At 36.3% G+C, this 72,089-nt stretch overlaps 1 protein-coding gene across 4 annotated transcripts; it reads left to right on the plus strand.

The window, feature by feature from the left end:
- Positions 1 to 27,308: 27,308 nt before the first annotated feature.
- LOC131153297 (thioredoxin X, chloroplastic) lies at positions 27,309 to 50,494 on the plus strand. 4 transcript variants are annotated; one of them, XR_009136212.1, is made up of 4 exons: positions 27,341 to 27,781; positions 34,886 to 35,124; positions 46,934 to 46,997; positions 50,041 to 50,494. XR_009136212.1 is itself a non-coding variant. In XM_058105509.1 (3 exons), the coding sequence occupies exons 1-2, from the start codon at positions 27,443 to 27,445 to the stop codon at positions 35,090 to 35,092; spliced, it is 546 nt and encodes a 181-aa protein (XP_057961492.1). In that variant the 5' UTR covers positions 27,341 to 27,442; the 3' UTR covers positions 35,093 to 35,124; positions 50,041 to 50,494. The 4 variants fall into 4 exon arrangements, 3 of the variants coding, with proteins under 3 accessions (XP_057961490.1, XP_057961492.1, XP_057961491.1); XM_058105509.1 differs by lacking the exon at positions 46,934 to 46,997; XM_058105508.1 differs by lacking the exon at positions 50,041 to 50,494 and having other exon boundaries at positions 46,934 to 47,163.
- The last annotated feature ends 21,595 nt before the right edge of the window (positions 50,495 to 72,089 follow it).

The following is a 72,089-nucleotide window of genomic DNA, read 5'->3' on the forward strand; positions in this document are numbered from 1 at the left end:
TGTAAGTACGATGGGCCTGCCACACCCTGGTCTAGACTACCAGGTGGACGTCTACAACTATCCATCTCCCACCCCCTTATGGGGTGGTTAGCACAAGTCTGAACATAGATATCTGATCTATATAGTAATGGTACCGTGCTCCTGTAACTGAACTAAACTAACATCTGGGTTTCTGATAACATATAATACATGATAATATACTTGTTTAACATAAATAAATTGATAGCATTTTCTGTAATATCATACATACATATGGCCTTGCGCCAAACTCTTTCATATCTGCGGCCTTGCTCCGAATATTCATAAATACGGTCTTGCACCGAAATCATACATACACACGTCCTTGCGTCGGCTATCAATCACGGCCTTGCGCCGAATAATTCATACATGAAATCCTAAATAAATAATTAATTTATCATGTATTTCAAAACTATAATGTACTACATTATTTCATAATCTCTAAAAACATACTTTACTTGTAAAACTATCATATCATAGTACTTCCCACATAAAATAATATTCATGCCACACATTGCTGTATAAAACCGTACATTACATTCTAAAATCATAATTTATGGCATTTCATCATACATACATACATATATATATATATATATATATATATATATATATATTCATTTTCACATAATAACAGTATTTTCCCAAATTTGCATTTTCTCCATAATATATGAATATAATACATGCTTTCCTAAAAATTAATTTTCTGATAAATAATAATAATTTTCTTAGAAAATAATTGCTTTAGTTTAATCCCTTACCTGACACTGAGAAGAAACCCCCTAAAAATCCACTCGTCCTGCACCCGCAGGGTTCCTCGTTCAACACCCTAAATTCAACAACTCCTAGAACTAAACTTCAGTATTTCTCTATGAATATCATTTTTTATAACTACAGTAAGACCAAATTTCGCATAAAAAGTCTTACCTTAACCTAGGGATGAATTCCAACTCAGTCCCACCAACGATACGCTCCGACAGACTTAAAGAGAACTTCCTCAGGAGCGTCGTGGTGGCCTTAGATCGTCGATCCGGCGAACAGTGGAGCCGAAATCAAAGAAAGAGGGGAGAGAAACAGTAGGGATGAGAGAGAGAGAGAGAAAGAGAGAGAGAGAGAGAGAGAGAAAGAGAGAGAGAGAGGATTGAGCGTCAAAATTCTGTTTAAAAAAATGAAGTTTGGCTTATTTATAAACTAGCCTTCGTCGATGAGTCACGTCACCTCATTGACAAGGTCAAGAAGGAAACTCGTTGATGAACTCTCCCCCTCGTCGACAAAATTCAGAATCGCCCAGATATCCTCTCGGTATCTTCTTGTCAACGAAGGACACCCTCGTCGACGAGCCCAAAGTGCAACGTCGCGTTCATTGACGAAGCCTGTTGTCTCCTTTATTGCTTCCCGTTTTCCATTTTCTTTATTATTTGAATACCATTATTCTTCGGATCATTAGAAGTTCGGTCGCCCATGTCATGCTTCTGTGGACCGAATCAAATTTTGTAGCCTTTGTTCGTAACTTCGAGTGCCTGGTCATATGGTCGGTCGACCAAACTCTTGTGTTTGGTCGCCCGAGGCTCATTTTGAACTGTATAGTTCAGTCGCCCGGGTTGGTGAAAAGCACTTTGACATGGGTTTGGGTGCTCAAGGAAGATACGTTCAAAAAGGTTTGGTCGCCCGAAACCAAGTCAACCCGCTGACTTCCCTACGGTTCGGGTGCCGAGGAGTTTTGAACTCCTCGGGTTGGGTCGCCCTAGAGCCCAAGTAAACTGTTGACTTTTCAATAGTTCGAGCACCCAAGGAGTTTTGAACTCCTGGGGTTCGGTCACCCGAGCTCTCTCAAGTCCCTTAAAAATATTCAATTGTTGCACAAATTAAACACTCCTATATATTATATGATATGTGTGTGAGTGTAACATCCCCAAAATTTCTCCATTTTTTTTAATATATCTATATAACCATACCTAAATAGCGGAAACATAAGTCATACAACCACATATATTGTACAATACCAGAATTCTATACATACAGACTATAGCCATATACAATAACTCCCCCCAGTATCGTCTACCTCAAAAATACAAAATCCTGTCACAAACTTACCCTACAACTAGGGTAGGCAAGTCAACTCTCTATCCGCGAGCCTGATCTACTCACCTAGCTGGCTTACCTGAAAAATGGTAAAGTAATAGGGTGAGACAAGATCAGTAAGTGGAAATATGCTATTACTAGTGTGTGGCAACTGAGCCGTAAAACTATAATGTTAATATATAAAACTACATGATCTGGAAAATCTATAAAACACATGCATTGTAGCTCAAAACATTTGTATCATCTGAACTTTCTATCATTCATACTGTTATATCATATTATATATGACAAAAGCTGTAAAACTATATACATATACATAACTGTGCTCTTTCACTAGGACTCTGTATGTCATGATTTGACCCTTTATAACAGGGTTGTGCGACCCGTAGGCGGGACTTAACCTGGTCAGCACTCCAGGTAAGTCATCATACTCTACACTACCTCAACCCAGCCAAACTGCATCCACTCCTAAGCTCGGGACTGGCTACTACCTAGTCTAACTGGCGCCCTCAACCTAGTGTTCTGTGAAGTTGCATCCTTTTCGAGCACAGTTAGACGGTACACACACTATCTGAGATATGTGGTTGCATTCTATCTATATATAGCAACGGTACCATGCTCTATAAACTGTCTTTGTCTGTAATATTTCCACTGGGATCTGATAATATATAAGTACATTTATATATATATATATATATATTTGTTGTTTTCATCATGTTTCCAAAATAACCATAACACTATAATTATATATTGTAAATACTGTAATATCTGAGTAACTGTAGCATTTTGATGCTATAACTGTATAATCTGTCTTTATAAACTGTCTGTATAATCTGTCTATATAAACTGTGTGTTATGACATTTAGGAAAACATGGCATTCTGTAAAAACTATAATATACTGAACTGAATAAAATATGTATAAATCTGTCTATTAATTATCTGTGAATATCTGTATATATATACTATATAACATGATATGCTGAAACACTGTATAAATTCTACATCAGGTAAATATCTACTCAGGCCACACAAACATTAAAACTCTTATATCTAGTAAAAACTGTATAATAAACTAGTATATATGTATCTATAAAATCTCTGTTAACATTCTTAAAACTCCTAATATAGCATATTTCCCTTACCTTAAATCTGAAAAGCCTCTCACTGAACTCTAGCCTTACACCCACAGGGTTCTCCACTCAACACACTGAAAACAACATCCCCCAGAACAAAACATCAATATTTTCTTATTTACAACATTTCTTATAACTACGAGGAAGACATAATATGAATAAAATACCTTATCTTGGATTTTGGATGAATTCCAAACCAACTTCTCCCACAATCAGCTCTTGCAGACGTGCAGAGAACTTCGCCAGGAGCGTCGTGGTAGCCTTGGATTTTCAATCCGTCAAGAAACAGGAGGATCAAAGAGAGAAAAAGGGAGAGGCATTTTAGAGAGAGAGAGAGAGAGAGAGAGAGAGAGAGAGAGAGAGCCTTTTTTGCGCCAAAATTCTGCTAAAAAATCTAGGTTTTGGCAATTTATAGCCTCAAATTCGTCGACAAGACACGTCATCTCGTCGATGAGTCTTTAAGGAATTTCATTGACAAACTTCCTTCTTCATCAACAAATTTCAGACTGCCCCCAAAACCTCTCTTGGTATTTTCTCGTCAACGAGGTGAGGCTTCGTCGATGAGGCCTACTTATGAGCTCATCGACAAACTCCTTGTGTTCATCGACGAGACCCTGTGTAAAACTTCCAAGTAATTTCGTCCAAAGTGTAACTTTGTCGACGAACGCTAAGCTTGCTGCCTCCTTCTGTTTCTGTTTCCATTTCCCTCCCTCTTATTATTTAAATACCATTATTCTTCAGGTCGTTACATTCTCCCCTCCTTAAAAAATTTCATCCTCGAAATTTATTATCTAGATTGAACACCATTATACACACTATCATCCCATAAAGGTAAGGGGTCTACTTAGTTTATTATTTACCCTCACTTATGGCAGAGGAATACCATGGTTACATTCTATGTTTTGGGAGATTGCACAAATAAAATTAAAACTACTTACTATATAAATAGTACATGTACCTGCAAAAGAAACATTACCTAACTATTTACATTATCTTATTACTCTTGGAACAAATGTGGGTATTTCCTTTTAATTTCATCCTTAAATTCCCATGAGGCTTCCATAGCATGGTTCCTCCACAAAATCTTCACTAGCTGAATTTCTTTAATATGTAGTTTTTGTGTCTTTCGGTCTAAAATCTGTACTAGCGTCTCTTCATAAGATAGTGAATCCTTAAGTTCTATCTCTGCATAGCTGATTATGTGGGATGGGTTTGGGACATATTTCCTTAACATAGCAACATGAAACACGTCATGAATTCTATCCAAAGTTGGTGGCAAAGCTAGCCTATAGGCAACTGACCCTATTCTCTCTAGTATCTCGAAAGGACCAATATCCCTACGGCTCAACTTGCCCTTCTTCCTAAACCTCATAACTCCTTTTAGAGGAGTTATCTTAAAAAATACTCGATCTCCCACATCAAACCCTAACTTTTAGCGGCGAGTGTCCGTGTAGCTTTTCTGCCGACTCTGTGGTGCACTGATTCTTTCTTTAATTAGTTGGACCTTGTCACAAACCTACTGTACTATCTCTAGACCCAAAACTCGCTTTCACCTACCTCATCCCAAAAAAGAGGAGAATGACATCTTTTGCCATACAATGCCTCGTAAGGAGCCATGTCGATACTAGACTGGTAACTGTTATTATAAGCAAATTCAACTAGTAGTAGAAATTGGGTCCAGCTACCCCCAAAAAGCACGCACGCACGAAGCATATCTTCTAATGTTTGGATTGTCCTCTCAGTCTATCCATCTATCTGGGGATGGAAAGGAGTGCTAAATGCTAATTGGGTAACCATAGCCTCCTGAAAACTTTTCCAAAATCGTGAAGTAAACCTAGGATCTCGGTCTGAAACTATGGATACCGGCACACCATGGACGTGAACTGTCTCCTGAACATGTATCTCTGCCATTCTGTCTATGGAGTAGCCGAATTTAATAGGGATAAAATGTGTGGTCTTCATCAAATGATCCATAACTACCCAAATTGCATTCAACCGTTGATGCACTGATGGTAATCTCGTAACGAAATCCATCGAAACGTGATCCCATTTCCATTCTGGAATGAATAATGGCTGCAACTGTCTTGCCGGGTTCTGGTGCTCAGCTTTAACCTGTTGGCATGTCAAGCACTGTTGTACAAACTCGGCTATCTCCCTTTTCATTCCACCCCACCAAAAGTACTCTCACAGATCCTGATACATTTTAGTGCTACCTGGATGTACGGTGTATAGGGATCTGTGAGCCTCCTCTAGTATAGTTCTTTTGATCTTGGTATCCGCAGGAACATAGAACCTATTATGGAATCGCAGAGCTCCGTCATCTGATATACTAAATTCCTCACCCTGACCATCTCATACTCTAGCCATTACCGTTGCCAACTCTGCATCATCACCTTGAGCTGCTTTAATCCTCTCGAAAAGCGTAGGCTGAACCACTAGATTGGCAATGACTACCTGAGGACACTCCTTTATTAACTCTAAACTGAGCTTCTCCAAATCCATTAAAATTGAATGTGGAATCTCCATGGCGGCCAGTGCTAATCCCCCTGATTTCCTACTCAGAGCATCTGCCACCACATTCGCCTTCCCAGGATGGTAACTAATCGTGCAATCATAATATTTAATGAGTTCTAGCCACTTTCTTTACCACATATTCAACTCTTTCTGGGTAAAGAAACATTTCAGGCTCTTGTGATCTATGAAAATCTCGCACTTTCCACCATAGCAAGCTCTAAATCATGGACAAGATAATTCCTCTCATACTCTTTAAACTGCCTAGACACATATGCAATAACCCTGCCATGTTGCATCAACACGCATCCAAGACCCTTCAAAGAGGCATCACTGTATATTACAAACCCATCCTCCCTTGATGGAATAGCTAATACCGGAGTTGAAACTAGCCATCGCTTTAACTCTTGAAAACTCCGTTCACAGTCATCGGTCCAATTAAACTTCGCATTTTTCCTCGTAAGCTGTGTTAATGGACTTGATAGTCTGGAGAAGTTTATGAAGCGCCGGTAATAGCCTGCTAATCCCAGAAAACTCCTGACCTCCTGAACGTTGCCTGGCTTTTCCCAACTCACCACTGCCTCTATTATACTCAGATCAACTGATACACCTACTTCAGAGACCACATAACCGAGAAAAGTAACTTGCTTTAGCAAAAACTCACATTTCTTTAATTTTGCATACAATTTCCTTTCCCTTAATACCTGCAACACCAGTCTCAAATGATGCTCGTGCTTCTGTAAACTTCTCGAATAGACCAGTATATCATCGATGAACACAACCACAAACTGATATAAGTATTGATGGAACACTCGATTCATCAAATCCATAAATACTGCTGGTGCGTTAGTAAATCCAAATGGCATCACCAAGAACTCGTAATGCCCATATCTGGTTCGAAATGCGGTCTTCGAAATGTCCTTTGCTCTAACTTTCACCTGATGGTAACCCGACCACAGGTCAATTTTAGATTAAACTTGGGTCCCTTGAAGCTGATCAAATAAATCATCGATCCTTGGGAGAGGATATTTATTCTTGATTGTCAGTTTGTTTATCTCCCTATAATTGATGCTCAATCTCATGATTCCATCTTTCTTTTTCACGAACAAAACTAGCGCACCCCAAGGTGACACATTGGGCCTGATGAAACCTTTATCCAGCAATTCCTGTAACTGTTCTTTCAATTCTTTTAACTCTACTGGGGCCATACGGTATGGTGCTTTTGATATTGGTGCAAATCCCAGTAACAGATCGACGGTAAACTCAATCTCACAGTCAGGTGGCAAACCAAGCAATTCTTCTAGAAATACATCTGGAAATTCCCTCGCTACTAGTATGTCAGCTTGTCTCAATTCTTCTTTTGGCAATTCTTTTATGTATGCGATATACCCCTGGCAACCACCCTGTAGCAGTCTCCTCACCTGAATAGCTGACACTAGCTATGGTAAGGCACGTACACGTGAACCCACGAATTTGTATTCCTACTTGCTCGGGGGTCTAAAAAGAACTTCTTTCTGATGGCAATTTATACTGGAATGATGAGTAGCTAGCCAGTCCATACCCAATATTACATCAAACCCCTACATATCTAGTACCACCAGATCAGCTGATAATACCCTCTCCTAAATACCTACTGGAAAATTCAGAAGTATCCTCCTACATTTCACCACAAACCCCATCGGCGTACCCACAGATAGTTCTATATTTAATGGTTGTGTCTCTATTCCAGTTATTTTCACATATCCCACTAATATAAAAGAATGGGTGGCACCTGTATAAAAAAAAACAATAATTGTATATGGCAAATCAGTAAGGATACCTATAACCGTGTCTCCAGTTGTCTCGGCGTCTCCCGACGTCAACGCATAAACCCTTGCCGGCACGATATTTCTCTGCTGACCTCCGCAGGGCGCATGGTATCCTCCTTGAAATGGCCTAGGAGCCGGTACATAACCTGGTGTCATCTGACAGGATCAAGCCATATAACCGAGTCTCCCACAGCGGTAGCAAACATTCTCGCCAAGCTGACATTCACTTAGGTGTCTCCGTCCACATCTGGTACAAATGGCAGGAGGCTGACCACTCGAAAATCCACTCTGCTCTATCATCTGTCTCTGACTTTTGCCAGATCTACCTCCTCTCCAAAGGCCTTGGCTGGGACCCACCTAAAAGCTCGAGGGTGCAGTCCTCTTCCTCTGAGTCTGCATCTCAGTCTCCCTGGGTAGACTTTCCTCTGCTATAATAGCCCTATCAACCAACTCTGCAAAACCCTGAATCCTCAATACTGTCACTTGCCTATAAATATCACGCCTCAGGTTCCTTTCGAACATTCTCGCCTTCTTCACTTCATCGAGGACGATATAGGGATGGAAACACGAGACCTTGATAAATCTTGCATTGTACTGCTGAACCGTCATTTACTCCTAGGACAAACTCAGAAACTCCTGTACTCGAGCCTCTCTAACTGAGGCAAGATAGTACCTACCGAAGAACATTTCCCTGAATCGAGCCCAGTCAGCACTAGAGCCATCCTCTGCTCCTCCAAAAGTCTAGTGGCTGTCCACCATCTCTCATCCTCCCTTGCTAGTCTATACGTAGCATACAAAACTCTCTGCTCATCGGTGCAGTGAAGTACTGTCAAAATCTTTTCTACCTCCTACAACCAGTTCTCCGCCACTATAGGGTCGGCTGCTCCAGAAAAGGCTGGCGGATTCATCTTCATAAATTTCTCTATGGTACATCCCTGAACTGGAGATGGACCTCCCTGCTTTCTAGAACTCTGCGCTATCTCAGCCATAACTTGCCGAGCCACACTATGTAACACAGCATCTGAATCTGCACCTCCTACATCAGAAGGCCCAACACCATCGTCCCCACTAGCGTGAGCGCTACTGCCTCCTGGGTCTATCCTGCAAATATAGAAAACACCGTTTTAGAATCCTATTTCTTATATAGACCTAACTTATTCCATCCCTTCGGATCCTAACCCCAAAATTCCATAACCTAAATACATAACTCGTTGATAGTTTACTATGACTTTCCTGAAGTCGTCACCCCAGGAAAAACACAAAAATCACCACGAAAGTCTTGTATCTAGATCACAGAATAAAACCTCAAATTCTTTTCCTATATTCTAGTATTGTTTCCCGCTGCACTATATAGTCTACAGAACGAAGCAACATAGGTTTTGATACCAAAAAGTAACATCCTCAAAATTTCTCCATTTTTTTTAATATATCTATATAACCATACCTAAACAGCGGAAACATAAGTCATACAACCACATATATTATACAATACCAGAATTCTATACATACAGACTATAGTCATATACAATAACTCCCCTCCAGTATCGTCTACCCTAAAAATACAAAATACTGTCACTAACTTACCCTACAACCAGGGTAGGCAAGTCAACTCTCTATCCGTGAGCCTAATCTACTCGCCTAGCTAGCTCACCTGAAAAATGGTAAAGTAATAGGGTAAGACAATGCTCAGTAAGTGGAAATATGCTATTACTAGTTTGTGGCGACCAAGTCGTAAAACTATAACGTTAATATATAAAACTACATGATCTGGAAAATCTATAAAACACATGCATTGTAACTTAAAACATGTGTATCATCTGATCTTTCTATCATTCATACTGCTATATCATACTATATACGACAAAAGCTACAAAATTGTATATATATACATAACTGTGCTCTTTCCCTGAGACTCTGTATGTCATGATTTAACCCCTCATGACAGGGTTGTGCGGCCCGTAGGCGGGACTTAACCTGGTCGGCCCTCCAGGTAAGTCATCATACTCTACACTACCTCAGCCCGGCCAAACTGCATCCACTCCTAAGCTCGGGACTGGCTGCTACCTTGTCTAACTAGCCCCTTCAACCCAGCATTCTGGGGAGCTACATCCTCTCCGAACACAGTTAGACGGTATCCATACACTATCTACGATATGTGGTTGCACTCTATCTATATATAGCAATGGTACCGTGCTCTGTAAACTGTATCTGTCTGTAATATTTCCACAGGGATCTGATACTATATAAGTACATTTATATATATATCTTTGTTGTTTTCATTATGTTTCCAAAATAACCATAACGCTATAATTTTGTACTGTAAATACTGTAATATATGAGTAACTATAGCATTTTGATGCTATAACAGTATAATCTGTCTTTATAAACTGTCTGTATAATCTGTCTGTATAAACTATGTGTTATGGCATTTAGGAAAACATGGCATTCTATAAAACTATAATATACTGAACTGAATAAAATCTGTATAAATCTGTTTATTAATTATCTATGAATATTTGCATATATATACTACATAACATGATATGCTGAAACACTATATAAATTCTACATCAGGTAAATATCTACTCAAGCCACACAAACATTAAAACTCTTATTCTGTAAAAACTATATAATAAACTGGTATATATGTATCTATGAAATCTCTATTGACATTCTTAAAACTCTTAGCATAGTATATTTCCCTTACCTTAAAACTGAAAAGGTTCTCACTAAACTCTAGCCTTACACCCGCAGGGTTCTCCACTCAACATCCTGAAAACAACATCCCCCAAAACAAAACATCAGTATTTTCTTACCTACAACATTTCTTATAACTATGAGGAAGACATAATCTAAATAAAATACCTTACCCTGGATTTGGGATGAATTCCAAACCAACTTCTCCCATGATCAGCTCCTGCAGACTTGCAGAGAACTTCACCAAGAGCGTCATGGTGGCCTTGGATTTTCGATTGAGCAAGAAATGGGACCAGGATCAAAGAGAGAAGGAGGGAGAGGCGTTTTAGAGGGAGAGGCGTTTTAGAGAGAGAGAGAGAGAGAGAGCCCTTTTTGCGCCAAAATTCTGCTGAAAAATCTGGGTTTTTGGCGATTTATAGCCCCAGATTCGTCGACGAGACACGTCATCTCATCGACGAGTCTTTAAGGAATTTCGTCGATGAACTTCCTTCTTCTTCAATGAATTTCAGACTGCCGCCAAAACCTCTCTCGGTACTTTCTCATTGACGAGGTGTGGCTTCGTCGACGAGACCCTGTGTAAAACTTCTGGGTTATTACGTCCAAAGTGCAACGTCGTCGACGAAGCCTTGCCTCCTTCTATTTCTATTTCCATTTCCCTCCCTCTTACTATTTAAATACCATTATTCTTCGGGTTGTTACAGTGAGTGTTGGGACCTATAGTCATATTAGGGTATTTACGGAGGCTGTTTTGAGATAGTCCCAAAAATCCAGCGTCAGTCGACCGACCTAAGGTCATTTGGTCCTTATGGTCATTCTACAGTCATTTTGAGCTTACAAAACCTACATACATGACATGTAGATATTATTACAGACCGTTTCTCCTAATTACTATTACAGACCCTTATTGAATTAAAATGAATTACAACATGAAAGAAGTCTTTAGGGTCTTTAGACTTTGAGTCTTCATGTGCCATTAGTTGATATGCTAATTATATACCTACACACAAACTTGAAAGTCATCAAATACCAAGAGTATTTGTCATTATCAAAACTGGGTGTGACCTATAAGGTCAACATCACGTTTTGAAGATCATAAGAAAAGAGGCAGATAAAGGCTTATCACCTAAATGTAGATTCATTATGACTTTTTGGTTCGATGATCTTAAAGTAATCAAAGCCAAGATTAAACCACTGAAAATCTTAAGAACCTTGGCTAAGATATTTAAAATGAAAAAGGCATAAAATGATTAAGTGCATAAATCAGGGGGAGCATTTTCATTTCAGGGTCATATAAATTAAAATGCTCTCATGATCATATTTTATATGCCTTCATGAATAACAACACTGTACTAAATGCAAATCTATCCACTGCTCTTTACTATTTATATTCTTTGATGGATAGATTATTTTTTGTTGATTACTTCCTGATTGCATGCTTAGTCTAGAATGCCTACTATATGGCGGATGCAGTGATGAGAATTGCATGCTAGTAGAAATTTTAGGTTGTTACATGCTATATATGATATATCTTTGAGAAAAACCATTTATCTGGTACAAGTTTTATGGGAAAATGTTTGATTTACAGATGTCATGCTGCCAAAATTTCAATAGGAATTTTCCCAAAATAAAACCTTGTACATAGATGATTACGATAAAATTAATATTAAAATGTTTTTGAAAGGATGAGTAAAAACTGAAAAAAATTTCATCCTTACATAATTATTAGGTATTTAGAAGCTAAGCACCTTCCTTATAGTAAGTGCATAAATGACTTACATGCATCACTTTCGTTTATTAAAATATTGAGGCTCTTCTAAAAAACTCTAAACATTATATCCTACGCTTAAAGATTTATGATTTGATATGAAATGTTCTTGGATCGTGAACTCTATAGCATGCCTTAATTTACATTCTTTGATGCATCTATAGTCTATAGGGACAACCATACTAATCAAGTGACAAATGTAATTGATAAATATTCAGTATGGTTGAATTAAAGATTTTGATTGATGGCTTATACTACTAGGCATAATGAAACAGATCTCTAACTAGTATACGTAGTTTACTTCATCGAAGCTAAATCTCAAATCGATAGGGGGAGATATTGAAATAAATTTTCTATCTTGTTTATGCTCACCAATATTCTTAGGCTTAGATGTGCATTGAAACGTATTGTGGCACGTGCTTGATTGTTATGTTTTTTATTGAATACCTTAAGTGAAAAATATAATACTTGTCACATAGTCTCTGAATTTGCCATACGATCTTGCATGTGATTGCTAAATCTTTAGGATCATTGTGGTTGTATTTTTCTGGTTATATTTTGTGTGCTTAAATGAAATACCAGAAAAATTCTGCTTGCTTGAACATGATTTTTAAAGTTCTTTTTCAGCAAGCACACCCCTAGCACTTCTTGAAAACATCATAAGGGGGATATATATATACATGTGACATTTCTTATTTTCTGGCTTATATGCTTAAATATTGTATCTTTAAAATTGTTTTAATGCCCAAAATACTATTTGATAAAAAATGAGAATTTTTTTTTTTTTTTTTGCTTAAACGTTAAAAAGGGGGTAAATATTTTTTAAGATGGGAGTTCTCTTAAACTAAGTCTATTTTCAAATGTCAAATTTTTGTCACTTGACTTAACCCTTTTTGCTGATGCCAAAAGGGGGAGAATTTATATGAGAGCAAAATGTTTGACCATAAAGGAGATTTTGTTTAAGGTAATTGTTTTAATAGGGTAAATATCTAAGCTACATTCATGTATGCGTTTGTTCTACAATGATAAAACTAAATGCATATTATTTGAGATGTCTTTTTTTGTGAATATGCTTGACCTATATTGTTTATTTTCAAGTTATGCATATTCTTAGGGGGAGCCTTTTCAAACTTATCCCATTTTGTTCATAGGTGTTTGTCATCATCAAAAAAAGGGAGATTGTTGCCTTTTTGAGTCCGATCTCTGTTTTGATGCTGACAAAACATCATTATCTTACATGTGTATTTAGTATGCGAACATGTTTAAATTTCAGCACACATAAGGAAAGGGAAAATGGAAGCCAGAATAGAACTTAAAAGCTCACATCATCTGGCGTATTCCAAGAAGGCAATAGAGCAAATATGAAGAAGAAGACTTATGTTTTTAATTTGTAATGCATTTTATTTTATATTTGGCCTATAATAATGCATGACATGCATGATGTGAATGATAGGCTCAGATGACCATAGATTGACCGTAGGGAATCGAACAAAGGCCATAGACTAACCCTAGGACACAATACCCTTAATCTAAAATACTATAACTTATTCACAAGGGTTTCAAAAAGAACTTAGGGTCAAAATTAGGACGCCAGGTTTTTTGGCTTAATTAAAAGCCTTGGTCAACCGACCATCGCAAGGTCATTTGACCTTGGTTGACCGAACTGAGAAAGTTGACCAAAGTCAAAGATTCGATCGACCAAACCCTTGGCCGTATATATGCCTTGGTTGACCGAACCGACTAGAGTCAACATGTTGACTACTCGATCGACCGTCCTAAAATGAACTTGCCTTTCATGGTCAACTGAACTAACACATGGCTGACTCCCAACAATTTGGTCAATCGAACCACTAGTTCAAAACTGACTTGGTCGACCGAACCTTAGAAAATGGTCAGTAGAACCTAAGTTGGTGGATCGAACCACGAACGGTTCAAAATTTCCCGAATACGATCGACCATATTCTTTGTTGAAAAGCTCATAAAGTGGTCGATCGAACCCTTAGTACGGTTGACCGAAACTCTTGGGTTGCATATTTTTAACTGTGATAATTTAGAATAAATAAGGTTAAAAGGTCATTAAACATTTTGTAAATTTATAAATAGGTCCCCAATGGTCAAAATTTTAAGGGTTCCTATATATAGCACTTCATTTGTCTTAATTAACAAAAATCATTAAGAAAAATTCTCTCAAATTTTTATACTCATTTTGTATCCTCTTTTTATTATTACTTTGAAAAATCTATTTTCAAGAGAGCATTATATTTATCTTGGGCATTTGTTTTTACAGATCATATTGCCTTACTCTCATCTTGCATTCATTTTTCAAATCATATCTTTTGAGAGTAAATCCATAGTTTTCTCCCACATACTTCAATTGATAAATATTCTTGGGAGTTAATATTATTTTTTTGTGAATCTTGCACATCCTTTGCAAGATTCAAATGCTCATTTGCTTGTGCTTGTGAAAATATTTTTGACATAAACCCTAGATTCTCTAGCACCTTATTGAGAAAAATATTTTTGGAGAAATTTCTTGTTTAGGCATAAAATCTTTGAGCACTCATCATACACATTTTTTTTACTCAAAGGTTATATTGAGAAAAATCACTTGGGAGCATTCTTGCATATTCTCTCTTTCCCAAACATATTATATACTCCATTTTTGAAGATCAAAGCTTATTTCTCCTACTTTTCTTCTTGAAAATATTTTTGGGCAAATTATTTTTGGGGTTTACTAGCAAGGTTTGAGCTTGAGCATATATTTATACCAATATACATTGCTTGAAAGCCTTCTTGGCATTTGATGCTTTTCAAAGGTCAATCTTGAGGAAATTCACTCTCCTATTCTTTCTTTGAAATATCATTTTTGGAGAAAATTCTTGTTGAGTATTACAAAAAGTCTTGAGCATATTTTAACTCATATATTAATTGCTTGAAAGGCTTCTTGATTTATGAAAGGTCATTTAAAAAGAAAATAATTTTCCATTCTCTTACTCAATTAATTGCAAAATATTTTTGAGAGGTTTTATCATACTCTACCGAGCTTCATTTGAAAATCATTTGAGAGTGTATTTAGAATTTTACTTGTACAAATCAGCTTATTTAAGAAGCATTTTACTTGTACGTAAAATTCCATGACATTTGTATTTACGGTTCGGGTTGTGAACCGAGAAGAGGTAGCTATACTTCGTGTAAGTAGCGAATTGTAAAGAGGTAGCTACGCCTCACGTAAGCAGCGGGTTGTGAAGAGTTAGCCACGCCTCGTGTAAGTAGCGGATTGTAAAGGGAAGCTTTGCCTTGGTAAGAAGCGTATTGTAACGGGAAGTCGTCTCAGTTTTAACGAGCGGATAGTGGAATCCTTGGGTGGTTTGCCCAAGGCGAGGACGTAAGTAGGAGTTGCCGAACCTCGTTAAAAATTTTGTGTTTGTGCTCCCTCTTCCCTACTCTATTTAATTTCCACACTTGTATGCTTATGTTCAATTTGTGCTGAATGTTATGATTATTTTAAATATTTGCATACATTATTATTTGTGGGAGTCATGCTTGTTTAGAAAGACCCTAGGTTGTGTTATACTAATTGTTGAATTAAAATAGGGATAAATTGACCTAAAAAGAATTTTTTAAATACCCAATTCGCCCCATTCTTGGGAATACACCATAACTCTCAAGAAGTACTATAATATCATTTATGTAAGGCATCTTTCTCTGTGGGTTGTTGCCACTCTAAGTTTAATGTCTCCTTATGTATTATGATGGTTTCACAAGGCATGGTAAGTCTGATAATGCACTAAACTCTAAAAATAAAGAAATAAAGGAAACAAGAGAATGTTGACACAAGTTAGGTTAGTATTTTTATTGCTCAATGTTTCCTACTATACAATTCATCATGTTTTTTTTTATAGCCCTACCCTATAGATGAAGGGAAATAAGGTTTTCTAGTTCTGGGTTTTGACTCTAATTTATGGTTCAAACATGTTCTCAGATTATACTCATTATTGCTATTGTAGGCCAGCAAGGCCTATAAGAGATAGGAGACCTATGGAAATGACAAAGCCTGCTATGGGTCTTGCTACTCATTCCCTCTCCTAATTCTCAATATATAGGAGTTTGATTGTAGATGTAGTGTAACAACCTGATTTTTCATGTCATTTTTTTTTTTACATATATAGCAAATCTCTTTATATTACCTACAGAAAACATCTCAAGCCCCAAGGGAGCACTGAGGAAACTTTGTTCACATTACATTCCTAAGTAGCGGTAAACATAAAACTGTAAACAATATTTACAATACCAGAAATCTAAAAGTCCCAAAATATACATCACAAAATACTCAGTGACATCCATAAAAAAAAAAAAACCTTGGGATCCACCCAAACAACCAACACCCAGGAAACACTCACCCTTCAAAAAGGGCAGTGCAAGAACCTCTCTACCTATGAGCCTAATCTGCTCGCCTAGCTAGATCACCTGAAAAATGTTAAGTTATTGGGATGAGACAATGCTCAGTAAGAGAAGATATGCTATCACTAGTGTGTGGCAACTAAGTTACACATTTAATATACTGATATAATACTGAAACTATAAAACTAATAATCTAGTATATCGTACAAATTACATTTATTATAGTTTCAACTACAACTGTATATCTGAGTTTTTTAGTTACACATAATTCTAATATTATAATAAATCTGCTGATGTACTGTAAATTTGTATTTATAGAAATAGCTGTGATAATATCCTAGGAACTAAATGTCATGATTTAACCCCTCATGATAGGGTTGTGCGGCCCGTAGGCGAGACTTAACTCTGGTTGACCTACTAGGTAAGTCAATATGAAACTCTACCAATCGACAATTTGATCCACTAATCTCTCCGGGCACGATGACTAGCCTTTATCTTGTCAAACCGGCCTCCTCAACCCAGAATACTGGAGAGAATGCAATTTCTCCAGGCACGGTAGACGGTAACCCACACACTATTTGAGATATGTGGTTGCACTCTGATATGAAATAGCAACGGTACCGTGCTCTACCGTCTGAATCTGACTGAATATTTCCTTAGGGTCTGATACTATTTACTACTGATACATATATATATATATATATATATATATATATATATATATATAATTATCTTACTATTTTTACCATGATTTTGAAATAACCATAACATTTCTAAATTGATCTGCATAATTTGAATATTTGGCTAAATAACTGAATAACCGAATAACTAAATAACTGAGTGTTATGGTTCTGAAGTCATGACATTTTGAAAAATACTATAAATCATATTTTCTAAAAACTTGCATATTGATATTTTTTGCTAATATACTGTAAAACATGATATCTGTAAAATTGTATATATATACTATATTAAACTATAATGAACTCATGCCACACAATTGAGTAATTAAAATCCCATGCTCTAAAATCGGCTTCTCCTAATATAATAATAATATTCTGGAAAAACTGAATAATACACTGTTTTACATATACATAATCTTCTTGTACACTTTCTAAAATTCCTAACATAACATATCTCCCTTACCTATCTGACTGTGAGGGTGGCCTCCACTCAACACTCGCACCCTCGACGTACCAACCCCAAAAACCTGTATTACACATACAAATTCTTAGGTAAATCAATACACTCATATTTCCTGAGATTGCCTATTCATAATTTCTTGAACTGTAATTTACTTGGGCACCCAAACAGATACTTGCTAGGGTCCTCAACCCATGACTATAAGGGGCCCAAAACACCATATTCCTGAAAATATGACACCACAAATTTATTCCACATACACTAGTATATTCTCATAGAATACAAAATCTGGCTCCAAATAATACTGGTAATACTGAAAATATCTAAAAATTCACTTACCTAAATATTAGGATGGTTTCCAAACTGCTCAAATTGAAACTCCACTCCAGTTAGGTTGTAAAAAATCTCCCCAAGATCATCGTGGTAGCTTCTGATCGTCGAACAGGGGAGAATCAGAGCCAAAAATCTAGAGAGAAGTGGGGGAAAGCGTTTTCTAGAGAGAGAAAATGAGGAAGAGAAAAGTTTTTCGCTGAAAACCTATTTTTGCATATTTATAGGTGGCTGACCACGTGGCCTCATCGATGAGTCCATAAAGGTGGTTCATCAACAAAGATGGTGTCCTCGTCGACGAATTTCAGGCCCTGAAAAATAGTCTCCGGTATATTCTAGTCGACGAGACATGCATCCACGTCGACAAGCCTAAGCATACGATTATGTGTCCCTCTTTAAAATTCTTTTTCCTTCTCTCTTTTTATTATTTAATTCCAATAATTATCCGAGTTATTACATTCTCCCCTCCTTATAAAATTTCATCCTCAAAATTTACTATATGTACCATACACCACCCTTTGAAGAAAATTGGCTACTTATTTTATTAATTACCCTCACTTGTGGTGGAGGAATACCGTGGTTACATTCAAGGTCCTGGGAGATTAAAAATATACTCATAAAATAAAATTCTCCCAAAACCAAAACATTACCTAACCTATAATATAAAATACAACCATATATGTATCACTCTACACTAAACAACTTTGTCTTTATCTAAAAAACACTGACTAATACTATAATTCATTAAATAAGTATGCATACTTCTGTCTAATTTCTTCCTCAAGCTCCTACGAAGCCTCTTCTATAGCATGGTTCCTCATAAGCTAGTGAATCTCTAAGCTCTATTTCTGCATAATTGATTATGTGGGATGGGTCCGGGACATATTTCCTTAGCATGGCAACATGGAATACGTCATGTATTGTAGACAAAACTGGTGGCAGAGCTAGCTTGTAGGCAATTGACCTCACTCTCTCTAGTATCTCAAAAGGACCAATATACCTCGGGCTCAGCTTGCCCTTCTTCCCAAATCTCATAACCCCTCTTAGAGGAACTACCTTCAAGAATACCCGATCCCCCACATCAAACTCTAACTCCCAGCAACGAGTGTCTGCATAGCTCTTTTTTCGACTTTAAGTGGTACTAATTTTTTCTTTAATTAGTCGGACTTTATCATACACCTGATGCACCATATCTGGACCTAGAACCCAACTCTCGCCTACTTCATCCTAGAAAAGAGGAGAATAACACCTTCTACCATAAAAGCGCCTTGTAAAGTGTCATGCTGATGCTGGCCTAATAGTTGTTATTGTAAGCAAACTCAACCAATGACATAAACTGGGTCTAGCTACCCCCGAAATTCAGCACGCATGCACAAAGCATATCCTCTAATATCTGGATCTTCCTCTCAGTCTGACCATCCGTCTGAGGGTGAAAAGAAGTGCTGAATGCTAACTGTATTCCCATAGCCTCCTAAAAGCTTTTCCAAAATTGTGAAGTAACTTGGGAATCTCGGTCTGAGACTATGGATATAGATACACCATGGTCGCGAACTATTTCCTAAACATATATTTCTTCCAGTCTGTCCATGAAATAGCTAACTTTAATAGGGATGAAGTGAGTGGTCTTTGTCAAACGATCAACAATCACCCAAATAACATTCAACCATTGTCGCACTGGTGGTAACTTAGTAACAAAATCCATAGAGACATGATCCCATTTCCACTCTGGAATGAAGAGTGGCTGCAACTGCCCCGCGGGTCTCTGGTGCTCAGGCTTTATCTGCTGGCACATTAAGCATCGTTTTACAAATTCAGCGATATCCTTCTTCATACCGCTCCACCAAAAGGATTCCCGTAGATCCCGATATATTTTAGTACTACCTAGATGTACGATATATAGGGATTTATGAGCCTCCTCCAATATAGTTCTCCTGATCTCATAATCTGTAGGAACACATAGGCTGGTACAGAACCGCAGGGCTCCGTCATCGGATATACTAAAATCCTCCTCTTGTCCGTCTTGCACTTTCTCTATCAACTCCACTAACTCTAGGTCAAACTTCTGGCTAGCTTTAATCCTTTCTTGCAACGTAGGCTGAATCACCAGGTTAACAATGAATGATTGGTGATCCTCCTCTATCAGCTCCATGCCGAATCTCTGCAAATCCATCAGAATAGAGTGCTGAATCTCCACTGCTAATAATACTGCTCCCACTGACTTTCGGCTCAATGCATCAGCCACCACGTTTGCTTTCCCTGGATGGTAGGCAATAATGCATTCATTATCTTTAATAAGTTTCAGCCATCTTCTTTGCTTCATATTTAGCTCTTTCTGAGTGAAGAAATATTTTAAACTTTTGTGGTCCGTAAAGATTTCACATTTCCCTTCATACAGATAATGCCTCCAAATCTTGAGAGTGTACACCACTGCAGCTAGTTCTAAATCATGCACATGATAGTTTTTCTCATATTCTTTAAGCTGCCTAGAAGCATATGCAATAACCCTGTCATGCTGCATCAATACGCACTCAAGTCCCTTTAGGGATGCATCACTGTATATTACAAACCCGTCCTCCCCTAATGGAATAGCTAACACTAGGGCGGTGACCAACCGTTGCTTCAATTCTTGAAAGCTCTATTCACAATCATCAGTCTATTCAAACCTTACATTTTTTCTTATGAGTCGCATCAGCAGACTCGATAATCTGGAAAAATCATCAACAAAGTGTTGGTAGTAGCTTGCCAAACCTAGAAAACTCCTAACCTCTTGGACATTCCTTGGTCTCACCCAACTCAGCACTGCCTCTATCTTACACGGTTCAACTGATATGCCGTCCCCAAATATCACATGGCCGAGAAAAGAAACCTGCCTCAGCCAAAATTCACATTTCTTGAATTTTACGTACAACTTCATTTCTCTCAATATCTGCAACACCAACCTCATCTGATGCTCGTGCTCCTCAAAACTCCTTTAGTAGACCAATATATCGTTAATAAATAACACAACAAACTGGTCCAAGTACTGATGGAACACCTGATTCATTAAATCCATAAATACTGTTGGGGCGTTAATCAACCCGAATGATATTACCAAAAACTCGTAATGCCTATATCTAGTTCGAAATGCCATCTTCGAAATGTCTTCTGCCTTAACTTTCACCTGATGGTAACTTGAGCGAAGGTCAATTTTAGAATAGACCCGAGTCCCCTAGAGTTGATCAAACAAATTGTCGATCCTAGGAAGAGGATATTTATTCTTGTCTGTCAGTTTATTTATTTCTCTATAATCTATACGCATCCTCATGGTTTCATCTTTCTTCTTCACGAATAGAACTAGTGCTCCCTAGGGTGACACACTAGGTTTGATAAATCCTTTATCTAGAAATTCTTGCAATTGATCTTTCAGTTCCTTTAACTTGGCTGGAGCCATTTGGTAAGGTGCTTTAGATACCGGTGCTGACCTTGGTAGAAGATCCATGGTAAATTCAAATTCATGGTCAGGTGGTAAACCAGGTAATTCTTTTAGAAAAACATCTGAAAATTCTCTGATCATAGAAATATCGGCTTGTTTCAGTTCTTCTTTTGGAAATTCTTTTATGTAGGCAACAAACCCTTGACAACCATCTTGAATCAGTTTCCTCATCTGAATAGCTGACACAAGCTATGGCAAAGCGCGCACACGTGAACTAATAAATCTATATTCTTGCTCACCAGAAGGTATGAAAATCACTTCTTTCAAATAACAATCAATAATAGCATGATTAGCTGTCAACCAATCCATACCCAAAATTACATCAAACCCATGTATGTCCAATATCACAAGATCAATTGACAGTACTTTTCCCTGAATGGTCACTTGAAAATCCCTAAGTACCTTTCGACACCTCACCACTGATCTAGTCGGCGTAGCTACAGCCAACTTAACATCTAACAACTGTGCCTCATACCCAGTCAATTTAGCATACCCCAACGAAATAAAAGAATGGGTGGCACCTGTGTTAAACAAAACAACAGCTTTATATGAAAAAGCGATAAAGGTACCTGTAACTACGTCTCCAGTTGCCTCGACATTGCCTGATGTAAATGTATAGACCCTCACCAGTGCAGTGTTCCTCTACTGGCCTCCACAAGGCGCCTGATAACTACCCCGAAATGGTCTGGGAGCAAGTGCTAGGGCCGAAAATCCCTGACATGACCAAGACCTATGCTCGGGTATCCCACAACGATAGCAGGCATTCTCTCCCATCCTACATTCACCTGGATGCCTCCAGCCACATCTGGGACAAATAGGAATAGTCTGTCCATCTTGAGGACCATTGCGCCTCATTATCCGTCCCTAACTTCCTCCATATCGGGATTCCCCTCCATGGCTGCCGGCTAGAACCCTCCTAAAAATCCTAAGGCGTAGGCCTTTTTCTCTGACTCTGAGCTGCGGCACCCCTTTATATGCCATTTTTTGTAACAGAAGCTCTATCCACTGCCTTTATGAATGTCTGAGCCCGAACATTGATGACCTGCTCAAACAAATTTTGCTTTAGATCTTCCTCAAATTTTTGTGCTTTCTTATCCTCGTCTGGTGCCAAGTGTGAGGCAAATCGAGACAACTCAATAAATCATGTTGCATATTGTGACACTATCATCAGCCCCTAAGTTAAATGCAAAAATTCTGCTGCCTTCGCACTCTGAACAATAGCAAGAAATATCGCTCGAAGAACAGCTCCTTAAACTGACTCCACGTCACTGGCACAAGATCATGCCTCTGTTCCTCAATCAGCTTTGCCGATCTCTACCAGCATTTTGCCTCCCCTGTCAATTTAAACGAAGCAAATAACACCTTCTGTTCGTCTGTACATAAAAGCACCACCAAAATCTCCTTAATGTCCTGAACCCAATTTTCACCCACAATTGGGTCAGCTCCTCCAGCAAAAAACGGGGGTTTCATCCATGTAAACTGCTCAATTGTGTAGCCATGATCCCCTGAGCTCCTAGCCATCTCAGCCATCACCTGCTGGGTAACGCTATGCAACACTGCATCTGAATCTCTACCCCACATGCTAGAAGGTCCTGCTCTGTCACCCCTACCATTTGTACCACTGCTCCCTGAGTCCATCTTGAAAAGAGAAGTACATACTATAAGGACCTATCTCCCATACAAACCTAATTTATTTAATCTAATTAAAATCTCATATTCACAATTTACTACCCTCCTTGATCTTAATTCAAACAACCAACACTCAGGAAACACTCACCCTTCAAAAAGGGCAACGCAAGAACCTCTCTATCTGCGAGCCTTATCTGCTTGCCTAGTTGGATCACTTGAAAAATGTTAAGTCACTGAGATGAGACAACGCTCAGTAAGAGAAGATATGCTATTACTAGTGTGTGGCAACTGAGTTACACATTTAATATACTAATATAATACTGAAACTATAAAACTAATAATCTAGTATACCATACAAATTACATTTATTATAGTTTAAAATACAACTGTAAATCTGAGTTTCTTAGTTACACATAATTCTAATATTATAATAATTCAGCTGTTGTACTGTAAATATGTATTTATAGAAATAGTTGTGATAATACCCTGGGAACTGAATGTCATGATTTAACCCCTCATGATAGGGTTGTGCGGGGCGGGACTTAACCCTGGTTGGCCTACCAGGTAAGTCAATCTGAAACTCTACCAATTGACAATCCGACCCACTGCAATCTCTCTGGGCATGATAACTAGCCTCTATCTCGCCAAACCGGCCTCCTCAACCCAGAGTACTGGGGAGACTGCAATCTCTCCAGGCACGGTAGACGGTAACCCACACACTATCTGAGATATGTGGTTGCACTTTGATCTAAAATAGCAACGGTACCGTGCTATGCTGTCCGAATCTCACTGAATATTTCCTCAGGGTCTGATACTATTTACTACTGATATATGTATATAATTATCTTACTATTTATACCATGATTTTTAAATAACCATAACATTTCCAAACTGATCTACATAATCTAAATATCTGACTAAATAATTGAATAACTTAATAACTAAATAACTGAGTGTTATGGTTCTGAAGTCATGACATTTTGAAAAATACTATAAATCATATTTTCTAAAAACTTGCAGATTGATATTTTTTCTAATATACTGTAGAACATGATATCTGTAAAATTATATATATACTATATTAAACTGTAATGAACTCATGCCACACAATTGAGTAATTAAAATCTCATGCTCTAAAATCTGCTTCTCCTAATATAATAATAATATTCTGAAAAAAAAAAAAAACTGAATAATACACTATTTTACATATACATAATCTTCTTGTACACTTTCTAAAATTCCTAACATAGCATATCTCTCTTACCTATCTGACTGTGAGGGTGGCCTCCACTCAACACTCGCACCCTCGATGTACCAACCCCAAAAACTTGTATTACACATACAAATTCTTAAGTAAATCAATACACTCATATTTCCTGAGATTGCCTATTCATAATTTCTTGAACTGTAATTTACCTGGACACCCGAACAAATACTTGTTAGGGTCCTCAACCCATGACTATAAGGGGCCAAAAACACCATATTCCTGAAAATATGACACCCCAAATTTATTCCACAAAACATTAGTATATTCTCATAGAATACAAAATCTGACCCCAAATAATACTGGTAATACTGAAAATATCTAAAAATTCACTTACCCAAATTTTAGGATGGTTTCCAAACTGCTCACATCGAAACTCTGCTCTAGTTAGATTGTAGGGAATCTCCCCAAGATCATTGTGGTAGCTTCTGATCGTCGAATTGGGGAGAATCGGAGTTAGAAATCTAGAAAGAAGTGGGGGAAACCGTTTTCTAGAGAGGGAAAATGAGGGAGAGAAGTTTTTCGCTGAAAACCCGTTTTTACATATTTATAGGTGGTAGGCCATGTGGCCTCGTCGACGAGTCCATGAAGGCAGTTCGTCAACAAGGCCTTGCTGTGTCCCCTTTTAAAATTCTTTTTCCTTCTTTTTTCTTTATTATTTAATTCTAATAATTATCTGGGTTATTACATGTAGTTTCATGTGACTAGAAGAGAGAGAGAGAGAGAGAGAGAGAGAGAGAGAGAGAGAGAGAGAGAGAGAGAGAGAGAGAGAGCATACTTTACACATAAAAAATCAATTTGGACGGTTTGGGGAGTTAAAAGACACGTAAAAGGGAGGTTTTTATGGAGATCTGGAGAAAATGGCAATTAGTGGCCGCTAGAAAGAAACCCCCAAAACGATGTTATTCATACGAACATGCTCACATGTGCAGACCCTTTTATTTTAAAATCATTTTTAAAAAAATGATGTTGTTTTGGCGGCGTGTGCCCACACGGGTACTTGGACATGTGCCAGTTTGAATTTTAAATTATTTTATTACTTTCATTATAATTAATCATTTATTTTTTATATTTTTGGAAAAAAATTAAGTCACTAAAATGATGAAGAACACAAATGAGGCTCAAAACAAATGCTTAAATATGTTTAAAAAAAATCAAAGAGGGTAAAAATATTGAAGAAAAAAATAGAAAAATACAAAAAATAAGATTTTTTCAATTTTCGCATAAAAATTCCAAAATTTACAACTTCTAAGTATTTTAGATCATTCTTGTTTCTGGAATGATCAAAAGTAGTCCGAAAAAGAGTAGAAATGTCTTGTATTGATGACAAAGGACAAAGAGAAAGGGAGAACTGGGATTTTACCTATCTCAATTCTTGGTGCAGTGTTTTGGAATTAGGGTTTTGACTATTTGATAAAAAATACTTGTTGACATTAGGTTTTCAATTTAATTTTAAAATAGTTGAAATCGAAGATAGGTAACATAAAGAAATCAAAAAATATTTTTAAATTACTCAGAAAATTAAAATATGCAAAGATTTTCCTAAATCTTTTTCTTTAAAACACATTAGCCTCCTCCCTCACCTTATTTAATTTTTTCAAAAAAAAATACTATTGTCTTTAAACGGTGTTTGTATATTTAGTTTAGAAGGCGAAACATAGAAGAGGAATGTAAAAGAAAATTTTGCATGCAAAATAATAATATTTATCAATCTACAATCAACATATTCAAGTATTATATTAAAAAATATATTTAATTTTTATTAATATATTATATTAAAATTTTGACTAAAGTCATTTAATGCTTATTTGGGGATTTACGTTTCTTGTGATAAAGGAAAAAAAATAGACTATTTTTATTGCTTGGCTTAAAGGATAAAATAGTAAAAATTTAGATGCTCAATTATTGCTAAAGATTGTAATCTTTCTTGTAGTTTAATAAAAAAAAAATAGAGTTGAAAAAACAAATAAAAACTTATTAATCTGAATCGAATCCAACATACTTAAATCGACTTATAATAGATCGGTATACTAAATTAGTCAAATATGGTTTAATTTTTTTTTTTTATCTATCCCTAAATGAGTAAGTTGGCAAATTTCAAATTTTATTAGATGGATATCCGTCTATCCATTAACAAAAATGTTTAAATTTATAAATAATCTTATATGTTCATGCTTATTAGGTTTCAATCTAGTTAGCATAAACTCTACTAGCCAAGGTCTAGTCTCACACTTGCAACTCTCGCACTACTGTATGCACCTCAAAATCTGTTTTATACTCACATTCAAACTTAAATCAAAATACTCAAATCTCATGATCAAAACAAAAACCCCTAAATTTATGATTTGAAAATATATACACGTATATATATATATATATATATAATTTTATGATTGATTTTTAAATATATAATAATTATCAAATTATAATTTTATAAATTCAATTATTATGTTACAAAATAAATTGTTCATCAAATGGTAAACAAAAATTATACTAGGGATGGAAAGATAGATTATCCGCCATTTACCATGCATTATTCAATCTAAACTATCATAAATTTGGCACTCGATTGAATTGAATATGAATTGTAATTTGCTCACTGACAATCCGCTTAACCTATCACACATTATTTGACCCAATCTATTTTGTCGAATTTAATGAAAAGATACAAACCTTTCCTAAAATTTCAAAAATCTTAAGAACCTTAAAATTATAAAACTCTTTTACACTTTTTCTACTCAAAACTCGTATTTTTGTAAATATAAAGAAAAATTTTTGTGTTTTTTTTTTTTTAATCTTAGAAGAGTGTAATATTTTTGAAACCTGAAAGGAGGTGCTAAGTTTTTCAAAATCTCAAAAGAGATCATTGCTTTCTTTATCAATTTTGAAAAGAGATTAATATTTTTCTAAATTTTAATAATATTCTTATATTGTGTGACTCTCCTACTATTTTTTCCTTTCTCTTTTTTTTTTTAATTTTTATAAAAAAATAAAATATAAAAATCCCCTACGATCACGTGCATATCACCTGCCTTACGATGTGGCAGATCGGTCGGGTTTATCTTCCGTAGCTGTTTAATGGCTTCGGACACCGACCCCATCTCCTTTCGATTCACCATTTCCTCATGCTCTAAGCCTCTCTCTCTCTCTCTCTCTCTCTCTCTCTCTCTCTCAAACTGAGCTCGATCATGGGGACGATAATCACAAGCTCGACGCCTATTTTCGCATTTTCATCTTCATCTCCGGCTATTCGTATGGTCACCTCCTCCGCCTGCAGCTCCCACGGCAGTTACCCCGCACTTTCGCCCAACAAGATCTCCTATCGTTCCCTGAGTAGGAGAAACTCACGGATTTCTAGAGGCTTCGGTGTTCGTAGATTTGCGATATCCAGCGGCGTCGTGGAGATTAGACAGAGTGAGTTCTCCGAGACTGTACTGAAGTCCGATCGTCCGGTACTCGTTGAGTTCGTCGCCAACTGGTGCGGTCCTTGTCGCTTGATTTCTCCGTCCATAGAATCGCTCGCTGAGGTTTGAATCACGATTTCTTTCTCTCTCGTTCCTCCTCGCTTATGGTATTGTTGGTTAGCACTTTGGAAATACTCTATTTGCTTTTGGTTGCCATTACTAATGCCATTTTTGCTTTGAAATGCCAAAAAGTGCTTCTAGGTTCGTAATTTAACTTTGTATAGGCATGACATCAGAATTCATGTTTCCATTTAAAAGAAACTTCTTTTGATGATTAGTATAGATTCTTGTGAGCGTTCGATTCTCCAAAAGAGTTTGTCCTTCGGAATGCCGGACAATTTGAATTTTTAAGAATTATTTGGAGTTGGGAAGAGTTAGGAATTTACCTGCTGTTCGTGATAATTTGAATTTTTTTTCTAATTTACAGAATCACAGACTAATTTCTAAAAAAAAACTATTTTTAAAGAAATTATGGACAAGATATCTATGAAGAACCCATAAGAAAATAATACCATGAAATACCGGCCTAGTGAAACCTGTTTGCAATAAAAAAGAAAAGCCTCTCTGACACTTTCTTCTTAGGGAATCTAAACTTGCTTTCTGAATAAATGAAATGAACATTATTTATATAGTAAATAAGTAAATAAGAGACATGTGCAAAATATCAATCTGCAGCAGAAAATCGAATCTTATTGTGGAATGTAGCAACCAATGATGAATATTATAGAAACAATCAATCACACATGTAATAAAGGAAAGCAAATAAACAATGACGCAAGAGATTACGTGGTTTGATAATATGTCTACATCCATGGGAGCTAGCGACTGAATATTTCACTATCAATCTTCAAATAAGGGTCAAAACAATTGTTTTTATATGTTAACCCTATACGTACATAAGACTTAGGAAGTTCTGTAAGTACTTCTGTAGTAATCCCCGGAGGAAAATCTTTCGAAATCGTCAACCTACTGATCTTCCCGATTCAAAATTCGAAATCAGCGCCGAACTAGACCGTCGACGGTTTCAGAAAAATCGTTGACGGTTTATTCCCGAGGGTAATCGTCGATGTAATCGTCAACTATTTCCTCCTACAGCTGGACTTTCTTGTCTTTTTTTTCTTCACCATGCTTTTCTTGGGCATGCGTTCCACTCAGTATGAGCCACAAACTCCAACAATCTCCACCTTGGCAAATATTCACCCCTTAGGAGAAATACGAAAGTAAAACCCTCAATTCTACCTAAGACAGTAGGTTGAGACGCCTCCCATCTAGCAACTGGAGAGGTTGATCAAGTTCAAGCAATGCTTGAACTTGTGTGTTATTGTCAACATATCTGCTGCATTCTCTGACGTGTGAACTTTCTCAAGTAGTACTTCATCAGAAGCAACCAATTCCCTGATCCTGTGAAACTATACATCTATGTGTTTGGTCCTCGCATGATACACTTGGTTCTTCGCCAAATAGATGACACTCTAACTATCACAATGTAGCTGAACTCCACCTTTTCGAATACCCAACTTCTTGACCAATCTTGTAAGTTATAATGCTTCATTGGCAACCTCAGCCACTGTCATGTACTCTGATTCAGTAGTAGATAAAGCAATACGTGATTGCACCATGGACCTCCAATAAATAGGTCTTCCCACAAGGGTGCATACGTACCCTGTGGTAGACCTCTTGTCATCCAAGTTCCCTGCATAGTCTACATACACATAACCTACCACTGAAGGATCACTCTATTGCTTGTTGAACATGATGCCATAGTCTATAGTACCCCTCAAATATCTGAGAATCTACTTGACTGCATCCTAATGCTGTCGACCTGGATCCAAAAAGAACTTGCTCACCACACTGACAGCTTGTGTTAGGTTTGGTCTAATACATACCATAGCAGACATTAAGCACCCCACTGCACTGGCATATGGAACCTTTGACATGTCACGAATGTCATCATCCGTCTTTGGGTACTAGCCGATAGACAGCCTAAAATGATTCACTAACGGTGTACTTACCGATTTTGCATTAATCATGCTAAACATCTCCAACAACTTCTCCACATAACTGCCCTTAGATAACCACAATCTCCCTGCAACTCTATTCCTGCGAATCTTCATCCTAAGAATCTTCTTGGCCGCACCCAAATATTTCATTTCAAACTTTTTACTCAACAGAGTTTTCAACTGATTTACCTTAGTCACATTCTTCGCAACAATCAACATGTCATCAACATAAAGCAACAGAAAAATCAATGAACCATTATCCAGGCTCTTCACATAAACGTAACACTCATACTCACACTTCCTATAGCCAATTTGGATCATGTAGGAGTCAAACCGTTTGTATCATTGCCTCGAAGATTACTTCAACTTGTACAATGATTTCCTCAATTTACATACCAAGTGCTCCTATCCAAGCTGACTAAACCCTTCTGGCTGTACCATGTAAATCAGCTCCTCCAAATCACCATGGAAAAATGTTGAAGTCCATCTACGCAAAATGCATATCGTAATTGTCTTCCAATCCCAACACTACTCTGATGGAAGTTTGTCTGACCATAGGGGAGAAGATCTCATTATAATCAACCCCTTTCCTCTGTGAGTAGCCCTTTGCCACTAACCGAGCCTTGAACTTCTCTCTTTTCTTTTCTGATACTTGCTTCTCTCTTCCTATACATCCACTTGCATCCTATCGCTCTCTTCCCTCCCACGTCTGGTTCTTATGCAAAGACTCTATCTCTTCCACCATAGCACCCATTCATCTACTTTTCTCTTAGCTATGCCCCGCTTCCTGAAAAGTAGTAGGATCACCGCTACTAGTAATAAGTGCATAAGAAACGAGATCATCAAATCTGTATTTGGGTGGTGGCCTGATAGTGTGTTTGGTCCTGTCTATAGCTATACTGCTAAGTGCTGGTCTCATGAGCTAGAACTCCCTGCGTTCTGCACATTATCAACTCCACCTTGAATCTTTGACTCCACCTACACAAATGCTCATTGCTGCTGTAGTTTTATGGCACTTATTTCTCTTCTTCTTCCTGAGTACGTTGCAACATGATTTTCTCATCAAAAACCACATCTCTACTGATCACCACCTTATTTGCCTTTGGATCCCACAACTTGAACCCTTTTACCCCTTTTCCGATACTCTAGAAAGATGCATTGTCTAGATTTTGCCTCAAGTTTTGATCTCTCCTCACTAGGAACGTGCACATAGGCTACACATCCAGATACTCTCAAATCAGAGTAGTTTACCTCGATGCTTATCCACACCTATGCAACTTTCCAATCTAGTGTTGTCCTTGGTGATCTGTTAATCAAGAAACACGCCATATGTACTGCCTCTATCTAGAAGTTCTGTGCAAGCCTTGCATTCAATCTGAGACACCGAGCTCTTTCAGCTATGGTTTGGTTCATCCTTTCCGCCACACCATTTTGTTGTGGTGTCTTGCATACTGTGAAATGTCTCCTAATGCCATGCTGCTTGCACAACTCTATGGACCTCGAATCAGTGTACTCAGTTCTATTGTCTATCTTAAGGCATTTAATCTTCCTCTCGGTCTGATTTTTTACCTCAGCTTTCAACAATTTAAACTTGGCTAACGTCTCTGACTTGTGCCGCATGAAGTACACCCACACCTTTCGTGAGTAATCTTCAATAAAACTCACGAAATGCATATGCCCTCCTCGTGATGCTACTCGCATTGGCACCCAAACATCTGAATGACTAGTCAAGGATTCCCTCCGTTTTGTGCTTGACTATCATGAACTACATCCGATTATGTTTCCCAAGCACACAATACCTGCAGAAATCCAGTTTGCATGATTTGACCCCCTTTCAAAAGATTTTTCTTATGAAGCTTCATCATTCCACGCTCACCCATATGCCCTAAACACATATGCCACAAGACAATGCTATCTGACTCAGACTCTGCAGCTGCAGCTCTACCTACAACTGTGGTACCTAACAGTGTATAAATATTTCCTAGTACTTTTTGTCTTTTCATCACAGTTAGAACACCCTTACTTACCTTCATTACCCCACTTTCATACTTGTAACTAAACCCGTTACAATCTAAAGTGCCCAATGAAATCAAATTCTTCCTTAACTCCGATATATACCTAACATCACATAACATTATCATCACACCATCATACTTTCTGAATTTGATATTCCCTATTCCGACAATTTTGAATGAAGCATCATTTCCCATCAGAATAAAATCAAAATTTATCAGCCTGTAAGTGGTGAACCAGTCTTTGTTGGGCGTCATGTGATAAAAGCATGCCAAATCTAAGATTCAAGAATCCGTGAGCCCATCTGAATCAGTTGAAACCGAGAGCATATCACCATCACCGCTCCCCGAGTCTCCTTCTTACACTACATTCTCCGATTTTAATGAACGTTCTTTATTTTTTGCATTCCTCTTCTTCCTCTTTGGACAATCCGAATTTATGTGCCCCTTTTTCCTGGTCTTAAAACACCGTACGTTCTTCCTCTTCCTAGAATTGGACTGAGCCTTATTGTTATTTGGTCTACTCTGGAACTTGCTTCTCCCATAATACTAATTACCTTTCACCACAAGCCCTTCACCTTGAGAATTCTCATCATTGGCCTTCTTCCTCTGATGAAAACCCAACAGAGCACTTGTGATGTCCTCCAACTCTAGAGTTTCCTTTCTTCATGTCAGAGTCGTAACTATATTTTCATACGTAGGAGACATAGGTAAGGAATTTAGCAGCGTCAACACTTTGTCTTCGTCCTCGAACTTCACATCAACCCGCTTCAGATCACTGATGATCTAATTGAATATGTTGATGTGTTGATTTAGATCTGAACTCTCTGCCATCTTAAGCCCATGCAATTTCTGCTTAAGATACAACTTGTTCGTCAATGACTTGGACATATACCGGCTCTCTAGTTTCAGCCAAATTGTCGCTGACAATTCCTCATCCATGACATGATGCATCATGTCATCAGTCAGACAAAGCTTGATAGTTGCCACCGCCTTCTCGCTTCTAATTCCTTCAAACTCGTCCATGCCTTTCGGCTGCTTCTCGTATAATGCCTTCACCATACCTTACTGTACCAACAAGTCCTTAACCCTCCTCTGCCTAAGTCCGAAATTTCTCAATCCATCAAACTTGACAATGTTGAATTTTGTAGAAGAAACCCTAGCCATTGAAACTAATAGCTCTAATACCAATTTGTTGTGCAAAATATCAATATGCAACAGACAATCAAATCGGATCGTGCAATGCAACAACCAATGATGAATAATATGAAAACAATCAATAACATAGAATAAAGGAAAACAAATAAACAATGACACAAGAGATTATGTGGTTCGACAATGTGCTTACATCCACGGGAGCAAGTGGCTAAATATCTCACTATCAATCTTCAAATAAGAGTTACAACAATTGTTTTTATATACTAACCCTACATGTACAAACGACTTAGGAAGTTCCCCAAGTACCCCTCTAGTAATCCCCGAAGCAAAATCCTTTGAAATCGTCAACCTACTGATCTTCCCGATTCAAAATTCAAAATCAGGGCCGAACTAGACTGTTGATAGTTTCAACAAACCATCGACAATTTGGACTGCAACTGTCAACAGTTTATTCCTGAGGGTAAACCGTTGATGTAACTATTGACCAAACAGTTGACTGTTTCCTCCCGCAGTTCGGCTTTCTTGTTTTTAAGTTTTTTTTTTTTCACCATGCTTTTCCTGGGCATGCGTTCCACTCAATATGAGCCGCAAACTCCAACAAAGCATATGCATGAAGGGACCAATTGGTAAAATTAAGTGTTGAATGTTGAATATTGAATTCAAATCTAATTTTGTGAACTAGTTTTAAATTGAATTTGAATTGGTCATTGAATCTAAAATTTAGAATAATATAATTTATTATTATACAAAAATAAAATTTATTATTTTAAATTTAATCACTTGGGTGTTGAGTTTTTTGTCATTTCATTTTTTGGAAGGGATATAATTGGAAAAGAGACATCTGAATCTAAATCAGACATGTTTTCATGTCTGATTCTATCAGAAGAATTTTAAGAAAATTCAGAGCTATCACTAAATGCTCTAATGTCTGACTGGTTAACTTATTCGGTTGTAACCTTTGTTCAGATTTGATTTCGATCAAACAAACACTACCTAAATCTAAGAGCCAAACACTGAAAGCAACAAAAGGATGAAAGAAAGTAACATTAAAAAAAGAAAAAAAATCAAATGGAACTGATAGGGAAAGGCTTTGGGAGCTTGATGCTTTTTGGTAATATAATGTTGTCAGATCATTCGTTTGATACATATTATTGGAGTATTAGACAATAAGGTGATGTGAATTTCTTTGTTTCAAGGGCTTTGGCTAGGGCTTAGTCAACTCCCGAGTGCACAGATTCATAACTATACTCTTTGGACGTTCTATTATTTCCAAAAATCTTGTACTTAAAAAGTTTTGATGGATTAAGTACAAAGCTCTCTACATTTTGGAAGAAAGTACAATTATAATGTGCGCACGCTGCAGGCACATGCACACATTATGTATAGCTGCATTTCTTCAATAGAAGCACAATACATAAATTTACAAAATTCAAAATTTTACTCTGTAAGAAATCATATAAAAAATATACTCTTGCCATGAGTAAGGCTTGTAAGAAACAAACTTGTCTGCAGATTTGTCTCATTAGTTGTCATGAACAAGTCGATTTTGAGTGCATTATTCTAGCTCACCTTCTTAACAAGTTGAACCCAAAGCAAAAAAAGAGGTGTAACTTATTAAGCCCTCAAACCAATTTGGTTGTTTTTATTAATGTTATTTATTATTTATTAATTCTTATTCATTAATTAATCATTCACACTTATTAATTATTAAGTATTATTTACTTATTATAGAAGTTTTTATATTTGCAATTTTATAATAAAATTGTGGATAGGGTTGTGTGTGAGCAATGTGTAAATTAGTGTGAAGAAAGAGAATTGGAGGAGCACCCTCTACTTAGGAGCGTGTTGGAGAGAGAGAGAGAGGAAATACATATATGTATTGAAACCTATTTTTAATTGGCCCATGCTCTAGCTTTTAATTGGTATTTTGGATATGTATTTGTTTATCTATTTGTTTTTGTTTCCTGACTTAAAATTTCTTTTGTATAAATTATTAGGAATATGGGGACAGAGTAACTGTTGTAAAGATTGATCATGATCAGAACCCGCAGCTAATTGAAGAGTACAAAGTTTACGGGTTGCCAACTTTGATTCTCTTTAAAAATGGACGCGAAGTTGCGGAAAGCAGAAGAGAAGGTGCAATGACGAAGGCCAAGCTCCGAGAGTACGTTGAGGCATTGTTGGACTCGGTATCAGTCCCATAGCCTTAGCCTTCTTTTGGACAGCCTACTGAGTAGTAAGTACTAAGCATGCTAATTAATTCCTTCAACTGTAAAATCACTGTTTATGTTTTAACTACAGTGGGCTGTTTCATTTAAAAAAAACCATTAAAAAGGAAGAAGGGCAGATGGAAAGAGGGAAAAAAAAGAATTAGAAAATAAAGAGGGATGTCATCCCAGAGTCCACTGGACTTGGTCTTAATATTAGATATAGATGCATCAAGAAACATGTCTTGTATTGTGAGTGGGAGGACGAATTTGGGTTTTTACATTTAGATTTATATGAATTTGGACAAGCACAGTACACTTTATTCAAATTGACAAAAATGTAAATTTAATATTACAATTTCAAGATCCAAAATGTTAGAAAATTCAAAAGTTTTTTTTTTTTTTTGGTTTGGAGAGACAATTTAAAAGTAAAGTCATATTTTTGTAATTTTTTTTTTTTTTGAAAAATAAGGAATAAAATAGGAAGTCAATTTTTTAGAATTAAAGAGGCCATTGTTCTGCTGTCGATGAACTCTGGTTGTGCCCAAAACAACAGGAGCTCGTTTGTAGTAACGCAATAAGTAATCCTTCATCATAGTTATACGCGTGAGTATAAGTTCAAAAATGTAGTACAATGCTGGGTTGAGTGTCATGGCCTTGCTGCAAGTGAAACTACAGAAAAACAGGCGCAACTTGTGTAGGGGCATTTGCATAAAAGGCAAAATTTAAAACTACCTAGTTTATTTGGGGCAGCGAGGAAAATTGCACACTGCTAAGAAACATTTTGTTGGTGCCTTCCTTTGTACATCAATTTTGTTAGCCATATCGGGCATTCAACAAGTTGTTCCAGCTTCCCTTCCCTTCCCTTCCCCCCCTCTCTCTCTCTACTCTCTAGTTGCCAAACTAGTCAAGGTAGAAGCTAGGCTAGGCACATGGATATTGGGTCAATTCCAAGCTCAAATCTGTAAGAAATTGGAAGAGCTACTAAAAATAAAGGATAGCTTAGAACCATTTATGCAGAATTTTTTTTTTTTTTTTAAAGAGCTGAATTTAATAAGTATTGATAATAAATATTGAAACTAGAAAAGTGTTGAAAGTTTTAAGTGGTATTTGGTTGTGATTAAAATAACTGATATTTGTTATAAAATGATGCAAAAATTAATAATAAAATAAATAGAGATGAGCAGAAAAATAAATGAAGATGAGGCCGAATTTTACGTGGTTCAGATATACCTACTCCACGAGCAGATGAGGTCAAGACTTTACTATCTCGGGAAGAATTACAAGATGATTTGGAATCGACCTTATACAAAATATCTCTCTTCTCTCCATCTCTTCTCTTCTCTAATCCTTTTTATATAATCCTCACTTCAAGCATGCAATATGTACATATAAGCATGCAATATGTAAATATGTTCAAATGAGAGGGAGAGTGTTAGCTTTACTGTAATTCCAAGAGGAAGGGGGGTGGGGTGAATTGTTATTTTGAAAATTTATTCTTAGGTCAATCCACTAACAGCAGTATTACATAAGTCTAAGGTTAATCTAATGCATATAAAATAAATCAATATATATTTTTAGTGGAAATTAAACTGTACTAGAAATTTAACCAAACATGCACAATAAAGTAGTAAAGAACACAACACCAAAAATATTATCGAGGTTCGGTAAACTGCTTACATCCTCGCCTTGGCTAATAAGTATAAGGAATACATTGTAAACTCACTTAGTGGGTGGAGTGACACCTAAAACAATCAGGTCAATTAGTACAGGGCTAACCTCAACCTTTACATACAATCCTTTCCGGATTGGATTATCATCCCCTCAGGTCATACCAGGAATATAACAATATTTCTTAATAAGAAACTGGGTACAGTGATTATGCTTCTCAGTCAAGCAGATATGTACCAAATGTAATCAATCTACCACACATCAACAGTATAGGAAATTGTAAGATTGATGATGCGATTTTGTGCAAGCAAAAACTCAACAAAATATAATCACAAATATGCTCAAGAGTGTTCTAACAAGTTATTTCTTTGAAACAAAGTATAACAAATTTCAATAATAGATTAGGGTTTCAAAGATGCTAATCAAACATTCAAACCAACTCAAAATATTTTCCTCAATGAAATAAGCACAAGAGTTGTTTGAAAAAATTATAACTTGTAAAATATTTTGCATGTCAAAAATATAGTTATAGGAATCTTGCAATAACAATGCAAATATCCTTAAGCTACCGAGTTTACCCAACACAAGATTTATCAAATTTAAGCCCGTGGGTTAACTCTTTGCTTAACTCTCCAAAATCAATAACAATCAATAACCAAAGTATTGAGAGTATTAAGCTAGGTGTCACGGACCCCCAAAATGGGACTCAAGTAAGGGCCGTGTGGCACTCGTTGAGAGCTCTCCCTCGACAAGTCAGCCAACTTTCACACGTTCAAGCCTGCAAGCACGAGCACCAGGTGAGTCTCAATACTCAAGGAAAACAAGGAACAATAGGATTTCACATGAGCAATATATTCTTATACACCGAATAAGACTATAACAATCAGAGACATCATAATCCAAGGCAACAGAACACCACAATGAAAAGAACTACTTGTATTATTCATCCACAAGAGAATCACCATACAAGCGATAACACAGATATTCATATATTCATTCTAAATCCCTGAAGAATACAATTATAGCAGTATCTCACTCCCCCATTTTCCCCATTACATTGTCACACCCTAACATCCTCCCCCACTCAATTTATCGACGTCCTCGTCGATGTGTTGTAAACGGCTTTCTCACTCTTCTGATGTCGATGTAGATGTCGTTGACTACGAATTTCTGAAATCTTCAATCTTCTGTATGGCATGCTGAAGGTTGTCTGCTGTTTCCCAACTATTCTCTTCTTCCCCCAGTCCTAACCACTGAACCAGAAATTGTTATTGTTGACGACCGTCTAGATTGACGACTCTGTCTGCAATGATCTCCTGGACTTCTTTGGTGACAGGATGCCTTCTGGAAATTGTTGATCTCCTTAATTTTTATCGGTGCGGATCTGCTTCATCTGTGTGGAATGACTTTAAATTGCTTACATGAAACACGGGATGAACTGGACGTCTGTGGCTTTTCATCCACTCGGGTTGCTTAAGCCGATAAGATGCATGTCCCACCTTTTCGATTACTCTGATTGGACCTTCGTAACGACGTAACAGCCTTTTATCCTTGCCACGAAGAAAGCGAAATGTCTCCGGCGGCACTTTTACAAGAACCAGATCTCCAGCTTCAAATTGTTGTGGTCGTCTCCCTTTGTCAGCCCATTTCTTCATGCGCTTGGATGCTTTTTCTAACTGAGCTCGGGTGACTTCGATGTTTTGCAACCAATTTTTCGTGAATTGGTAGGCTTTTGGGCAATTTCCTTTGTATGGACCATCCAGAGTGTGTGGAAGAGTCAGTTGTTGACCTGTCACAATCTCAAAAGGGCTTTTATTAGTTGCAGAAGATTTCATAGAGTTAAAACAGAATTGTGCCGTGTCTAGTAAAGTAACCCAATTCTTTTGATTGGAGTGAACAAAATGTCGCAAGTATTCTTCCAGCATCCCATTAAAACGTTCAGTTTGACCATCTGTCTGTGGGTGATAGCTCGTGGAAAGATTAAGGTTTGAACCCATCAAGCGAAAGAGTTCACCCCAAAATCCCCCCGTGAATCTAACATCCCTATCACTAATTAAGCTTTTTGGAACACCCCAATATTTCACCACATGCTTGAAGAATAACTGAGCTGTCTTCTCTGCTGAACACGGCTTCGAGACTGGTACAAAAGTTGCATACTTTGAGAACCGGTCAATCACCACCAAAATTGTGTCAAACTCCTCTACTTTTGGCAACGAGGAAATGAAATCCAAAGAGACACTCTCCCATGGCCTAGTAGGAACTAGCAATGGCTCCAATAAACCCGAGGTCTTCTTTCTTTCTACTTTGTCTTGTTGACAGATCAAGCACGTTTTAGTATAACTCATCACATCATCTTGCATATTTGGCCAATAGTACCCCTGTGTAATCAAAGCATGAGTTCTTCGCCATCCCGGATGACTAGCCCACAACGTATCATGACACTCTTTCAGTAAGGTTTTCCTCAAGTTTCCAGCTTTAGGCACAGAGACTCTCCTGCCTTTAGTCATTATCAGTCCATCTTCTACCCAGAATTGTCGTGTCTTCCCTTCGTCTATTAGTTTGCTTAGTGACTGCGCCTGCTGGTCTGTACTTAAATGTTCCTTGATAAGATTCTTCAAAAGTAGCGTCACCCTACTAGTTGATAGATGACTGATGATTTTCAATGCTGCCAATTCAGTTTTTCTACTCAAAGCGTCGGCCACTTCATTCGTCTTCCCCACTTTATATTCAAAAGCAAAATCAAATTCAGCTAGCTTCTCCTGCCAACGGGCTTGTTTTGACGTTAGTCCAGGTTGTGACAAAAAATGAGTAACTGCTACATTATCGGTTTTTACCACAAATTTGGACCCCAAGAGATAGTGCCTCCACATCCGAAGACAGTGTACCACTGCGAGAAGCTCCTTTTCTTGTGCTGTATAGTTCCGTTCGGCACCCGACAATTTTCTACTTTCAAAAGCAACTGGATGCCCTTCCTGCAAGAGAACTCCTCCTAATGCAAAGTCTGAGGCATCTACTTGCACTTCAAACGGTTTTGTCACATCAGGAAAGATTAGCACAGGATCTCCTACAATCTTTTCCTTTAATTCAACAAATGCTAATTGGCACTCTTCTGACCACCCCCATGGTACCCCCTTCCTCAATAAATTCGTTAACAATACAACTCTTCTAGAGTACCCCTCTATAAACTTTCGGTAGTAGTTGGCTAGACCCAAGAAAGATTGCAGTTCTCTAACGGATGTAGGTGCTCGCCACTCCTTGATAGTTTTTACTTTAGCTGAATCCATCCGAATCTGGCCCTCCTCAATGATATGCCCCAAGAATTTAATACGCTTTTGAGCGAAAGCACACTTCTCCCCTTTTACATATAACTGATTTTCTTTGAGTTTTTGAAAAACCTTTCGAAGATGATCTTTATGTTCTTCTAAGGATGCGCTGAAAACCAGTATGTCATCAAGGTAAACAACCACAAACTGATCAAGGTAGTCCCGAAAAACCTGATTCATTAGCGAACAAAAGGTAGCGGGTGCATTTGTTAGCCCAAAAGGCATGACAAGGAATTCAAATGCTCCATACCGTGTAACACAAGTGGTCTTCGGTTCATCTCCCTCAACAATGCGCACTTGATGATATCCCAACCTCAAGTCCAGTTTCGTGAAATATCTAACTGTACTTAACTGGTCAAAAATATCAGCAATCAGTGGAATAGGATACTTGTTGCGCACGGTCACCTTATTAAGAGCCCGATAATCTATACACAAGCGCAAACTACCATCTTGTTTCTTCTGAAATAACACTGGGGCCCCAAAAGGTGCTTTTGAAGGCCGGATGAACCCTGCTGCAATAAGATCATTCAGTTGCCTTATAAGTTCAGCTAATTCAGGCGGCGCCATTCGATAAGGGGCACGTGCTGGCGGCTTTACTTCTGGAAAAAGTTCAATTTCATGGTCAATCTGTCGTCGAGGTGGTAAAACCTTGGGTAGCTGTTCCGGAATCACCTCCTTGAACTCTTCTAAAACTTCTTTAATCTCAAGTGGATATTTCCCTACTTCTGCATCTTCTGAGACTATTGGTGGAACCACGAAAGAAGATTCTCCCCTTTTTACTCCCTTTTTGAATTGGAGGGCTGAAAGCAATTTCCTCTCATCGAAATTGTTGTAGGCTGCGGGGACCGCACAAGGTGCACTTCCCATTATCACAAGACAATCCGCAGCTGGGATCGGCATTGAGCGTGTCACTTTAAGAAAATCCATCCCCAATACCACATCAAAGTCGTCAAGGGGTGCCACAGTGAAATCAACTGTTCCAGACCATGATCCCATTTGGCATGCCACTTTAGGTACCACCCCCACCGTGGTTAATGCTGGAGAATTCACTGCTTTTATCTTGTCCACATCTTTATCTACTTGCAATTCTAACCGTTGAGCTTCAGAATCAGTAATGAAATTATGGGTGGCTCCTGTATCAATCATGGCCTTGATTTTCTTTCCATTCAAAAGTAGATCCACATACATTAGTCCCTTCTCCTGAGACTTGTTGTTAATTACTTGACGCTCTAATGCCCCCAAAAATCTCAAGGCTCCCACCATATTCGGTTGTTCTTCTGGAATTGCTGTCGAGGTTTCGGTTTCCCCTCGAAGGGCCTTCATAGCATTCAAAGCCTTACGATCGGGGCACTCCGCCACTCGATGTGGTCCACTGCAAAGAAAACAAGAGATCGGTCGACGCTCTCCACCCCCTGTTCGTCCGCCCCTCCACTCCCTATTCATGGGCGCTCTTTTATCTTTCCAAGAACTATTTGTCTCCTTATCCCTTCCTCCATTTGTGGGCTTATACACTTAGTTGGGACGGGAATCATTATTGGCGGATGTAGGGAAATTTCGCTTCCCAGAAGTATCTGAAAAATCATCCAACCGTTCAGCAGCAGCGAGGGCAGAAGAGAGATCACCAGCACCTTGCCGACGTATTTCATTTCTTGGCCATGTCTTCAAACCCCGAAGAAAATGATCAGTTTATCCGATTCAGTCATGTCTACAATGTCCAACATCAAGGCTTGGTATTCCCTTGCATAACTCCTTAACGAGCCCGTCTGTTGCAATTCCATTACTTTGCACTTTGCTATATACTCCACATTTTCTGGATAGAATTGGGCCTTCAACGCCTGTTTCAACCCCTTCCATGTGTTAATGACACATCTATTGTGCTGAATATCATTCCATTTAGTTCTCCACCACAATTTTGCATCCCCAACCAGGTATACCGTTGCCATATTGACCCGGTCCACTTCTAAATCCACTCGGGAGCACGTGAAGTAGTGTTCCATATCAAAGAAGAAATTTTCTAGCTCCTTTGCATCTCGTGTACCCCCAAAACTTTTAGGTTCCGGTACCTTCCATCGAGAACTCTCATTTGGATGTGCAACTGGCCATCGGACTAACTGTGCCACTGCATTCACTTTCGCAGTGATCTCTTGTAAATCCCTCTAGACTTGGACCACCGCACTTTGGACATTGCCCATCTCCTTCAAATCTCCCTTCAAAGCAGTAATGGACACTTTAACATCTTCTGTAAGGAAATCAAGATTATCCGTTAGCTCCCGTAAGGAGGCCTCAAGCTCTATTGGCTCTCCCCGTTGGGACGAAAGAGATGGCAATATGCCCTCAATATGTTGTAGACTACTCTCAAAGGCTTCCAACTGCTCGATACTCTTCTGGAAGGCCTCAAGCTCTCTTGGCCGTTTCTCCAGGGATTTCACACTTGGAATGAATTTTTCAAGTTCCTCAAGTCTCTCTACGACTTTTGATACCCCATAGAGATTTTCTCTAGGGTTTTCTTCGGCGGCCTCAAGCTCTGTTGACCCGCCTTTCTCTTTTATCAATGTTGCCACCAACCCTTGGAGGTCACCGCACGTTGTCTCCAGGGTTGCCAGTTTTGTCTCAAGCGCCTCAATGCGCTTCACTCTTCCTGACTTATTTCTCCTAATCCCACGCATGGTGCTCGCACACACTGTGCTCTGATACCAACTGTCACGGACCCCCAAAATGGACTCAAGTAAGGGCCGTGTGGCACTCGTTGAGAGCTCTCCCTCGACAAGTCAGCCAACTCTCACACGTTCAAGCCTGCAAGCACGAGCACCAGGTGAGTCTCAATACTCAAGGAAAACAAGGAATAATAGGATTTCACATGAGCAATATATTCTTATACACCGAATAAGACTATAACAATCAGAGACATCATAATCCAAGGCAACAGAACACCACAATGAAAAGAACTACTTGTATTATTCATCCACAAGAGAATCACCATATAATCGATAACACAGATATTCATATATTCATTCTAAATCCCTGAAGAATACAATTATAGCAGTATCTCACTCCTCCATTTTCCCCATTACATTGTCACACCCTAACACTAGGATTAATCGAAGGAATGAGTGTATGAGAGGATTTGAGTAAGAATAGGCAAAATAAGCTTTTTGATTTTGAGAGGATTTTTTTCTAATTATTTCTCTAATCTCTTGCTAATTTGCATAAATGAGGCTCTACATATAGGGGTAGCCCAAATTATAACCGTTAAGGACTTATAGGGCATTATTAGAATTGTTTAAAAACCATTTAGAAAAAATAATCCTATTTAACTAATTTTAACCCTGATAAAAAATAAACAACCTGAGAGTTTTCAGGTGGCTGAACCACGGTTTGGTCACCCGAACATAATTAGTTAAAAAAGTTACTTTTGATCGTTTGGGTTCCCGAATCAGGGATCGGTATGCTGAACCAAGGCGATTTCATTTCGTTCGCATTTCGGTCCCTTAGTCTATCATTCAGTTAACCAAACTCATGTGTTCGGTCACCTGAGGCCATTTTGAACGTAAAGTTTGGTTGGCTGAGTTGGTGAAGAGGGGTCAGCTTAGTGGCTTGGTCGACCATGGACGACGTGTTCATTTTAGTTCGGTTTGTAGAACTTAGGTCAACTTGTTGACTGGTCCATGGTTTGGGCACCCGAGGTGTTTTGAACAGAATGGGTTCGGTTGCCCGACCTCTCACAATTTTTGCCTATTTTAGTCCAAGTCATTTCAATTCTTTCCCCTGATAGTGTAAGTGATTATGGGGACTATGTTGTGCATTTTTGTAGGGACCTAAGGTCTTTCTAAAGTTTATGAGCTTACAACAAACCTACATGCATGATATGCAGAAATTATTACAGACCTTTTCCCTATAATTATTATTATAGACCCAAATTGAATAATAATATAAATTACAACGTAAAATAATTTTCAGGGTATTTTGGCTTTACTTCATGTGCCCTCACTTTATCTACTAATATGCCCCCGCACACAAACTAGATAGCCATCAAATACTTGAGTATTTGTCATTATCAAAACCGGGTATGACCTATGAGGTCAACATTCTTCCCTTTTTTGATGATAACAAATACACCATGCAAAAAGTGGGTATAGCCTACAAAGGCTCCCCCTCACAATATACATAATGTAAAGATTTATCAATACAAATAATTTTTGAAATTACGACCCAACTTTGCCCTCTCTTCTCCTTCTCCCCCTTTTGGGAACAGAAAAAGGGCTAAGAAGCATATAAAATGTGTAGTCATAAGCATTGGGTATGATGTATTAATATACAAGATAGATTTAGGAAATTTTTAAAAATTTCGGCAGCATGTCGTTTGAAAATAGGACATTTTCTCAAAAATACCTGTATAAAAATGACTTGTTTTGAGTTTTTAAAAAATTAACAATTTATCCACAGCTACTTAACCCAAACAATCCAGTATAATCAAGACATAAAATATAAATACAATCATCATCATACAATAGATATGAAGATTATGCATTTCAAAACACAACCAAATTCATAAAGTCTAAACCAATGAAAGATTTAAAGTGATACCAATTGTTATATCAATTAAGATTTTAAGTGATACCAATTGTTATATCAATTGTTAGAATTAAGATTGTTAGAAAGCTTCCCCTAAGTTCTTTCAATCTATCAAATATCTAGGATGCATCCCTACTGTGCATTAGACCTAGCTCACATCTAATTTGTATGAACCTATCTTCTAGAAGTGGTTTAGTGAAAATATCTGCCCACTGCTCATTTGTGCACACAAACTTCAGTGCCACATCCCCTTTTTGCACATGATCATGAAGGAAATGATGTCTAATCTCAATATGTTTAGTTCATGAATATGAGATAGAATTCTTTGAGATATTGATTGCACTAGTATTATCACATTTAATCGGTACTATATCGTAGTGCAACCCAAAACCACAAGTTGTTGTTTCATATATAGAGTCTGAGCACAATAACTACCAGTCGCAATATATTCTGCTTCGGCTGTGGATAAGGCAACTGACTTCTGTTTCTTGGAGAACCCAAAAACCAGAGATTGTCCTAAATAATGACACGTGCTGCTAGTACTCTTCCTATCAACCTTACTACCGGCAAAGTCAGCATTAGTATAACTAACAATCTCAAAGGTCGTGTGCTTAGGATACCATAATTGTAATGACCCGAAGTATAATGGTATTTAAATAAAAATTAAGAGAGAGGAAAATGGGAATAGAAAAGACGCGGCAGTTGGACTCGTCGACGAGGGTATGTCTCATCGACGAGAAAATAACAAGGAGGGTTTTGGAAATTCTTAATTTTGTCGACGAGGGGTGAAGGTTCATCAACGAAACTCTTCAGGGACTCATCGACGAGGTGACGTATCTCGTCGACGAATCCGGCTTTATAAATAGTGCAAAAACTCAGTTTTACGCAGAAGAAAAATAGAAAATCTCTCTCTCTCTCTCTCTCTCTCTCTCTCTCTCTCTCTCTCTCTCTCTCTCTCTCTCTTCAATTTCGGCTCCGTCGTTCCCCGGATCGACGATCTGAGGCCACCCCGATGCTCCTGGAGAAGTTCTCTGCATATCTGTCGGAGCGGATCATCGGTAGAACTACGTTGGAATTCATCCCTGAATCAAGATAAGACTTTTTATTCGAAATTTGGTCTTTCCACAGTTGAAGGAAATGATGTACTCGAATAAATATTGAAGTTTATTTCTAGAAGTTATCATTTTCAAGGTACTGCTCAGGGTCTCCTACGGGAATAAAACTAGTATTATAGAGGGGCTTTTCAGTTGCCAGGTAAGGGGATAAATTAAATCAATTATTTTCCATTGAAATTACTATTATTTAATAGTAGAATAATTTTCAGAAAGCATATGATCATATATGAGTATAATTGAGAAAATGTAAGTTTGGGAAAATACTGTAATTGTACAGGAAATGTGATTTTAGAACGGAATATATGGTTTCATTCAATTCGTGTGGCATGAACATTATTTTATATATATTGAAACATGTTAAGTTAGATTTGCAAAACAAAGCATGTTTACAAATATTTTCAGGAATAACATGATAAACACAGTAAATTATGATTTCATATTGTATGATAAGTTCAGCGCAAGGCCGTAATTGATGGTCGGCACAAGGCCGCAATTACTCATGTTATTCGATGCAAGGCTGCATTAATTCATGTTTTCGGCGCAAGGCCGTAATTATTATGTTAATGCAGGATTCAGGAAATACTATTATTTGATTTATGATAAACAATATATGTTCATGTACTATACGTTAGCAGAACCCGGATGGTAGTTTAGTTCAGTTATAGGAGCACAGTACCGTAACTTATAGATCAGATATCTATGTTCAGATTGGTGCTAACCACCCCACAAGGGGGTGAGAGATGGATAGTCAATGTGGTTTCCAATGTAGAGTTGTAGACATCCACCTGACAGTCCGGACCAGGGTGTGGCTGGCCCATCGTACTTACAGACATTTTTGACTCGGCAGTTGTTGGCTAGCCATTGGGTCCCGCCCTCAGACTGCACAACTTGTCATAGGGGGTAATACATGACATCAGTTAGCTATACATCCTGAGTAATTTTTAGTATTATAGATTATATCAGATAATATATGATTAGTATGATTACTTGGAAGTATGAAATTATATGTTTATCTAACCATATTACGATTTATGTTTTATGGTATGTGAAATGTACGGTATATGTATTACAACATTAAATATTCATGTTGCCACAATTGATTTTAATTTATCTACCCTTATTGAGAGGTGTCTCACCCTAAGTTTAAATTATTTTAGGAAATCTGAAGAGAACGACAGGTCAGGGCCGCCGCTGAGTGAGTTGAGCTTCCCTATTAGAAGGGTAAGTTTTGATCTAGGGATAGTAGATGTGTGTTGTGGGTTCCTAGATATGTTTGTATGTATGTTGTATTTTTGGAGATTGTACATAAACACAAATATTTGAAAATGTAGTTGACTTTGGTATTTTATATTTTATGGTTATGAGAATGTGATTTATAATTTACTGCTGCCTAGGTTTCTGTTGTGTATGTCAGGTGTGTCCCCGGTACCCACGGATTCGGGTTGACTTTGTTATTAATAATGTTTTATTATATGAATATTTAAGCAGGTCGTTACAATAATCCTAACTCTATGGTTCTAACTAGATACTTAAGGATTCATTTAACTGCTACTAGATGAGATTCCTTAAGAGTAGCCTGAAACCTAACACACATGCACACACTAAACATAATATCAGGCCTACTAGTTGTACAACATGGAAGACTCCTAATAACGCCACGATACAATTTCACATCAACAGGGATTCCTTGCTCATATTTATCAAGTTTGATGGAAGAACTCATAGGAGTACCAAGAATTTTACCATCTTCCATATTAAATTTCTTTAACAAGTCCTTGACATATTTAGATTGACATATAAAAGTTCTATGTTTAGCTTGTTTAATTTGCAGCTCTAAAAATAAACTAAGTTCACCCTTCATGCTTATTTCAAATTCACTTTTCATGTATTTGACAAACTCATTACACAACTCATCATTAGTGGCTTAAAAAATGAATCAACATAAATTTGAGCAATATGCATATCATCATTTTTGGATTTGATGAAAAGTTTAGTGTCAATTTTACGACAGGTAAACTCATTTTCTAGTAAAAAATCACTAAGCCTCTCATACCAAACTCTAGGAGCTTTTTTCAATCCATATAAGGCTTTAGACAACTGATATACATGATCTAAATATTTATGATTTTCAAAATCGGGTGGTTGTTCTACATACACTTCTTCATTATTGTAGCCATTAAGAAATGCACTTTTAACATCCATTTGATATAATTTAAAGTTTTTAAAAGCAGCATAAGTAAGTAGTATACAAATAACTTCCATTCTAGCAACAGGCGCATAAGTTTCATCAAAATCTATCCCCTCTTCTTGATTATAACCCTGGGCAACTAGTCTAGCCTTATTCCTAGTTACTATCTCATTCTCATCCTTCTTATTTCTATACACTCATTTGGTTCCAATAATTGCATGATCATTAGGCCTAAGAACTAGGGTCCACACTTTGCTTCTTTCAAATTGATTAAGTTCTTCTTGCATAGACATCACCTAAGACTCATCCTCTATGACTTCTTTAATATTTTTAGGTTCTTCTTGGGACAAGAAAGCAGGGTGACTAACTAGATTTCTTAAGGAAGATTTTGTGGCTACACCACGGGAAGGTTCACCTATGATTTGACCTATAGGATGGTTCCTAATAAATTTCCAATCCCTAGGCAGCTCGTGAACTTCATTTTCATTTTGATTATCTTCAGATGTATCATTTATTTCTAAATTTCATTCACATTGTTCTCAATAGATAGCTTGTCTAAGCATTTTCTAATGTGAATATCATCTTCATCATATTTCTTAGAAAATGAATAGATTCATCAAATACAACATGAATAGATTCAATGACAATTAAAGTTTTTTTTATTGAAAACTCTATATGCTTTACTATTGAGAGAATAACCTAAGAAAATGTCTTCATCAGATTTAGAATCAAATTTCCCTAGATGCTCATTATCCCTAAGCACAAAGCATTTATAACCAAAAACATGAAAATAGGAAATATTAGGTCTATGGTTGTTCCACAATTCGTAATGAGATTTTATTAAGTAAAGGTCTAATTAACACCCTATTCATGACATAACATGTAGTATTTATAACCTCGGTCCAAAAATATTTAGGTAATTTATGTTCATTCAGCATAGTCCTACCCATTTCCTGCAATGACCTATCATTTCTTTCTACCACACCATTTTGTTAAGGGGTCCTAGGTGCAGAAAATTTGTGTGATATGCCCTCTTGGCCACAATAATTTTCTATACCATCATTTTTAAATTTAGTACCTCTATCACTTCTTATGTGAGTTATCTTATAGCCCTTGTCATTTTGAATTCTCCTGCATAGCTTAATAAACTGTTTATATGATTTATTTTTATGTGAGAGAAATAACACCCATGTGAACCTAGAATAGTCATCAATAATAACAAAAGCATATGATTTTCCACCTAGACTTTGCATAGAGTTAGGACCAAATAAATCCAAGTAAAGCATTTCAAGTGGTCTAGTAATAGATATAAATTTCTTTTTCTTAAAGTTAGATTTTATTTGTTTATCCATTTGACATGCATCACAGATTTTATCTTTCACAAATGGTGTTTTAGGCAAGCCTTTCACTAAGTATTTTTGTTGGCCTAATTGGGCTTTTCAATCTTGTTTTGATGATAACAAAATGAAGGATGTTTTAATATAACATCCTCAAAATTCTTACCATTTTTTTTTAATTTAATTGTTCTAATACCCCCTGGTATGGAACTCGAGCCTTGGAAGGCACTGGGGTGAATCTGAATATAAAATTATACCTATGCAGCGAAAATGTAATCTATACATCCACACACATCATACAATACCAGAGATTCATATTTCTATACATCTCTCTCCAAAATACCTGTCCCAAAACACAAAACCCTACACAAACTTACCCTCTAAATCAGGGTAATCAATATACTCTCTATCCGCGAGCCTAATCTGCTCGCCCAGCTGGCTCACCTGAAAAATGTTATAGTCATAGGGTGAATTGATGCTCAGTAAGTGGAAATATGCTATTACTAGTGTGTGGCAACTAAGTTAAGAATACTAACATTGAACTTTAATACAATAATAAATTTGTAAAGCATATCTTTCTTTTCACAATTTAAAATATAACTGTATCATCTGTATTTTTATACTTTTCATACTGCTAATATCATACTATACTCATCATATACTGTAAAGCTGTATACATATATATAACTGTGTTTTATCTCTAAAACTCTGTATGTCATGATTTAACCCCTCATGACAGGGTTGTGCGGCCCGTAGGCGGGACTTAATCTGGTCGGCCCTCCAGATAAGTCATATACTCTACACTACCTCAGCTTGGCCAAACTGCATCCACTCCTAAGCTCAGGACTAACTACTACCTCGTCAAATCGGCCCCCTCGACCCAGTGAACCGGGGAGCTGCATACTCTTTGAGCACGGTCGACGGTACCCACACACTATCTGAGATATGTGGTTGCACTCTATCTGTATATATAGCAATGGTACCGTGCTTTGTATTCTTTATCTATATCTGTCTGTATTCTTTCCTCAGGGATCTGATACTATATATATACTCTTTTACTGTTTTCATCATGTTTCCAAAATTACCGTAACGCTATCTTTCTATACTATAAATACTGTAATCTCTGTATACTGTATCTGCAGCATCTTGATGCTATCTCTGTATACCTATCTGTATACTCTGTTTATATGCTCTGTCTGTATACTCTGTATGTTATGGTAATAGGAAACATGACATACTATAAACACTGTATATAGTGTTCTGTATAAAGTTATAATATATACTAATCTGAGTAAGGCTGTAGTATACTAATCTAGATAAACATCTGTATAATCAATATAGTATGATATACTGTGCAAACTATATAAGTTTTTCATCACATGAAAATCTACTCAGGCTACACAAGCATTTAAACTCATATTTTGTAAAAACTGTATAATAAATTGGTATATATATATATATATATATATATATGTCTATGAATTCTTTGTTAACATTCTTAAAACTCCTAGTATAGCATATATCTCTTACCTTAATTCAAAAAAACCCTTATAAAATTTTGGCTCTATACCCGCAGGGTTCCTAACTTAACATCCTGAAAATAAAATCCCTCAGAACAAAATATCAGTATTTTCTTACCTACATCATTTCTCATAACTACAAGGAAGGCATTATATTAACAAAATACCTTACCCTGGATTTGGGATGAATTTCAAATCAACTTTTCCCACGATCTGCTCTGGCAGATTTGTAGAGAACTTCGCCAGGAGCGTCGTGGTGGCCTTGGATTTTCAATCTGACAATAAATGGGGCCAAGATCTAAGAGAGAAAGGGAGGGAGTCGTAGGAGAGAGAGAGAGAGAGAGAGAGAGAGAGGAGGGTTTAGCGCTGATTTTTCATCAAAAAATTCAGATTTTCACTATTTATAGGGTCGGATTCGTCGACGAGACATGTCACCTCGTCGACAAGTCCTTCAATAATTTCGTTGATGAACTTCCTCCCTCGTCGACGAATTTCAGACTATCCAAAAACCCTTCTCAGTATTTTCTAATCGACGAAATTCGCCCTCGTCGACGAGACCCTGTTGTACTCTCATTGACAAATCCCCTGTATTCGTCGATGAGGTCCTGATAAATTTATGGGGTATTTTCTCAAAGTATGATATCGTCGATGAACGCACGTTCGTTGACGAAGTCGACTGCCTCCTTCTGTTACTGTTTCCATTTCTCTCCCTCTTTATTATTTAAATACCATTATTTTTCGGGTTATTACATTCTCCCCTCCTTATAATATTTCGTTCTCGAAATTTACTATCTTTATTTCCTTTTATCATCCCATTAAGGCAAAATAATCTACTTATTTTATTACTTACCCTCACTTATGGCGGAGGAATACCGTGGTTACATTTATGTTCTGGGAGATTACATATATAAAATTGAAACTACCTACTCACTAAATCCATACATGTACCTGCAAAAGAAACTTATCTAACTATTAGACTTTAATTGAGTACCTCTATACCTCTTGGAACAATTGCAGGTATTTCTGTCTGATCTACTTTTCGAGCTCTCAAGAAGCTCCCTCTATGGTATGATTCCTGTACAAAACTTTAACTAACTGTATTTCTTTAGTGCGTAAAGTTTGAATCTTTCTGTCCAAAATCTGTACTGGTACTTCTTCATATGCCAATGAATCCTTAAGCTCTATCCCTACATAGCTAATGATGTGGGATGAGTCTGGGACGTATTTCCTTAACATGACAACATGAAACATGTCATGAATTCGAGCCAAAACTGGCGGTAAAGCTAGCCTATAGGCAACTAACTCTATTCTCTCAAGTATCTCAAAAGGACCAATATACCTAGGGCTCAATTTGTCCTTCTTTCCAAACCTCATAACTCATTTCAGATGAACTATCTTAAAAAATACTCGATTTCCCACATCAAATTCCAACTCTCGGCGGCAAGTGTTTGCGTAACTTTTCTGTCGACTCTGTGCGGTACTGATTCTTTCTCTAATTAGTCGGACTTTGTCAGACGAGGAGAACGACATCTCTTGTCATATAATGCCTCATAAGATGTTATGTCGATGCTAGCCTGATAGCTATTATTATAAGCAAACTCAAATAACGGCATAAACTGAATCCAACTGCCTCCAAAATCAAGCACACAAGCACGAAGCATATCTTCTAGTGTCTAAATAGTCCTCTTAGTCTAACCATCTGTCTAGGGATGGAAAGCATTGCCAAAACCTAACTGTGTACCCATAGCCTTCTGAAAACTTTTCTAGAATCGCGAAGTAAATTGAGGATCTTGGTCCGAAACTATGGATACTGGTACTCCATGAACACGAACTATCACCTGAACATATATCTCTGCCAGTCTATCTATGGAATAACCAATTTTAATAGGGATGAAATGAGTGATTTTTGTCAGACGACCTACAACCACCCAAATCACATTCAGTCCCTATCGTACTGGTGGTAACCCTGTAACAAAGTCCATCGAAACGTGGTCCCATTTCTATTCTAGAATGAACAGTGGCTGCAACTGTCTTGTCGATCTTTGGTGTTCAGCTTTAACCTACTAACACATCAAGCATTGCTGAACAAATTCAGCTATCTCCCTCTTCATTCCACTCCACCAGAAATACTCTCGCAAGTTCCTGTATATTTTAGTACTGCCGGGATGGACCGTGTATAGGGATCTGTGAGCCTCCTCCAGTATAGTTCTCCTAATCTCAGCATCTTCAGGAACACATAGCCTAGTACGGAATCGCAGAGCTCTGTCATTTGATATGCTGAACTCCTCTCCTTGACCATCCTGTACTCTAGCCATCACCTCTGCCAACTCTGCATCATCGCCCTAAGCTGCTTTAATCCTCTCGTATAGTGTAAGCTAAAACACTAGACTGGCAATAACTACCTGAGGACTCTTCTCTACCAATTCTATACTAAGCCTCTCCAAATCCATCAGAATCGAGTGCTGAATCTCCATAGTTGCTAGTACGGGTCCCCCTGATTTCATGCTCAGAGCATCTGCCACCACATTCGCTTTTCTTGGGTGGTAACTAATCGTGCAATCATAGTCTTTAATAAGCTCTAACCACCTTCTTTGCCTCATATTCAAATCTTTCTGAGTGAAGAAATATTTCAGGCTCTTGTGATCCGTGAAAATCTCACACTTTCCACCATATAAGTAATACCTCTAGATCTTAAGTGCATACACCACCGCAGCAAACTCTAAATCATGGATAGGATAATTTTTCTTATATTCTTTAAGCTGCCTAAATGCATATGCAATAACCTTGTCATGCTGCATCAACACGCATCCAAGACCCTTCAAAGAGGCATCACTGTATATTACAAAAATGTCCTCCCCTGATGGAATAGCTAATACTGGAGTTAAAACTAAACGCTACTTTAACTCTTGAAAACTCACTCACAGTCATCAGTTCATTCAAATTTATATTTTTTCTCGTAAGTCGTGTTAATGGACCTGATAACCTAGAGAAACCATTCACAAAACGCCGATAATAACCTGCTAATCCTAGAAAACTCCTAACTTCCTAAACATTTTCGGCCTTTCCCAACTCACCACTGCCTCTATTTTACTTGGATCAACTGACATACCTGCTTCTGAGATCACATGAACGAGAAAAGTAACCTGCCTTAACGAGAACTCACATTTCTTGAATTTTGCATATAATTTGCTTTCCCTTAATACCTGCAACACCAGTCTTAAATGATGCTCGTGCTCCTTAAAACTTCTTGAATAGACCAGTATATCATCAATGAACACAACCACAAAATGATCTATGTATTGATGGAATACCTGATTCATCAAATCCATAAACACCGTTGGTGCATTAGTCAACCCAAATGACATCACTAAAAACTCATAATGCCCATATCTGGTACAAAAAGCGGTCTTCGAAATGTTCTCTACTCTAACTTTCACCTGATGGTAACCCGATCGCAGGTTAATTTTAGAGTAAACCTAGGCCCCTGAAGCTGATCAAATAAATCATCGATCCTAGGGAGAGGATATTTATTCTTGACTATCAATTTATTTATCTCCCTATAATCGATGCACAACCTCATGGTTCCATTTTTATTTTCACAAACAAAACTGACGCTCCCCAGGGTGGCACATTAGGTCTGATAAAACCCTTATCTAACAATTCCTGTAACTGTTCCTTCAAGTCTTTTAACTCCATCGGGGCCATATGGTATGGTGCTTTCGATATTGGTGCAGATCTCAGCAACAAGTCTATAGTGAACTCAATTTCATGATTAGGTGGCAAACCAAGTAATTCTTCTAAAAATACATCTGGAAACTCTCTCACTACTGGTATATCAGCTTGACCCAATTCTTCTTTTGGAAATTCTTTTATATATGCGACATACCCCTGACAACCATCCTGTAGCAGTCTCCTCACCTAAATAGCCGATACTAGCTGTGGCGGGTCACGCTCGCGTGAATCCATAAATCTAAATTCTGGCTCACCCGGGGGTCTGAAAATTACTTCTTTCTGATGGCAATCAATACAAGTGTAATAAATAGCTAACCAATCCATACCCAGTATCACATAAAATTCCTGCATATCCAGAACCACAAGATCTGCTAAAAGCATTCTCTCCTGAATACTTATTGGAAAATTCCGAAGTACCCTCCTGCATCTAATCACAGATCCCATCGGCGTACCCACAGACAGTTCTACATCTAATAACTGAGCCTCTACCCCAGTTATTCTAACATACCCTGTCGATATAAAGGAATAGGTAGCATATGTATCAAACAAAACAATCATTTTATATGGTAAAGCAGTAAGAGTACGCCGGCACAGTGTTCCTGTGCTAACCACCGCAGGGTGTCTGATATCCACCTCAAAATGGTCTGGGAGCCTGTGCATAATTCAACGGCATCTGACACGATCGAGCTATATGACCGAGCCTCCCACATCGATAACAAACATTTTCCTCCAGTTGGAACTCACCAGGATGTCTCCGTCCACATCTAGGACAAATGGCAGGAAGCTATCCGCCCTGAAATCCCCTATGCTCTACCATCTGCCTTTGGCCTCTACCAGATCTACCTCCTCTCCAAGGGCCTCAGATGGGACCCGCCTAAAAACTTGAGGACGCAGTCCTCTTCCTCTAACTCTATGTCTCCATTTCTCTAGATAGACTCTCCTCCGCTATAGTGGCCCTGTCAACCAATTTTGCAAAATCTTAGATCCTCAGTACCGCCACCTGTCTATAAATGTCTCGCCTCAGGTTCCTTTCGAACATTCTGACCTTCTTCACTTCATCAGGAACAATATATGGGCAGAAACGCGAGAGCTCAATAAATCTCGCTGCGTACTGCTGGACAGTCAATGATCCCTGGGATAGGCTCAGAAACTCCTGTACTCGAACCTCTATGACTGAGGCAAGGTAATATCTGTCGAAGAACACGTCTTTGAAATGAGCCCAGGTCATCGACACTGGTATAGCCCTCTGCTCCTCCAACAACCTGGTGGCTGCCCACAATCTCTCGGCCTCCCCCGCCAGCCTATACGTAGTATATAAAACTCTCTCCTTGTCAGTGCAATAAAGTACTGTCAGAATCTTCTCTACCTCCTGCACCCATTTCTCCGCAACTATAGGATCAGTCGCTCCAGAAAAACTTGGCGAATTCATCTTCATAAATTTCTCGATGGTACATCCCTGAGCTAAAAATGGACCTCCTTGCTCTCTAGAGCTCCGCACTATCTCAGCCATAACTTGCTGAGCCACACTACATAGCACAGCATCTGAATCCCCACCTGCTGCGCCAGAAGGACCAATACTATCATTCCCACTAGCGTGAGCACTATTGCCTCCTAGATCCATCCTGCAAACACATAGAACACCGTTTCAGAATGTTATTTCCCTACAGACCCAACTTATTCAACTAAAATTCCAATTTCTCTATTAACCATCCTTCCTGATCCTAACCCCAAAATCCACTCCTGCAACCCAAACACATTATTCGTTGACAGTTTACGATGGTTTTCCTGAAATCGTCACCCCAGGAAAAATACAGAAACTACCACGAAATTTTGTATCTAGATCACAGAATAAAATCTCAAATCTTTCTCCTATATTCTGGTATTGTTTTCCGCTTTACTTTAAAGTTTACAGAACCTAGCAACCTAGGCTCTGATACCAAAATGTAACATCCTCAAAATTTTTACCATTTTTTTTAATTTAACTATTTTGATACCCCCTGATATGGAACTCGAGCCTCGGAAGGCACCAGGGTGAATCTGAATATAAAATTATACCTATGCAGCAAAAGCATAATCTATACATCCACACACATCATATAATACCAAAGATTCGTATTTCTATACCAGAACTATATAATACATCTCTCTCCAAAATACCTCTCCCAAAACACAAAACCCTAACAAACTTACCCTCTAAAGTAGAGTAATCAACATACTCTCTATCCGCGGGCTTGATTTGCTCGCCCAACTAGCTCACCTGAAAAATGTTAAAGTCATAGGGTGAGTTGAAGTTTAGTAAGTAGAAATATGTTATTACTAGTGTGTGGAAACTAAGTTAAGAATACTTTTTAAATAACAACTGATATACTGTACAAACTATATAAGTTCTTCATCACATGAAAATTTACTCAGGCCACACAAGCATTTAAACTCATATTCTGTAAAAACTGTATAATAAACTGGTATATATATGTGTCTATGAAATCTTTGATAACATTCTTAAAACTCTTAATATAGCATATTTCTCTTATCTTAATAGTAAAAAGTCCCTATAAAATTTTGGCTCTATACCCGCACGGTTCCTAGTTCAACATCCTCAGAACAAAATCTCTCAGAACAAAATATCAGTATTTTATTATTTAAATCATTTCTCATAACTACAAGGAATGCATAATCTTAACAAAATATCTTACCCTGGATTTGGGATGAATTTTAAATCAACTTTCCCTACGATCTGTTCCGGCAGACTTGTAAAGAACTTCGCCAGGAGCGTCGTGGTAGCCTCGGATCTTTAATCCAGCAAGAAATGGGGCCAAGATCGAAGAGAGAAGGGGAGGGAGTGGTCTAGGAGAGAGAGAGAGAGAGAGAGAGAGAGAGATAGGAGGGTTTTGCGCTGATTTTTCATCAAAAAATCTGAGTTTTCACTGTTTATAGGGTTGGATTCGTCGACGAGACACGTCACCTCGTCGACAAGTCCTTCAATAATTTCGTCGACGAACTTCCTCTCTTATCGACGAATTTCAAACTATCCAAAAACCCTTCTTGGTATTTTCTCCTCGACGAAGCTCGCCCTCATCGACGAGGTCCTGTTGTACCCTCATCGACGAATCCCTTGTATTTGTTGACGAAGTCGACTGCCTCCTTCTGTTACTATTTCTATTTCTCTCCCTCTTTATTATTTAAATATCATTATTTTTAAGGTCATTACATTTAACATGCGTTATTGAGTAGTTTTAATTCAGATTTAAGTAAAAGAACACTCACGATTAATCATGAAAGCAAGCTGGAGATCAAAGTCAATCAAATGAAAATTTCTCGGAACATTGAAGAAATAAAAGATACATTAAAAGCTTAAAGGCCAAACAGACCTTGAAGTAAAGACTGAACCTCAAAAGGCTGCAAGATTTAGTGATTAAGGAGGTCATGTTTAGAAGGATATTTGTGAGTACTTCAAGTCATCACTATTTAGATATGTGAAACTCCTTAAGATACAAAAACTTAGAGACCAACACTTAAAAAAAAAAAAAAAAAAACTCTTGAACATGTTTTTGAAAAGTCATAATTAAGTTTTTCAAGTAAACTAGATTTTAAAGAAATCAGAAATAGAAAATTTTTGAAAAGAGAAGACTGCCCAACCGACTGATTAGTGTAAATAGTGACCCAGTCGAGTGAGTCAGTGACCCAGTCAAGTGAGTCAGCTGACTAACTTTGCGGAGAATTTTTGAATTTCAGACTTGCGGGAAGATTGTCAAAATTGAGAATTTTTGAGTTTCAAACTTGCGAGAAATTTTTCAAAAATTAATTCTATAATTTAATATTTTTTGAAAAGTTACCTAAATGGAAGATTTTCAAAATTAATTCTATAATTTAATGTTTTTTGAAAAGTTACCTAAATTGAAGATTTTCAAAAATTAATTCTATAATTTAATATTTTTTGAAAAGTTACCTAAATGCTTCATGTTAAAGTCTATAAATATCTTCCTTACTAAAGAATAATATATTCAAGCAATACATGTTTTTTATGCTAAAACTCTCCTAAAGCTCATTCTTGATCACACCTTTATTGGGAGAAAACTTTATGAAATTGCTAGATTAAAAAAGGGTTCTGATTCGGAGTTGTATCTAAAATTCTTATATCAATAAGAAAGAAACTTTGGTGACTTCTAAACCTTGAGTTTCACATTTTTTATTTTGTTTTGGTTTTGAAGTACGATTTGAGATTTAACATGTACAACTTGCTCTGTATTTGAGAGTTTTTGTACGCAGATATCCATTCCTTTCTACTTGATATTTGATGGTTCAAGGTATTGTTGGATCATTAGACCAAGCATAGGTTGTTTCTTGAAGAGGTTTCTCTTCCTAAAAAAGAGGTTGGTTATTGTAAAGATTTTTGTTCCCCCCAGAAGGAACGAGGTATAGTGAAATCCTTAGGTGGTTGACTTAAGGCGAGGACGTAGGTCGGGGTAAGCCGAACCTCGTAAAAACAGCGGTATCACTCTCTTTCCCTTACTCTCTTTTAAATTTCAGCAAAAAATATAAACTGTGTGAATGTTGTAATTCTTTCAATTATAAAAACAACGCATATAGGAAATTATATAAACCAAAGCCTAATTTGTTTTTGGGTTTGCGGAAAGCAAAAGGGAGTACGTTAGTTAATCAATTTTTTTGCAGAAACCATAAGAGAGTACGTTGATTGGTTAACAACCCAAAACCTATTAGCTGAAAGTTTATTTAAATTCTAATCTTGAAAAAGTGTTTGGATGTTATTTTAATCTTTAGTTTAAAAGCCAACTACAAGACTTGCACATTCATAAATAGGGTTGCTGAATATTGCAAAACTAATATTAATTACTTGTATGGTGTTTGTTTGTCTAGAATGGTTATTAAATTGGTTGTTGTGGTTGCGGATTGAATAGTTGAAGTAAGTGTTTGTGTAGACTGCCTAATCAACAAGAATTTTAAGAAGTCTTTAAAATATTGTAAAAAAATCAAGAACTCTTAAAAAGACTCTAAAGAATTTTTTAAATAACCCAATTCACTCCCCTCTTAGGACTACACCTTAGGTTTAAATTGGTATCAGAGATTGGTTATAGCAAAACCTAACAAGTAACTATATAAAGATCAAAATGGCACAAATAGGAGTAGCTCCCTTCGGTGAGGGTCAATCCTCAACTAGGCCACCCATTTTTTGTGGACTAAATTACACTTTTTGGAAGCAACGAATGAGAATCTACCTTCAAACAATGGACTGGAAGGCATGGAATGTCGTTACAAATGGAAATTTGATTCCTGCTAAACTAGTAGATGGAAAAGAAGTACCTAAAGAAGATAAAGAACTAATCGAATCAGATTACAAAATGTTGTAAATTAACTCAAGTGCAATAAACGTCTTATATTGTGCACTTGATGCAAATGAATTCAATAGAGTAATGGCGTGTAAAACAGGTAAAAGAGATTTGTGATAAATTAGAAGTAATCTATGAAGGCACGGTAGATGTTAGGGATAGTAGAATTGATATGTTAACTAGTGAATACGAAGCTTTTAGAATGAATTCCGATAAAACTATAACAAGCATGTATACTAGGTTCACACATATCATAAACTCACTAAGTGCTTTAGGAAAAACGTATTCCACCCATGAGATGATCCACAAAATTCTAAGAGCACTTCCACCTATTTGGGAACCAAAATCCATAGCCATAACGGAAGGGAGAAACCTTAAAACAACTTCCTTGGATGAACTCATGGGATCTCTTCTAACCTATGAAATGATATTGAAGGAAAGAAGCAATGAAGACAAAAATAAGAAGTCTATAACTCTAAAAGCCTTGAAAGAAAATTCAAGTGAGCAAGATAATGAATCTAGTAAATTAGAAGATGAAGACTTAGCTCTCATAACTAAAAGAATTGAAAAATTCTTGAAAAGAAACAAGAAATTCACTAGAAAATTCAACGGATCAAAAGCTGAAAGAGGTGAAAGTAATAGAAAAGAATACAAAAGCAAAAATGATCCTTCCACTTGCTATCACTATAAAAAAGTCGGGCACATCAAGCTGGAATGCCCACAACTAAAAGGAAAAGAAGCAAAAGAAGTCTGCAATGAAGGCAACTTGGGATGACATAAGTTCGAGTGAATCGGAGAGTGAGTCAAGCGATCAAAAAGTAGCAAACATGTGCTTCATGGCACATAACGAAGAGGTAAACTCTTATTACTCTATCTTTGAAGATTCGTGTGATGAATCATGTAGTAATTCGTGTGAAAGCACACCTTCTTACAAAGAACTTCAATCTGAATTATTCTCTCTACATAACAAGTTTATTAAAGTCTCAAAGAAAAACATAAGCTTGAAACAACAAAACGAAACACTTAGAAATCAGCTTGAATCCTCAAAACTTATTGAAAAATAAAAAGACTTAAAAATTGAAGAACTTGAGAAGAAAGTAAAAAACTTGTTTAAAAAATTAGCTAAGTCTAAAGTGAATGAAGATAGCAAAAGAGAGCAAGAACTAAATGATCTTAAAAACCAAATTCAAGAGAAAGAAAAGGTCATCTACAACTTTACCAAAGGTAAAGATAACTTTGAAAAAATGGTAGGGCAACAGAGGATGACAAACAACAAAGAAGAAATTGGTTACAATGGAGCACCAAACAAAGAAAGAAAAACTTGTTTATGAGATATTTTGTAAATCAATCTAAACATTATACAAGCACTTCATCAACAAATATTTATAAGCACACCACTTGCTACATGTGTAAAAATAAAGGACACATAATGTTTAATTTTTCACTCAAGAAAAAGTACGTTAAAGTAGAAAATGAGTGGAAAATAAATGCTAAAATTAGACAAGATTTAAAGAAAGTTAAGAAGGTTTGGATTCCAAAAGTAACAACATAAATCATTTCTTGTAGGTTTGCTTTAGGATCTCTCTATATAAGGATAAATGGTACTTGGACAGCGGATGTACAAGGCATATGAAGGGAGATAAATCTAAGTTCACTTCTCTCACTCAAAAGGATGGAGGATTTGTAACCTTCGATGACAATGTAAAAGGCAAGATCATCGGAATTGGTAAAATAGGTAAAAACTCTTCACTCACTATAGATGATGTCTTATTAGTAGATGGTCTAAAGCATAATTTATTAAGTATTAGTCAACTTAGCGACAAAGGATTTGAAATAATATTTAAGAAAGACAAATACATAAATCATGATTCTAATGATCAAAAGACACTATTCACTGCACATAAAATGAACAATGTATATTGCATAAACCTTGATAGCTTGATTTCTCAAGATATAACTTGCTCAACGGTCATGAGTGAAAACAGTTGGCTTTGGCATAGGACATGCAAGCATGTATCTTATATCCAAGCTTTCTAAAAAGAATTTAGTTAAAGACTTGCCGAACACCAAATTTGCCAAAGATAAAGTGTGTGATGCTTGTCAACTAGGAAAACAAATCAAGAAAAGTTTCAAAAAAAAGAAACATATATCAAATAGTAGACCCCTAGAACTCATACACTTAGACTTGTTTGGTCCTACTAGAACCCAAAGCTTAGGAGGAAAATAATACGCCTTCGTAATTGTTGATGATTACTTAAGATATATATGAGTGTTGTTCTTAGCTAAACAAAGAGGAAGCTTGCAACTTATTAATCACTCTATGTTAGAAGCTTCAAAATGAGAAAGGGTATAATGTCTCAAATCTTAGAAGTGCCAAGGAAGAGAATTTAAGAATCAATACATTGAAAATTTTGCAATGAACATGGCATAAATCACAACTTTTTAGTACCTAGAACCCCACAATAAAATGAAGTTGTGGAAAGGAAAAATAGAACCCTACAAAAGATGACAAGAACTATGCTTAATGAAAACAACTTACCCAAGTATTTTTGGGCCAAAGCTGTAAAAACAGCTTGCTATATAATTAATAGGGTTTCCACTAAATCAAGCCTAAACAAGACACCCTATGAATTGTGGAAATGAAGAAGACCTAACATAACTTACTTTCATCTCTTTGGATATAAGTGTTTCGTACTAAATAACAAAGATAACTTAGAAAAATTTGATGGTAAATCAGATGAAGGTATTTTCCTAGGTTACTCCACAAATAGTAAGGCTTATAGAATCTACAACAAAAGAACACTCACCATAATTGAATCAATTCACGTAGACTTTGATGAATCTAATCCTTTTTCAAGAGAAATAAAAAATGAAGAAAAAGATGATATGTTCAAAAAGTAGGATGAGATAGAAATCAAGGAAGAAAAGGAAATAAACGAAGAAAACCCAAAAGTTGAACTTATAGAAAATTCGGAATTACCAAGAGAATTGAAGTATAAAAAACATCACCCTCAAGAACAAATTATAAGTGAACCATCTAGAGGTGTGACTATTAGATCTTCTCTAAAAACTTATGCAATCATTATGCATTCCTATCTCAAAATAAACCTAAAGATGCTGAAGAGGCCCTTAAGGATGAATCTTGGATAATTGTAATGCAAGAAGAATTAAACCAATTGGGGGGTGAATTGACTTTTTAAAACTTTCTCTTTAGTTCATTTAAAGTCCTTAACTTCTTTTGTGATTTAACCAATTCTTTGACTTGTTTATTTATTTTGTCAATCAAACAAGAACTTAGTTTCTTTTGAACAATCAATCAACAACACAACTAAACATTCAATCTTCAACCACACTTTGAAAGTAAAAACAATCAAACAATTAATCACTATTTCCAAATCAACACAACCACAATTTATTTACCAAATATAGGTTCACTGCAGCACTATTAGATTGATGAAATTATTCAAGATTTAAGACTCTTGGAATATAAAACAAATCTTTATACCATCCAATCACAATCAATATAATATATGTAACTTTCAGCTTTTGATGGTTTCAGCCCTGTGCTGAATGTGAGTTTTAAACAAAGTCCTGTATATATGAAATTTCTTCTTCAATATGATGCTCAATATAAAATACAATTACTCTTTTCAAACTTTAGAATTCAAATAAACTCTTAAGTTAATTTATCTTTGGGGTGTTTAGCCAAGTAATGTACTTCCGTATGGTTTTTGCAAAGAATGATTCAACCAACGTACTCCCTTTCGATTTCCGCAACCCAAATCAAAATCAAATTTTAAGGTTTACTTGATTTTCAAATTTACGTAGTTTATATGATTTTAAATTTAAACCATCCACGTAATTTAAATATGTACTGAAAATAAAGAATAGGGAAAGAGAAAGTGAGACGGAGATTTTTAATTTTTGCTGAATTTGAATTCTTGGTATATTGATTCAATGATCTTTGAGACTTATTTATAGACTTTAAAAGGTATATAACTTTGTCCTCACGTGACTTGGAGTATTCCCCAAGCTTTCACAAAGTTTGAACCCCAAGCAAACCATTTAAAAAATGTTTTTGTTGAGGTTTTTTTTTTCAAATTCTGTTCGTGGCAGTCGCCTGCCCCAATCCACCAGTTACCTACCATGTTATTTTTTAAATTAGCAACAGGGGCAGTAGAGTGACAGTCGCCTGCCAGGACATAGCCAGTCGCCTGGCTTGACCACCCAGGTGTCTGTCTTGGTTCAGACAATCTACTGGTTGTTGTCAGCTTCGAGTTCCATTCTGTTTTTTGGTCATAACTTTTTTTTTGTAACTCAAAATTTGATGATCTTGGTGTCAAATGAAATTTAAAAGAAAATCCTACAACTTTTATGTTGAACACGTTTTAAAATAAAGAGTTTTTGATAGAGAAAAATACACCTCAATGCAGATGTAAAAAAATTAACAGCATTTTGAAAATCCTCTTTTCGATGCTTTTCATTCCAAAAATGATTCTAACCTTTTTGAAATAATTTTTGATCTTAGAAAAATATTTTCCAAGTATGTTAAAAGGTATTTAGGTCCAATAAATTAACTTAAGATTTTTATGTATCCATATTGAAATCATTTGAAGTAATTACATGAAATTTCCTATAGATTCTTTCAAATTTGCAATTCTTGAATTCCTTGAGGTCTTTATGCTTGGTTCATCTTTCTTTAAAATTTCATCAAGTTCTCTTTAATCCTCATGCTCTCATGATTTTCAAGTTTTATCTTTAAATCCATTTTTGAATCCATGCTTCAAGCTTGATGTAAATCATCCTTCTTTGAAATATAAGTTTTCATGAATTTTTTAACCTTGCATTTATCATTAAGTCTTGAAAATACATCACTTAAACAAAACATGTTAAGTTCTACTTATTTGTTAGCATTAAAACAAAATGTTAAGCCTTGTAAGGCCAACAATCTCGCCCTTTTTGATGACGACAAATAAGAAACAAAAATTGGAGTGAACCTTAAAAAGAATCCCCCTTTCAATAAGCATCATCTTAACAATATTTGTAAGATTAATATCAATTTCAAAACTCTTTTACAATCATGTTCATCACTTTATTCAAGTTCAAGTTTATCAATATCAAATACTTCTCCTCCTTTTGATATATATTATGTTCATGCTTAGTTTTTACAATTTGCAATACTATACTCGATTTTTGCTTTAAAACTTCTCCCCCTTTTGACATCCATCAAAAAAGAAAAAAAAATGATTAAATTCAAGTAAAATCACATGTTGAGCATATCATCAAACATGCGTATCAAACATATGAACACACTCAATTTATTATTTTTCAATATAGCATGTGTAGTGTGTTATAACATTCAAATATATGAGTTGTAACTTCATTACTAACAGCTTTTTCCTTTAGACAATATTCAAGATTTCAATTGTTGATTTTATGATACCGATTTAAAATTGAATTCATGATACCAATTGAGAATTGATACCAATTGGAAATTTACTTCATGATACCAAATGAAAATTCTCTAAATTGATTAATAAAGAAACAATCATAATATAAGCAATATGACGTAACACTCCCCCTGAATTCAATACATTCAGTTTTGTTATCAATTTTGCTTTCATCATCCTATATTTCAAAACATCAATTGACATTATGTATTAAATATCAATATTATGCTCATATCATCAATGTCATACCATGCTCATAGATATAATTATCTTTGTCATGCTCAAAATACAAATTGAACTTTTAGATTGTGATACCAAGTGAGCTTTTAAATTTTGATACCAATTAAAATTTTTAAAATGTGAAACCAAAAATATTCATGGAAACCAAAGTAATTTATAGATATCAAAGTCATATTCACATTATGCATAACTTATGGATACCAATATAACCATTATATCTCTCATAACTCATGGATATCAATATAAAAAAGCAGTAAGTCTATCCATGTAATTCATCAATAGCATGCATGATCAAAAATTAATCTCATATCAAAATTCATGCTTATATTCAATAATCTCATGCTAAAATTTTCAACATAGTGAGTCATAAATTTTCAATATAAGTCAATCATATCATGTAGCATATCATATAAGCATGTAAGCATATAACATCTCATATAGTCATTCATTCTCAAACTTATCTTAAACTCTTTTTTAAGTTTTTCTATTTTAACTAGTTTGTTTGTTTATCATGAATTAAGTTACTTTCTCAATTTTTAAAGGGAATGACTTAATCCATGGAGTTTTTCATTTATGAACTAGTCTATCATCTCGGTACCCATACTTTCTTGGGTCCAGATGATTTCATAAAGGATATTTCTTTAACTCTCCATATTTGTTTAGTTTTCACACATTTTCTCTTAAATGGACATTCAAACTTTATATGCCCTTTTTTCTTACATTGATAGCATATGGTGTTAGTGTAACATTAAGGGATATGCTTGCATTATCTTTGGAGGCTTTTGAGAAATAACCCATGTAAAGACTCTTTTTATTTTTATTTTCAACTCCATTAAAACCAATGTCTTCTTTGTTTAATGATATTCTTTGTGAGCTAATCATCTTATCAAGGTTTTCCTTTCCTTTTGTAAAGTTGTAAATAATTTTATCCTTATCTTTGATTTGATTCTTGAGATCATTTAACTCTATGTCTTTCTTGTTATCAACCCTCTTTAATGATTTCTCTAGCTCTAGAGATAATTTTCTTATTTTATCTTCTAATCCAGAAATATGCATATCTTTCTCATATACCGTAGAGGATAGAGATCAAAGGTCTTCTTTCATTTGTTCATTCTTGCTTTCTAGTTTCTTGATTTTCAAGTTTTTTCTTTTTCAGCAATATTTTTGGATTCTATTTCTTTCATTGCTAATTCATACTTATGTTCTATTTTCTTGATCCTTGAATCATTTTCTCTTTCAGCATTTCTAAGGGATTCTAATTCTTTCATTATACTTTCATTTTTATTCTTCAATGAAGTATTTTGTTTATTTTCTTTGATCAACATCTTATGTACTTTGAATAAATCATTTTGAAGTTCATCATAAGATGACATACTCTCATTACTTGATTCATCACTATAAGAGTTATTTGAAGATTTAGTTGAGGAACTTTCTTCATTATCCCATGCCATAAAGCACGTGTAGGCAACCTCTTGGTCACTTATTTCATTCTCCAAACTACTTGTACTATCCTAAGTAGTGGCTTTCATGACCTTTTTGTTTTTATTTTTAGACTCTTTCTTTAATAGTGGGGATTTTGGTTTTATATGTCCATTTTTTTTGCAATTATAGCAAGTAGGGGTTTTATCTTTAGATTTCTTGGTACCAATATCTTTTTCATCTGATTTGGAGTCTTGATTTATTCTTTTGAATTTGTTTCTCCTTCCAAGGATTTTTGCTAACTTTTTAGATATAAAATCTGCTTCATCTTCATCCATCTCTTCACTACTAGAGTTTTTTTTTAGGCTTTGAAGGTTATTGTTTCTTGGACTTTGGTTTTCTCGCTCTTTTCATTCATTGTCATTTCATGTGTGAGGAGAGAACCTATAAGCTCATCTAAGGATGTGTTTTTCAGATTTCTACCTTTCGTGATAGCAGTAGCCTTTGGTTCCCACATGGAGGGAAGGCCTCTTAGAATTTTTCTTATCATCTCATAAGTAGTGTAAGTTTTTTCTAAGGCATTTAGGGAATTTATTATATGAGTGAACCTAGTATACATGCTGGATATGGATTCATTCGGGTTCATTTTAAATGCTTCATATTCATTTGTGAGCATATCAACCCTATTATCCCTAACATCCGTTGTTCATTCATATATTACTTCTAGCTTATCTCATATCTCCTTAGCTGATTTGCAAGCCATTACTCGATTAAATTCATTATTCTAAAGCACAATATAACGCATTCATAACACTAGCATTAACTTGTAACATCTTATGGTCTAAGTCTTTCGTATCCTTCTTTTCCTTAGGGATCTATTTTCCATCTACTAATTTGGTAGGAATTATATCACCATCCGTGACAACCTCCCAAACTTTTTAATCCATGGTTTGTAGAAATATTTGCATTCTCTTTTTAAAGAAAGTATAGTTGTGTCCACAAAAAATAGGAAGTCTAATTGAAGATTGTCCCTCTCCAAAGGGAGCTACGACCAATTGAGCCATTTAAATCTTTTTATAGCTACTAATTAAGATTTGCTATAACCATTCTCTGATACCAATTGAAATTAGGAATAGCTTCCCAAGAGGGGGGGTGAATTGACTTTTTAAAACTTTCTCTTTAGTTCATTTAAAGTCCTTAACTTCTTTTGTGATTTAACCAATTCTTTAACTTGTTTATTTATTTTTTCAATCAAACAAGAACTTAGTTTCTTTTGAACAATCAATCAACAACACAATTAAACATAATTAAACATTCAATTTTCAACCACACTTTGAAAGTAAAAACAATCAAACAATTAATCACAATTTTCAAACCAACACAACCACAATTTATTTACCAAATATAAGTTCACTGTAGTACTATTAGATTGATGAAATCATTCAAGATTTAAGACTCTTGAAATATAAAACAAATCTTTATACCATCCAATCACAATCAATATAATATATGTAAATTTCAGCTTTTGATGTTTTCAGCCCTGTGCTGAATGTGAGTTTTGAATAAAGTCCTGTATATATGAAATTTCTTTTTCAATATGTTGTTCAATATAAAATCCAATTACTCTTTCCAAACTTCAAAATTCAAAATAAATTCTTAAGTTAATTTATCTTTCGGGTGTTTAGCTAAGCAACGTACTCCCGTATGGTTTTCGCAAATAATGGTTCAACCAACGTACTCCCTTTCGGTTTCCACAACTCAAATCAAAATCAAACTTTAAGGTTTACTTGATTTCCAAATTTACGTAGTTTATATGATTTTGAATTTAAACCATCCACGCAATTTAAATATGTACTGAAAATAAAGAATAGCGAAAAAGAGAGTGAGACGAAGATTTTTACGAGGTTCGGCACCCAGCCTACATCCTCGCCTTTAGGAAACCACCAAAGGATTCACTAAACCTGTTCCATTGACGGGTGGAACAAAACCTTTACAAGCGATACCCCACACTCAAACACTCCTTCACTAGGTTAAAGCCCGCCTCTCCAAACGATGTCCCCTCGTTCGGTCACTCCTTAAATAAGCTAGAGCCTGCCTCTCTAAGCATTATCCCCTTACTTAACCAATGATCCAAACAATCCTTGGAATCATCAATCTACAAGATAAAAATCAAATAGATGTGTAAAAAAATTTGCTCACACAAAGAGCTGATTAGTACAACAATTTAGAAACTAATATACTTCAAAGTAAATAATAATATGGAAATTAATTTGAAACTCAATAAAGTATATCACCAATTAATTCTTTCAATATTTGAAAGATTTAGAATTTGTAGCACAATTCCAGTGAAAGAAGATCAGTGAAATCTCAGTTGAATTCGTGCAAGTTGAGAGCAAGAGAGAGCCTTAAGAATTTGAGAACAATTGAGAGAGATTTTGAATTTTTACTGAATTTGAATTCTCGGTACATTGATTCAATGATCTTTGAGGCTTATTTATAGACTTTAAAAGGTATCTAACTTGGTCCCCACGTGACTTGGAGTATTCCCCAAGTTTTCACAAACTTTGAGCCCCAAGCAAACCATTTAAAAAATGTTTCCGTTAAGGTTTTTTTTTCAAATTCTATTCGTGGCAGTTGCCTGTCCCAATCCACCAGTCGCCTGCCATGTTATTTTTAAAGGAGAAGCAGGGGTAGTAGGGTGGCAGTCGCCTGCTAGAACACACCCAGTCGCCTAGCTTGACCATTCAGGCGCTTGTCCTGGTTCAGGCAGTCTATTGGTTGCTGTCAGTTTCGAGTACCCTTCTGTTTTTTGGTCATAACTTTTTTCTGTGTAACTACAAATTTGATGATCTTGATGTCAAATTAAATCTAAGAGAAAATCCTACAACTTTCATGTTGAACACTTTTTAAAATAAAGAGTTTTTGATAGAGAAAAATACACCTAAATGTAGATGTAGAAAAATTAACAACATTTTGAAAATCTCCTTTTTAATGCTTTTCATTCCAAAAGTGATTCTAACCTTTTTCAAATAATTTTAGACCTTATAAAAATATTTTTCAAGTATGTTAAAAGTTATTTAGGTCCAATAAATTAACCTAAGAGTTTCATGTATCCATATTGAAATTGTTTGAAGTACTTACATGAAATTTCCTATAGATTTTTTCAAATTTGCAATTCTTGAATTCCTTGAGGACTTGATGCTTGCTTTATCTTTCTTTAAGCTTTCATCAAGTTCTCTTTAATCATCATGCTCTTATGATCTTCCAAGTTTATCTTTAAATCCATTTTTGAATCCATGCTTCAAACTTGATATAAATCATTCTTCTTTCAAATATAAGCTTTCATGAATTCTTTAACCTTGCATTCATCATTGAGTCATGAAAATACATAATTTAAACAAAACATATTAAGTTCAACTTGTTTTTTAGCATCAAAACAAGATGTTAAGTCTTGTAAGGCCAACAATGTATTTAGACTAACTACGGCTTTGTGTGGATTAAAACAGGACCTTAGGGCTTGGTATGAAAGACTTAGTGGATTTCTAATTGAGAAAGGTTTTTCAAGAGGAAAAATTGATAGTACATTGTTCATCAAAACTAAGGAAGATGACATACTTTTAATTCAAATCTATGTAGATGATATAATATTTGGTGCCACTAATGAACATCTATGTAAGGAATTTGCAAAATGTATGCAAGAAGAATTTGAAATGAGTATGATGGGAGAGTTAAATTATTTTCTTGGACTGCAAATTAAACAAGCCAAGCATGATACTTTTATAAGTCAATCCAAATACATAAAAGACATGTTACAAACATTCGATATGGAAAATAGTAAACCAATAGGAACACCTATGAGTATCTTCATCAGCCTAGACAAAGATGAAAAAGGAAAATCTATAGACACAAAGCATTATAGAGGTATGATTGTGAGTCTACTATATCTAACAGCCAGTAGACCCGACATAATATTTAGTATGTGTATGTGTGCACGTTTTCAATCAGCACCTATGGGATCACACCTAATAGCGGTTAAAAGAATCCTAAGATACTTAATAGGCACTATGGACTTAGGATTATAGTACCCTAAAGACACCGATTTTGAAATGATAAGTTATTTAGATGCGGATTATGCAGGGTGTAAAATAGATAGAAAAAGTACAAGTAGCACATGCCACTTCTTAGGAAGATCTTTAGTTTATTGCTTCTCTAAAAAACAAAACTTCATGGCTTTGTCAACTGTTGAGGCTGAATATGTAACAGCCGGGAGTTGTTGTACATAAACACTGTACGTGAAATAGCAATTAAGAAATTTCAATTTGAAATACACAACTATACCAATTAAATGTGATAATACAAGTGCAATAAACATATCTAAAAATCCAATCTCACACTCAAAAACCAAGCACATTGACATAAGACATCACTTCCTAAGAGATCATGTTCAAAAAGAAGATATCATTCTAGAATTCTTCAATACAAATGATCAATGGGCAGATATCTTCACTAAACCACTCTCAGAAGATAGATTCATAACTATTAGAAGAGAGCTTGATTTACTACATAGTAGAGAAACTAACTGAAAGGACAAACTTAAAAAAATCTACAATCAGCCAACTAACTCTGAGGTCAGCCGACTGGCTGACAGTGCAACCCTAAACTTGTTTATAAAACTCAAGCCATTTGAGTTGTCAGTCAACTGACTTAGGGTTTATCTATTTGAGTGCTCTAAATATTTTCTAGTTTGTACTTTGATATGTTGTATGACATAACACTTAGCATGGTTGCTTGCCTTTCCCTTGTTTCTTGAATAATAGACTTCATGCTAATGTGATATGCAATATGCTACATGTGTATATCTTGAAATTGGTATCTTGAAACCTTTAACAACGATGCAAAAATATTAAATATTTATGGCTCACTATATTTTTGAAAATCTGAGCATAAAGTTATTAGACATGATTTAGAAATATGAAGTTTGACATGACTTGATTAATTTTGACCATATATGTTTATGATAGATCACATGGATAAATGGAAAATTGACATCTATGAAAAGTGCATGATATGATATCAAGTATA

This window comes from Malania oleifera, chromosome 4 (genome assembly GCF_029873635.1).
Source record: "Malania oleifera isolate guangnan ecotype guangnan chromosome 4, ASM2987363v1, whole genome shotgun sequence".
Taxonomy (NCBI): domain Eukaryota; kingdom Viridiplantae; phylum Streptophyta; class Magnoliopsida; order Santalales; family Ximeniaceae; genus Malania; species Malania oleifera.

Bases quoted from the DNA above. Each gene is read 5' to 3' on its own strand.
- LOC131153297 (XM_058105507.1), top strand. From the start codon at position 27,443: ATGGGGACGATAATCACAAGCTCGACGCCTATTTTCGCATTTTCATCT. The intron at 27,782-34,885 runs GTTTGAATCACG...ATAAATTATTAG, and splicing joins CCATAGAATCGCTCGCTGAG to GAATATGGGGACAGAGTAAC.